The 72089-nt window shown below is 44.1% G+C and overlaps 1 protein-coding gene and 1 pseudogene across 1 annotated transcript; both read right to left on the reverse strand.

Moving 5' to 3' along the window:
* Positions 1-42240: 42240 nt before the first annotated feature.
* Positions 42241-43746, reverse strand: LOC141085745 (ATP-dependent DNA helicase PIF1-like). Its single transcript, XM_073571279.1, has 3 exons — positions 43567-43746; positions 42900-43427; positions 42241-42810 (listed from the first exon to the last, which is right to left on the reverse strand). Exons 1-3 carry the CDS (start codon positions 43744-43746, stop codon positions 42241-42243), a joined length of 1278 nt encoding a protein of 425 aa, XP_073427380.1.
* A 438-nt stretch (positions 43747-44184) lies between these two features.
* LOC141085746 (uncharacterized) lies at positions 44185-45412 on the reverse strand (annotated as a pseudogene).
* Positions 45413-72089: the final 26677 nt, after the last annotated feature.

The raw sequence follows: 72089 nt of genomic DNA on the forward strand, positions 1-72089 counted from the left end.
TCAGGGTGGAGGAGGTGAAACCTCCTAATCAACCGCTTTGCACGAATGTCACTAGCGGGGACCCAGGACCTCTCCTCTGGGCCGTAGCCCTTCCAATGCACCAAATATTGTACCAAGTTTCTCACTAGACGGGAATCAAATATGCCCTGTACCTCGTACTCCAAGGCGCCCTTGACCAAAACTGGAGGAGGAGGGGACCGGACGGGACGAATTGGGGAGCGGTATACCTTGAGGAGGGACTTATGAAAAACGTTAGGAATTTTAAAAGACTGCGGGAGCTTTAACCGAAACGCTACCGGGTTAATTACCTCTAATATTTCATATGGGCCGATGAACCTGGGACCCAGTTTGGCCGACGGTACCTTAAGTGTGATGTTTCTTGTAGAGAGCCAAACCTTGTCACCAACTCCCAGGTGCGGCCCCTGGGATCGTCGTCTATTAGCTGCCGAAGTCTGTCTAATTTGAGCCCCTTTTAAATTAGAGTTTACTTCGGACCAAATAGTCTTTAGACGATGTATATTTTGCTCAACCCCTGGGATTTCCGACATCTTGGCCGAAAATGATCCAAAGTGCGGATGTAGTCCAAGGTTACAGAAGAAGGGGGTGGTTTTGATGGAGTCTTGGTATCTATTATTGAGAGCGAACTCTGCCAATGGCAAATGTTCCACCCAATCTGACTGATGTGCTGAGACATAGCAGCGGAGATATTGCTCCAGCGTTTGGTTGGCACGCTCAGTTTGACCATTCGTCTCGGGATGGTATGCCGAGGAAAAGGACAACTCAACACCAATACGTCTACAGAACGCCCTCCAGAACTTCGAGACGAACTGGGTACCCCTGTCGGATACGATATTTGCCGGAACGCCGTGCAAACGTACAACGTGAAGAACAAACAACTTACTTAAGGTTTCAGAGTTGGGTAAGCCGGACAGGGGAACAAAGTGAGACTGTTTACTGAACCTGTCCACCACCACCCAAATACAAGTTTTCCCCTCGGAGGGTGGCAGGTCTGTAATGAAGTCCATGGAGATGTGGGTCCATGGACTTTCAGGGGTGGGCAAGGGCTGAAGCCAGCCGGCAGGACGGTTATGGGGGGACTTGGCGCGGGCACAGACTTCACACGCTGAGACGTACTCCTTACAGTCCTTGGCCACCGTTGGCCACCAAAAGTTCCTGGTTACCAGCCTAGTGGTATTATTGAGACCAGGGTGGCCTGCCAGGACGGAGTCGTGAGATTCTTTTAACACTCGTAAGCGAAAGGTAGCTGGAACGAATAATTTTTTGGGGGGCGTAGTGTCAGGAGCTTGTTCTGATGACCTACGGATCTCCTCCAGAAGGTCCAGAGATACTGCCGACACGACAATGCCATTAGCCAATATGGGGGCTGGTTCATAGTCCTCGGTGTGTGTGTGACAAAAGCTGCGGGAGAGGGCATCTGCCCTCACATTTTTGGTTCCGGGGCGAAAGGTGATTAAAAAATCGAACCTGGAGAAAAACAAGGCCCACCTGGCCTGCCTAGGGTTTAGTCTTTTAGCCGACTCTAGGTAGGTTAGGTTCTTGTGATCGGTAATAACAGTAACTTTGTGTTTGGCGCCTTCGAGGAAGTGGCGCCATTCCTCGAAGGCCCACTTGATGGCCAATAATTCTCGGTTGCCAATGTCATAGTTTCTCTCCGTGGCAGAGAATTTGCGGGAGAAAAAGGCACATGGGCGAAGCTGAGTGAGGGCTGCAGTGCCTTGTGAGAGCACTGCTCCCACTCCGACTTCGGAGGCATCTACTTCCACAATAAATGGGTGGTCCAAGTTTGGTTGAATCAACACCGGGTTGGCCACGAAGCACTCTTTTAGTGTAGAAAAAGCCCTGGTTGCCTCAGGATTCCAATTAGTCACGTCCGCCCCTTTCCGGGTAAGGTCCGTGAGTGGCTTGGCAATCTCTGAGAATCCCCGGATGAACTTGCGATAATAATTCGCAAATCCCAAAAATCGCTGTGGTGCTTTCAGCGATTTGGGTTGTACCCAATCCTTAATGGGTTGAATCTTGGCGGGATCCATGCGGAACCCCTTGCCTGAGACCATGTATCCTAAGAACTGCACCTCTTCGGCAAAAAAAACACATTTCTCAAATTTCGCGAACAAAGAGTTTTCGCGCAGTCTCTGCAGTACTGAACGGACGTGTTGAGCATGCGTCACAGGGTCAGCAGAATAAATCAAAATGTCGTCCAGATATACGACGACATACACCCCACAAATATCTCTGAAAATATCATTGACGAAGTGCTGAAATACTGCAGGAGCGTTACTGAGTCCGAAGGGCATTACCAGGTACTCAAAATGGCCAAGGGGTGTATTAAAGGCCGTTTTCCATTCGTCCCCATCTCTTATGCGGACCAGGTTATATGCCCCCCGGAGGTCAAGCTTAGTAAACCAGCGAGCTCCCAGTAACTGATTAAACAGATCAGGAATGAGTGGCAGCGGGTATTGATTTTTTACGGTTATGGCGTTCAGCTCACGGTAGTCAATGCATGGTCTAAGTCCACCATCTTTTTTCTCTACAAAGAAAAACCCAGCTCCTACAGGTGAGGTGGAAGGTCTAATGAAGCCTTTTCGAAGGCTATCTGCTACGTATTCCTTCATGGCTACACGCTCAGGACCAGAGAGGTTGAATATTCTCCCCTTAGGGAGACGGGCACCAGGGACCAATTCAATAGGACAATCGTATTCTCTGTGAGGAGGTAGTTTCTCCGACTCCACTATAGAGAAAACATCTTCATAATCCCTAAACGCATATGGAATAGAAGGTGTTTTAATTTTAATCTGGTTTACTGAAAAAGACATACAGTTACTCTGACACCGTGGACTCCAGCGCACAACGTCACCTATGCGCCAGTCAATAACCGGATTATGTTGGTGCAACCATGGCATGCCTAACACAACTGGATCGGATAAATTGTATATAACAAAAAATGACATTTGCTCGTTATGTAATGTCCCCACTGACATAGAAATTTCGGCAGTAACGAATTCCACGCCTCCTTGGAATATAGATGTACCATTAATCGCAGTAGTCTGAATAGGCGCTTTAAGCCTTGACAGAGGTACACCAAGGCTCTTAGCAAATGAAAAATCCATAAGGTTGCCAGCAGCACCACAATCCACATAAGCCTTCACACACAGACGTTTCTTAGCAAAAGAAAGGGAAACTGGTAACAACAGTTTGGCCGCATTTGCGAGCAATACCTGACCCCCAGAGCTGTCCAGGGGGCGATGATCCAGGGATGTGGATTTCCAACAGCCAGCATTTTCCTTGAAGCTTCCAAGCTGCAGCATGCTTGAGCCTGAGAGCGACCTTCCAGGCTGTGCAATGTAACAGGTGTTTGGGCCAAGAATCAGCTCAGTCAGGAGGAAGGAAAAAAAAAGTGAGGAAAAACTGCTTTTATATGTGTTAAGTATAGACACAAAAAGCCGTTTTATTTTTGTGGCCGGATATAATGTGACGTCTGCCTGCGGTCTGGACTGCAGCCAGACAGCACCCCGAGAAACACTGAGACCCTTTACCCCTATACAGGGATCTGGATTTATAGCAGAGCCCAGGAGGCGCTGTCTGAATAGGAGCAATGACCAGAGCAGGACGGTCGCCAGAAAGGTGTTCCAATACAGGACACAGAGGCAATGATATCCGAGACTAAACCAGTCAGGCAGAAATGGTATAAAAACAGTAGACAGTAGCAGAGTCAGATTCCAGGCCGAAGCCAGAGTCGTAAAACAAGGGGGGCAGCAGAGGTACAGAATCGTTAGGCAAAAGCAGAGTCAGAATCCAGGCCAAAGTAAGAGTCATAAACCAGGAGGGCAGCAGAGGTACAAAGTCGTTAGGCAGAAGCAGAGTCAGAATCCAGGCCAAAGTAAGAGTCATAAACCAGGAGAGCAGCAGAGGTACAGAATCGTTAGGCAGAAGCAGAGTCAGAAGTCCAGGCAAAAGTCAGAGTCAGTAAAACAGCAATTCACACAGTAACACGCAGGGGAACCAAGAATATATCCGGCGGCCTGCAAGAGCAGTCCCAAGGTATTTGAGGGATCAGGTCATCCCTTACAGGCCCGTGGCCTGATGATGTCATCCGGACCGCCCCCAGGACCAGGCTGGATGGTAATGCACCAGCCCCTTCATGACTGATCGAGGAGCGAAGCCTGCGTCCAGCGGACGCCTGCGCAGGAGCCTCATGACTATCGCCGCCATCACTCGGGGTTGAAGCACAATGCCTCCCAGAGACCAAGGCCGAGACTGCAGGCCACGGGTCAGCCGGTGATAGGACAGTCCGGGGCCTCCTAGTGGTCGAGGCTGGGACAGCAGGCCCTGAGTCTGACGGTGATGTGATAGTCCGGCGCCTCCTACTGGCCGAGGCTGGGACAGCAGGCCCTGAGTCTGATGGTGATGTGATAGTCCGGCGCCTCCTACTGGCCGAGGCCAGGACAGCAGGCCCTGAGTCTGGCGGTGCCGTGACACCTAGTTTCTTGCTGGTGATTTCTCCTGACTGTGGCTTCTGGTTTCCAGTTTGGTTCCTGCCTTCTTAAAGCTAAGTTTTCTCTGCTATTGTTCATATGAGTTTTCGTATGGTTTACTTAGTTTTTGTGTTCAGCCAGCCCTGGCTGGGACTGGGCTTAATCCCCATTTTGTCTGTGATCAGTTGATCTCTTTTGCTCTGTCTTCAGAATATACCTGAGTGCTGATATAGGGAATTGAAGTCTAGCGACTTCAGGGCCTTTTTCTATCAGACGTGTTGGTCATTTTTTGGCAGGGTTTTTGCGTGATTGCAGACAGCAGCTTTTCTTTCCTGTCCTTTCTAGTTAGTGAGGGCCCCATCGTTTGCTCAGCCTATCTTTCTATCTGTGTTTGTGTTTTCATCTTGTTTCACCGACAATACATGTTGGGGGCTGTCTATTGCTTTGGGGTCTGCTCTGGGGCAGTTTAGATTTTCCCTTTCTTTCTTAAGGCTTATTTAGTTCTCCGGCCGTGATGAGGCGTCTAGGACCACCGTAGGCACGCTCCACGGCTACTGCTAGTTGTTGTTGATAGGATCAGGGGTCTGCAATCCGCTAGTTACCAACCTCTCCGGTTTTCTGGACTTAGCTTGCTTTTTGTTTTTTCCTCCTTGGTGACTCATTCATAACATTTATCCCCATGTGAGTGTTAGGGCTCTGTATTAACAAATTGTAGCCCCAGGAATCTCTGTCAAAGGTCTCTCACTCAGCCAAACTGTTCTCCTTCCTTACACTGATGTTGGGCAAAACTGTGAAACAGTTGTCTGCAAATGGAGTTCCTAGTTTGATCTCTTATATCTCTTATACTAAGGAGCATGATGTAGGCAATGTTGTGTCACTTAGATTACTGGGTGCAATGGTTCTGACACAATGAGAGCTTTTAGAATTATAATGAAGCAGAGCTGTGAAAGTTAGCCCCGCCCATAGTAGTTTTTTCGTGTACAAAGTCCATAGAGAGTGAGGTACTTATCACATGGGGAGGCAATATTTATCTCTTCACAGTTGGTAAACAACTGTATGCACTTTGACAAGTTACACGTGCCTGAATTCTGTGTTTAAGCCTCTATATCCTTCTTTCTTCAGTTATATAGCAAAAGCCTGCTTACAGATTCCCTTTAAGTCATGTGGCAAGGCTCTTTCACTTTTAGGATTGCTAACTCCAATAGGTGGCAGCCAAGTTCATGTTCTCTTTCTTTCTCAAGAGACCCTTTACATTTAATGAAAATCACTAAAACCACAAACTTAATGAAGCTGAACATATACTAGAAATTCATGCTTCCCACCCTGCTTTGTCTTGTAAGACCCTAAGCAGATTCAAGAAAGTGTGAATTTTATGAATTCCAAGTTGATGCTCTGCTTCATAATGGGAACAGAAAGTATCTTTAACTGTTGCTATTATGCTTGCAGTTGTATGCGTCTCTCCCTGCAGAGACGCCAGTGTATTCACTGCTGTGGTCCCTGTCCTGCTCCTTCCAGGTTTGCTGTTACCTGGGGTGCATGAACTACCCCCAGGTCACTGGGAACTATGCTTAGGGTGTGTACACACAGACTTCCCCTTTCCTAAGGGGGCCATGTGTGTTCCTCTAACGTGTCCCCATCCAATAGCTGGAGGACACTTAATATTTAAAGCACCTCCTCCAAGATGGAGGTGCCTGTACAATGTTGTGAGTTGTTTCCTAACAATCTTTTGAGCTCTCAGGTCCCTGTTGTGAATTCTCTTGCTCGGAGTTCTGAGCCGAAGCCCCTCTGCTCCCTCTGGTGGTTACTGAGAGTAGTGGAGCTGGCCAGGTTGATTAAAGTTCCCCACCTGACGACGATAATTGGGAACCTGGGATTACTGGCTGGGAGCATATAATTGAGCTGGCTGCACTTGGTGGTTGCTGGTGAATTCCTCTTTGTGCATTTGGAGTTCTTTGTCCCCTGCCTGATCTGCATGGTTCAGCTAAGTGATTCTTTTGCTAATCCTTTGCATTTAATCTGGTTGTGCCTTTTTTTGCTTTCTGCTTTGTTGCTAGGGTTCAGCCTACTCCCTGCTGGGGGCAGCGCTGGGCCCTGCTTCATATGTTACAGCTTGTTCAGTCCCCCGTTATGTTAGTATCTTTTGCTTTGCTTCCAGTTTATACCAGAGTGCTGATTTAGCGGGTGTGAGGTTGTGTGGCCTCAGGTTTTTTCTGTATCAGAAGTGTTGGATTTTTTAGGGTTTTGTGTGTGATTGCAGACAGTATCTTTTCTGTCCTGTCCTGTCTAGACAGCTTGGGCCCCACCATTTGCTCAGTCTGTTTTCTGCTTGTGTTTGTGTTTCATCTTGTCTCACCGACAATATATGTTTGGGGGCTGTCTATTCCTTTGGGGATCTGCTCCGGGGCAGTTTAGATTTCACCTTTCTGGCTTTAGGCTTAGTTAGTTCTCCGGCTGTGACGAAGCGTCTAGGGCATTGTATGAACGCAACTGCTAGTTGTGTTGATAGGATCAGGGGTCTGTAATCTGTTTAGTTACCAACCTCTCTGGTTTTCTGGTGGCTTAGCCTGTTCCTGCCATCCTCCTCGGTGACCCATTCATAACAGGTCCAAGTGCTCATATCAGGTACGATGCACCTGCCGGCGCTTATCTCTACATCAGTAGCTTCCGCTACACCTGCCAGTTATCATCTCAACGTCAACTGGTCCAGTTGTACCTGCCCCTGTTCATCTCAGCATCAGCCAGTCCAGTTGCACCTGCCAATGCTCACCTCAATATCATCCGGTCCCGCTGCACCTGCCAGTGCTCATCTCAAACGGCAGCCAGTCCCGCTGCACCGGCCAGTGCTCATCGCAAATGGCAGCTGGTCCCACTGCACCTGTTAGTGCTCATCTCAATGGCAGTCAGTCCTACTGCACCTGCCAGAGCTCATCTCAATGTCAGCTGGTCCCGCTACATCTGCCACTGCTCATCTCTCTGTCAGCTGGTCTCATCTGCATTGTGGTCCCTGTCATCTTACTACACCTGTCTGCTGCATCTGTTGGAAATTCCCTCAGGCCGCCCCAGCTACCTGTTCCTAGTGGGTCAGTTGCCATCTACCCAAGGTCAGTCCTGGAGTAGCACCTGGACCACCTCCCTTGTCTTTCCTTGGATCTCGGTGTCGCATGCTGCTCCATATCCGTGGTCACATTGGGCTCCTAATCACACTTCTACAGGTCTTCCTTGGGCTTTAGCACAGTGATTCCACCACCCAATCCATTACAGCCATATTGAATCAACTTGCAGTTACTAAATATTAGAGATGAGTGAACACTAAAATGCTCGGATGCTTGTTAATCGAGCCAAGCATTTACTAATGCTCAAATGCTGGTTTTGAGTAACGAGTAAAACAGGAGTCAATGAGAAATCTGAGCATTTTGCCGGTAGAGTCTACAGGGTGGTCAAGGGGGCAGTGAAAATTTTAAATGGATGAGAAAAGATCTGAATGGAAGGAGAACAGCATGAGGGAGACCCCTGGTAACATCTCTGACTCCCAGATTGCTGCTGAGAACAATGGTGTCTGTCACACTTTTACTCCACTTTAAGGACTGACAATAAAATATTCAAAACTGAAGATAAATTGGTGCTTACAGGAAAAAAAAATGTCAGGAAAATTTTTTCCTGTAAAATGACTTGTATATAAGGCATAATTTTAAAAGGACTTTTAAAAAATAAGAATGTAACCCCAAGCTTGTTTTAACCTTCATGACCGGGCCAAATTTTACAATTCTGACCAATGTCACTTTATGTGTTATTAACTCTGGAATGCTCCAACAGATCCCACTGATTATGAAAACTTTTTTTCATGGCATATTGTACTTTAGGTTAGTTGTAAAATTTCTCCGATATAACTTGCATTTATTTGTGGAAAAAAATAGAAATTTGTAAAAAATTTACACATGGAAAAAAGAGTACGGGTCTAGTAAATTATTTCATGATGTGGTGACAGGCTTCTCATCCTCCTGGATTGCCATAGGACCTTAGGGTTTAGGAATTCTGGGGGGCGACAGTGCAGGACAAGAGGGTGTAATGGGTTTCGGAGCTCTCCCATCACAGAGTTCAGGTGCTCCTGCAGCCACTTGCGGCCATGTCTCTCCGCCACTTCACACAAGGAGGCCATCACATCTGGATCCATGGCGTTCGTCCTGGAGCACATTCTGGATGTTTCCTGGTCCTGTATCTTGAATGGCAGGTACACGCCTTGAATCCTCTTCCTCTTGTAAAAGTATTCAAATATTCCACCTCCCATATTGTGATTAGCCAATCCTGACTGAGACTATCCCTCTCCCTCACTGCATGTGACCTGCCCTCTGGTTCACTCCTTCTAAATGACCTTCTGGTGTATGTGCCAAACCAATCATTAACCCTTACCTAGCCTCCTACTTACAAACCCCTGTCATGTCTGGACCTACACTAACTGAGTCTGCTCCAGCCTTCCTAGAAGGGTTTAGGAACATGTAGAAAATTCTGTAAACTAACATCAGTGAGGGCAATTGTATCTCTTCTTTACTTTTACCATTCATTTTACGTTAAGTGTAAATTTACTATATGGTTTGCCACTTTCTGTTGACTTGTGCTCTAAAAAAATCTGTGAAAGAATGGGTGTACCAAAGGGGTGTGTGGGTGCAAAGATAGCATTGGTATTGGCTTAGTACCGGTTTCCATGAGACTCTGTGTGAAACTTGTATACATGTATCCACTGCTATTTTATAAAGCCATGCGTAAAATTTTTCCAACAACATGAATGTGCGCAATTACTGTTTTAATACTATCTGCATTGGAAACAGTAATCTTTAGCAAAATATTTAGCAAAATTTTCAAAAAAAATTTTTGCAATTTTTTTTTTACTTACAGTAATAAATGAAAAAAATGACGGTTCTTAGTGCACAAATTGGCCAATTCATTTATGCCCATCAACCATGGCAAGGTGACCTCCCTCTGATGGGTCCAGTCTGATCTTGCACCCCTCCCATTGGCCTTGCAGGTGCCGCAATCAGCACTACCAGCCCATAAATTGTAGGCTTAGCCCAGTAGTGACATGTTTGTCCAAAATTGTAGGCTGGTGGCCCAGAAGTGGCTTGTAGTGTAGAGCAGGGACCCATCAGAGGCAGGTCAACTTGCCGTGGTTGATGGGCATGCATGAATTGACCATTTTGTGCACTAAGAACCTTCATTTTTCATCTATTACTGTAAGTAAAAAAATGTTTCTAAAAAATTTTTTGGAAAATGTTGCTAAATTGAATGTTTTTAATGTTTTTCTGTGTTTTCACATGGCCTAGATTCATGCACATGTGATGCTTTTTTTGTCTATATATAATCTAGTATATATTAGGTATTTAATATATATATACATATATTTCATAGGCACATCATCTTGACCACACCAGGTTACATTGCCTGTGTTTCCCATAGCAACTAATCATTAAGCATCTTTCATTTCACCAGATGAAAGCTGAGCTGTGATTGGTTGCTATGAGCAAAAGTTTTCCTTGTAGACAGTTGTGGTAACTGAGGCCTATTATTCTTATCATTTCTATGATGTTATCGTCCAGCTGTAAAGCTGAAAATAACACAATTTATTACCATGCTGACACAGACCACCCTCTGACACAGACTGCAGGGGGAGCCCAGAATCAGGAACTTCTCTTTGTCTGGCATGAAGCATCCTCATTAACTTAAAAATTCAAACACAGATTAAAAAAATAAACACAAGATGGATTTCTCCAACCCATGTATCATTTTTATTGGTGCAACAGCGCCAACCTGACAATGTTGGCTCTGACGGGATGATGTGGGATATTAGGGGTAATAGTCCAGTGGCTCTGGCTGATGGGATGATGTGGGATATTAGGGATAGTAGTCCAGTGGCTCTGACGGGATGATGTGGGATATTAGTGGTAGTAGTCCAGTGACTCTAGCTGACGGGATGATGTGGGATATTAGGGGTAGTAGTCCGGTGGCTCTGGCTGATGGCATGATGTGGGATATTAGGGGTAGTAGTCTGGTGGCTCTGGCTGACGGGATGATGTGGGATATTAGGGGTAGTTGTCCAGTGGCTCTGGCTGACAGGATGATGTGGGATATTATAGATAGTAGTCCGGTGGCTCTAATGGGATTGTTAGCACCGCTCCCCGTTTCGCCGCTCCCGCTCCCGCTGCCATACTCACCGCTCCTGCTTCTGCCCCGACTCGCTCCTCTGACGCGTCCTGCACGCGCGCCTCCACTCCCCTCGCTTTCCAGTGGCCGGCGTCCCGACGCTCTCCTCCACTTCCCTCGGCCGCGCGCACTGTGCCTCTGCGCATGCGCCGGAGGGATAAGCCGCACGCCTCTGCCGGCAGCCACCTGTCTGGCGTGACCTGACCCGGACCGGCCTCCCGACCTATCAGAGGCCACCACCAGGTATTTCAGGCTGCCCTCCCTTAGTGGAGGCGCCTGACTATTGAGTTACCTCTCGGTTGTCTAGGCCGCGCTCTCTGCTGCTAGTCCCTTGCAAGCTGCGCACTAGTTAACCCCTTGTGTCTTGTACCTCCTGCTAACCCCTTTGTCTTCCGCCTGTGTTCCCAGTGTTCCTCTGACTCTCCGGTCCGTGCCTCCTGCTAACCCCTGTGTCTTCCGCCTGTGTCCCCAGTGTTCCTCTGACTCTCCGGTCCGTGCCTCCTGCTAACCCCTGTGTCTCCTTCCCTTTTCAGTTCGCCTCTTCCTGGACCCCCGCCATCCTCCTCCGTCCTTCTCCTTCTTCCTCAGCCTCTGGACCCTGGTCATCCTGGTTCCTCTCCGGATCTTCCTCTGTTCCTCATCATCTGTTCACCCTCCTGAGCCGACCCCTGGTCCTGGCTGCCGTGGCGCTAGAACTTCCCGAGTCTGTTCCCTAACGGTCCCTGTATAGGGGTCGGTCCAGTTGGTGCGCTCGCTCGGGGAGGGTTCGGCGTCATGGCCCAGTGGGTCCACTCTCGTCACCTGCGTCCGCAGCGTAACAGGGATGATGTGGAATATAAGAGGTAGTAGTCTGGTAGCTATGATGGGATGATGTGGGATATTAGGGGTAGTAGTCTGGTAGCTCTAATGGGATGATGAGGGACAGGGCCGGACTGGGACTAAAATTCAGCCCTGGCATTTGAAGTTACACAGGCCCACTAGTCACATGGTGACTATATAATATCTTTGTACACTTGTAGGTTACAAGAAGTGAGAGGAGACTAACACGACTATATAACATCTAGTCACAGCTGTGCCCAGTATTTCAGCTCAGTCCTATTTATTGCTTTTAGTTGCAGTACTCCTCCCACAGCTCTGTCCCCTTTTGTACGCACGGTGACAGAATTCCTGGCAGAACTGCTATCGATTGGGCAACCAGACCCCCTGGTCATAGGGACAAAGACTGCGGCGCGCGCAACACGCCACTGCAAATTTTAGGCCACACCAGGCCACACCCATTTTGCAACTAGTCACACCCATGTCCACGCCCAACCGCACCAATTTAACACTGCTGATCACACTGACTGGTACTGAGGGCACAGCGGCTGGCATTATGGGCACATTTGCTGGTGCTGTGGGCACACTGACTGGTACTAAGGAAGAGAGAAAACAGAGAGAGAAAAAAGAAAACAGAGAGAGAGAGAAAGAAAGAAAGAACAGAGAGAGAAAGAAGAAAGAACGGAGAGAGAAAGAAAGAGGGGAAAGAAAGACAGAACAGAGAGAGACAGAGAAAGAACAGAGAGAGAGAAAGAAAGAAGTAAAGAAAGAAAGAACAGAGAGAAAGAAAGAGAGGAAAGAAAAAGAAAGAAAGAGGGGAAAGAAAAAACAGAGAGAGAGAAAGAAAAAAGAAAGATTAGAGAGAGAAAGAATAGAGAAAGAGAAAGAAAATGAGGGAAAGACAGAACAGAGAATGAGAAAGAAAGAACAGAGAAAGAAAGAAACAGAGAGAAAGAAATAAAGAAAGATTCTATAAAGATACTATAGCAGCCCGGCTCCCATTGTAGTGCCTACCTGAGCCTCCCGATGCAGGACATATCATGATCCGCTCACATGGCCGACATCCCCGATTCCAAGGCGATCCTGCTGTCTGCGCTGTCGGAGGACATGATGATGGATCTGAAGCATTCTTAGTTCCGTCACAATCTCCTCATGAAATTAACTCATTTCTGGTCAGCTTCCAGCACATCACTTCCGGTGGAACGTCATGTGCGAGTTTTAAAATGCTCCTCCAGGCTCCGCCGTGTACTCCTGTGTCCGTGGGAAAAGTCCGCTTTGTATGCCTCGTACACACTTGGCTCCGCTCCGTACATCCCGTACACATATGGCTCCACTCTGTACACACGGCTCCACATACCCCATACACACGCGGCTCCGCTCCACCAAGTACACACACGACTCCACTCTGTACACCCAGTACACGCGTGGCTCCGCACGCCCCGTTCACACATGACTCCGCTACGTACACCACGTACACGCGCGGCTCCGCTCCGTACATGCACGGTTCCGCTCCGTACATGCGCGGTTCCGCTCCATACACCTTGTACACGCGCGGCTCCGCTCCGTACACCTCGTACTCACGTGGCTCCACTCCGTACACGCGCAGCTTCGCTCCGTACACGTGCGGCTCCGCTCCGTACACCTTGTACACGCGTGGCTCTGCTTCGTACACCTCGTTCATGCGCGGCTCCGCTCTGTACACCTCGAACACACACGGCTCTGCTACATCCACCCTGTAAACCCCTCCTGACCCCACACAGAAACTTACATCCAGCAGTGCACCATGATAACCAGCACAGCAGAGTCCTGCATACACACGGAGTAGACAATAAAGTAAACCCCAGCACTCAAATGAGAAGAAGGGATGTATATGCAAAAGTGAATTTATTAATTGACACACTGCAAAGGGAACCTAACCAGAGCAACGGCACCAACGTTTCGGCATAGAGCCTTTCTCAAGGTTGTTGCCTGAAAAGGTGTGAAAGTAACAATAGTGAGTGCGGTATGTACAAGTGATACATAGAATATTTACATACATATTTACATACAAAATAGCACAGATGAGTATAATGCAAATGGAACATACATCACTGGTCAGAGCAAGGAAACATGGGTCTCAAAGGACTACCGGATTATTCAAATAGAGGTGAAGTTCCATATGATTTGCAGAGTGTGCTATTACATGAAAAGAGAGTAAATTAGTACAAATATGAATATAATAACATGAAATGTACCTAGGGAGACAAGTTAGATCAACTGGCAAAAATAGTGGAACAGCCAAGGATAGTATCCATATCTATTCCCATCCCCTCTTTGATATATAATTTGTTATAACTAACCACAGTTAGGGTACCGTCACAGTTGGCGACGCACCAGCGATCCCGACAACGAGGCGACCTGTAGGGATTGCTTGTGCGTTGCTACGAGGTCACTGGTGAGATGTCAAATAGTCAGATCTCAACAGCGATGCAGGAATGATACGACGGTCGTTTGGACCCTGTCTCTCAGACCTGTAGTATTGAGGTCGTTCGTCGTTGTCCCTGTCAAACACAGTGATGCATGCTGGCCAGCGGGACACCAGCGATCAAAAAATGGCCCAGGACATTCGAGCACGATCAGCGACATTGCAGCCGGGGCCAAATCGCCGCTATGTGTCACACGTAGCGAGATCGCAGGCGAGATCGCTATTGCGTCACAAAATTGGTGATGCAACAGCGATCTCGCTAGCGATCTCGCTATGTGAGACGAGGGCTTTAGTTTCTAGGCCTGGGCAACACTGGGCTCTTCAGCTAGTTTTTATTAAAAATTGAAGCAACACTTAAATATGTAATGTAACAAAGAAAAACTTACACTTGCTAGTTATCTATCACTTGAAAAAGTGTCCCTTGATTCTGACTTCAGTTCTACACCATTTTACTTTGATTCCCTCAGTTGTTCACATGCAAAACAATAAATGTTTCATTGGCATTAACAATTTACATGGGTTAGCTTGTGGATGAAAAGCAATCGCTTATTCATTTTTTTCCCTTCTCTTACTCAGTTATTTATTTGTTCCATCACACGTTCACTTCTCCGCAGTGAAAATGTCAAATATTTTTCAAAGTCAATTACACTCTTTTTAAATTCCTCGCTGCAGCCGTTTAAAGAAGGAAAATAAAATCGCAGAGAAAATAACTTCTGATAATGGAATTCAGAATGTAATTATGTGGACTCTGAATCTGACAAGTTCTGCCAGTAATGTCAGTATGCAACGTGAATAAAATGGGTTATTCTTATTCCTTAATTCAGTTTCACTAAATCCAAATATGAGAGCAATTGTTTAGGATCAGAGGATGCCAATCTGGGAGTATCGATCAGAGCATCCCATCACTTCCTAAACAGGGCTAATACGCTTCACTCATCTGACAAGTGCTCCTCACTTGCTGTTATCAACGTGAAGTTCTCGTCTGAGGCCATTGTATTCACCATGTGACTGCATTATTAGCAATTTCAATCCATGGTCATTACTAGTGTTGAGCGATACCATCCGATACCCTAAAATATTGGATCGGATGGTATCGGCCCGATACGAAAAAAGTATCGGGTATCGCCGATTCCGATACCGGAAGTCTATGGGACTTCCGGTATCGGAATAAGAAAAACCCTTTTCTGTCCTTGTACAGCCTCTCGGGGGTGTGTACGGACCTTCCGGGGGTCTGTTCCGGCCTGCCGGTGGTCTATGCCGACTGTCCGGGGGTCTGTGCGGACTGCCGGGGGTCTGTACCGGCCTGCCGGGGGGCTGTGCCGGCCTGCCAGTGGTCTGTACCGACTGTCCGGGGGTCTGTGCAGGCTGCGGGGGTCTGTGCAGGATCGTCCGATGGGACTACAAGTCCCATCGGGTGATGCCTGCTACCATGACGGTGATTGACACATTAGCCAATGATGGGACAGTAGTAGTCCCATCATCCGGCTAATGTGTTGAATGTAAAAAAAACATACCTACATACATATCACGTATATACTACATGCATGCAACATACATACTACATATATACTACATGAATGCAACATACATACTACATATACACTCACTGGCCACTTTATTAGGTACACCATGCTAGTAAGGGGTTGGACCCCCTTTTGCCTTCAGAACTGCCTCAATTCTTCGTGGCAGAGATTCAACAAGGTGCTGGAAGCATTCCTCAGAGATTTTGGACCATATTGACATGATGGCATCACACAGTTGGCGCAGATTTGTCGGCTGCACATCCCTGATGCGAATCTCCCGTTCCACCACATCCCAAAGATGCTCTATTGGATTGAGATCTGGTGACTGAGGAGGCCATTTGAGTACAGTAAACTCATTGTCATGTTCAAGAAACCAATCTGAGATGATTCGAGCTTTATGACATGGCGCATTATCCTGCTGAAAGTAGCCATCAGATGTTGGGTACATTGTGGTCATAAAGGGATGGACATGGTCAGCAACAATACTCAGGTAGGCTGTGGCGTTGCAACGATGCTCAATTGGTACCAAGGGGCCCAAAGAGTGCCCAGAAAAAATTCCCCACACCATGACACCACCACCACCAGCCTGAACCGTTGATACAAGGCAGGATGGATCCATGCTTTCATGTTGTTTACGCCAAATTCTGACCCTACCATCAGAATGTCGCAGCAGAAATCGAGACTTATCAGACCAGGCAACGTTTTTCCAATCTTCTACTGTCCAATTTCGATGAGCTTGTGCAAATTGTAGCCTCAGTTTCCTGTTCTTAGCTGAGAGGAGTGGTACCCAGTGTGGTCTTCTGCTGCTGTAGCCCATCTGCCTCAAAGTTCGACGCACTGTGCGTTCAGAGATGCTCTTCTGCCTACCTTAATTGTAATGGGTGGCAATTTGAGTCACTGTTGCCTTTCTATCAGCTCGAACCAGTCTGCCCATTCTCCTCTGACCTCTGGCATCAACATGGCATTTCCGGCCACAGAACTGCCGCTCACTGGATTTTTTTTCTTTTTCGGACCATTCTCTGTAAACCCTAGAGATGGTTGTGCGTGAAAATCCCAGTAGATCAGCAGTTTCTGAAATTCTCAGACCAGCCCTTCTGGCACCAACAATCATGCCACGTTCAAAGGCACTCAAATCACCTTTCTTCCCCATACTGATGCTCGGTTTGAACTGCAGGAGATTGTCTTGACCATGTCTACATGCCTAAATGCACTGAGTTGCCGCCATGTGATTGGCTGATTAGAAATTAAGTCTTAACACACAGTTGGACAGGTGTACCTAATAAAGTGGCCAGTGAGTGTATACTACATGCATGCAACATACATACTACATATATACTACATGCATACTACATATATACCACATGCATGCAACATGCATACATACTACATATATACCACATGCATACTACATATATACCACATGCATGCAACATACATACATACAACATACTGTATATACTACATGCATGCAACATGCATACTACATATATACCACATGCATGCAACATGCACACATACTACATATATACCACATGCATGCAACATACATACATACTACATATATACTACATGCATGCAACATACATACTACATATATACCACATGCATGCAACATACATACATACTACATATATACTACATGCATGCAACATACATACTACATATATACCACATGCATGCAACATACATATATACAACATATATACTACATGCATGCAACATGCATACTACATATATACCACATGCATGCAACATGCATACATACTACATATATACCACATGCATACTACATATATACCACATGCATGCAACATACATACATACTACATACTTGTACTACATATATACTACATGCATGCAACATACATACTACATATATACTACATGCATGCAACATACATACAACATATATACTACATGCATGCAACATACATACATACTACATATATACTACATGCATATTACATATATACCACATGCATGCAACATACATATATACAACATATATACTACATGCATGCAATATGCATACTACATATTTACCACATATATACTACATGCATGCAACATACATATATACTACATATATACTACATGCAACATGCATACTACATATATACTACATGCATGCAACATACATACATACTACATATATACCACATGCACGCAACATACATATATGCAACATATATACTACATGCATACAACATGCATACTACATATACCACATATATACTACATGCATGCAACATACATATATACTACATATATACCACATGCAACATACATACTACATGCATACTACATGCATGCAACATACATACTACATATATACCATATATACTACATGCATACTACATATATACCACATGCATGCAACATACATATATACAACATATACTACATGCATGCAACATACATATATACAACATATATACTACATGCATGCAACATGCATACTACATATATACCACATATAGAATCATAGAATCATAGAATCGTAGAGTTGGAAGGGACCTCCTGGGCCATCTGGTCCAACCACCTGCTCAAAGCAGGATTCGCTAAATCATCCCAGTTAGATGTCTGTCCAGCCTCTGTTTGAAGACTTCCATTGAAGGAGAACTCACCACTTCTCGTGGCAGCCTGTTCCACTCATTGATCACTCTAACTGTCAAAAAGTTTTTTCTAATATCTAATCTGTGTCTCCTCCCATTCAGCTTCATCCCATTGCTTCTAGTCTTTCCTTGTGCAAATGAGAATAAAGTTGATCCTTCTACAATGTGACAGCCCTTTAGATATTTGTAGACAGCTATTAAGTCTCCTCTCAGTCTTCTCTTTTGCAAACTAAACATTCCCAAATCCTGCAACCTTTCCTCATAAGACAGGGTTTGCAGACCGGTCACCATTCTGGTCGCTCTTTTCTGAACTTGCTCCAGTTTGTTGATGTCTTTTTTAAAATGTGGTGCCCAAAATTGGACACAATATTCCAGATGAGGTCTGACCAAAGAGGAGTAGAGGGAAATAATGACTTCACGTGATCTAGACTGTATGCTTCTGTTAATACATCCTAGAATTGCATTTGCCTTTTTTGCTGCTGCATCACACTGTTGACTCATATTCAGTCTGTGATCTATTAGTATACCCAAGTCTTTTTCACATGTGCTGTTGCTTAGGCCTACTCCTCCCATTCTATATATGCGTTTTTCATTTTTATTGCCCAGATGTAGTACTTTGCATTTCTCCCTGTTAAAAACCATTCTGTTAGTTGCTGCCCACTTCTCCAGTTTATTTAAATCTTTTTGAATCCTCTCTCTCTCTTCTCTAGTATTAGCTATCCCTCCTAGCTTTGTGTCATCAGCAAATTTAATCAGTTTACCCTCAATTCCTTCATCTAAATCGTTGATAAAGATGTTGAACAATACAGGGCCCAGGACAGAGCCCTGTGGTACCCCACTTGAGATATTCTTCCAACTGGATGTGCAGCCATTTACGACCACTCTTTGGGTCCGATCACTAAGCCAGTTATGAATCCACCTAACAGTTGCCTTGTCCATTCCATACTTAGTCATTTTTTCAATAAGGATTGTATGAGAGACTTTGTCAAATGCTTTGCTGAAGTCAAGATATACTATATCTACAGCATTTCCTTGATCCACCCAATCAGTAATACCATCATAGAAGGAAATTAAATTAGTCTGACATGACTTATTAGTTACAAACCCATGCTGACTCTGTTTAATCACTTCATTCTTATCCAGGTATTGACATACATGTTGTTTAATAATTTGTTCAAAGATCTTTCCTGGTATAGAAGTCAGACTCACCGGCCTATAGTTGCCTGGGTCCACCTTCTTCCCCTTTTTGAAGATAGGAACAACATTTGCTCTTCTCCAGTCTTCTGGCACTTCTCCTGTTCTCCAAGAATTTTCAAAGATTATGGAGAGGGGTTCAAAAATTTCTTCTGCTATCTCCTTCAGTACTCTGGGGTGTAATTCATCTGGACCTGGAGACTTGAATACATTTAGGTTAGCTAAGTGTTTCCTCACTATCTTTCTGTTTATAGATATCCTGGATTCTTCTATTCCCTTAATAGGACAGTGAATAACAGTTGATGTTACATTTCCTTTCTGAGAGAAAACAGATGCAAAATAGGAATTTAAAAGTTCAGCCTTCTCAACATCCTGTCTTACCATTTCATCATTTTCATCCTGCAAAAATCCTATAGCATCTTTGACTTTTCTTTTACTTTTGACATATCCCCAAAATCCTTTATTATTGCTTTTGACATCTCTTGCAAGCCTCAATTCATTTTCAGCTTTAGATAATCTGATTTGTGCCTTGCAGGTTCTGCAGACAGCATTATATTCTTCTTTAGATATGCCTCCTTCTTTCCATTTTATAAACATTTTTTGCTTCCTTTTTAGCATGTGCTTAAGTTCTGTGTTCATCCATCCTGGTTTCCTTAAATGCTTCCTATTCTTCCCTCTTTTCGGAATTGTTAACAACTGTGCTTTGAGAATTTCATTTTTCAAGATTTCCCATCCTTCCTGGACATTTTTGTCTTTAAGGATATCCAGCCATTGGATCCCTCCAATTCTCTTTCTGAATCCCTTAAAATCTGCCTTTCTGAAATCTAACCTTGACGTCTGAGTCTTCACAGGTCTTCCACCTCTAGTTATCCAAAATTCTAAAATAGCATGGTCGCTACCTCCTAGGGTCCCAGCCACTTTTACCTCCTCAACCATTTCCTCCCTGTTTATAAGGATTAGATCCAAGGTAGCAGTTCCCCTTGTTTTCTCCTTTACCTTTTGGAAGATAAAGTTGTCAGCAAGAGAGGATAAGAATTTCCTTGACCTGTTAGTTTTGCCTGAGAGAGATTCCCAACAAATGTCTGGATAGTTGAAATCTCCCATGACAACTATGTCATATTTTTTGGAGAACTTGGCCATTTGATGCATAAAGAGTTCATCCATATCTTCAGCTTGCACAGGCGGCCTGTAGTAAATGCCTACAATGGTGTCCTTTCCATTGTTCTGTCCTTGTATTCTTACCCAAACAGTTTCCACAGAACTCCCAGTCTCTGAAGCTTCAATCTCTGTGCAGATATACGCATTTCTAACATACAATGCGACACCCCCTCCTCGTTTATCAAGTCTGTTTCTTGCAAATAAGTTGTATCCTTCTAGTCTTGTATTCCAATCATGTGTATTGTCCCACCAAGTTTCAGTGATTCCAATGACATCATATTTCTTTTCCTGTGTTAGTAGTTCCAATTCTCCTTGTTTGTTGCCCATGCTTTGTGCATTAGTATAGAAACATTTTAGTTTGTGATTGGTTTCTCTTTCTCCAATATTTTTTTTAATTAGATTCTTTCGTCTTTGTTCTTCCTTTCCACTTCTAATAGCAGAGTTCTCAGTAGCATTTGTCAGGTGTATGGCTTTTTCTGGTCTTTTGCTTCCCTTCCCATGTTGTTCTAGTTTAAAGCTCTCCTTACAAGTGTAGCAAGGCGACTTCCAAATACCTGCTTTCCAGTCTTCGTAAGGTGCACCCCATCTCTAGCAAGTAGTCCATCGTATAAGTAGTTCACTCCGTGATCCAGAAATCCAAATCGTTGCTGACGGCACCATCGACGTAGCCAGTTGTTCACCTGCAGAATCTTATTCCACCTCCTTGTTCCATGGCCATCCACTGGGAGGATGGAAGAGAAGACCACCTGCGCTCCCAGTTCTTTCACTTTCTTGCCTAAGTCTTCAAAGTCTCTGCAGAGTCTTCAAAGTCTCTGCATATACTACATGCAACATACATACTACATATATACTACATGCATGCAACATGCATACTACATATATACAACATATATACTACATGCATGCAACATACATATATACAACATATATACTACATGCATGCAACATGCATACTACATATATACAACATATATACTACATGCATGCAACATACATATATACAACATATATACTACATGCATGCAACATGCATACTACATATATACAACATATATACTACATGCATGCAACATACATATATACAACATATATACTACATGCATGCAACATGCATACTACATATATACCACATATATACTACATGCATGCATCATACATATATACTACATATATGCTACATGCAACATGCATACTACATATATACTACATATATACTGTATGCATGCAACATACATATATACTACATGCAACATACATACTACATATATACTACATGCATTCAACATACATACTGCATACATACTACATATATACTACATGCATGCTACATATATACCACATGCATGCAACATGCATACTACATATATACTACATATATACTACATGCATGCAACATACATATATACTACATATATACTACATGCATGCAACATACATATATACCACATGCATACTACATATATACCACATATATACTACATGCATGCAACATACATACTAACATAGTAACATAGTAATTAAGGTTGAAGGGAGACTTTAAGTCCATCTAGTTCAACCCATATCCTATCCTAACTTGCCCTACATATATACCACATATATACTACATGCATGCAACATACATACATACATACAACATATATACTACATGCATGCAACATAAATATATATAACATATATACTACATGCATGCAACATACATATATGCTACATGCATACTACATATATACCACATATATACTACATGCATGCAACATACATACATACAACATATATACTACATGCATGCAACATGCATACTACATATATACCACATATATACTACATGCAACATATATACTATATATATACTGCATGCAACATACATATATACTACATACAATACATTCATACAATACATACATATAGACATACAGTACATATAACATAGAGTACATACTCACCATCACTTGTCACTTTGATCCCCGAAGCCATTGTCATCTGTGGAATAAATGTTAAAATAACAAACCACCAATATACTTACCCCTGAGCCGCAGAAGTCCACGAGTGTCCCACGTGATCTTGCATGGAGAACAGCAGCATCATACAAAAAATATCGGTACTCGGTATCGGAATTCCGATACAGCGAATATCGTCCGATACCCAATATTTGCAGTATCGGAATGCTCAACACTAGTCATTACAAATAAGAGTTCTCAAATTATAATCCTCAAAGATGAAAGTAATATATTTTCTGCAGTTTATGGCAGTCTGTATTCTGCAATACCATTATGAAGCAGACTGCCAGGAAAGGTTCACGTTTTTCAATAGTTGTAGATATGAATTGTAAGATTTCAGTCTGACATCACCAGAAAACTTTGAAATAATATTCTGGGGTCCTGGGCAAAAGTTTAAAGTGGGGCCCCAAATGCTAACATATTGCACCATCGCACAAACATTTTAGTTGCATATACATGCTCTGAGTTCAGGCCGTTAAGCGAACGTGATCGACAATATTGAAGTCGTTCAACACTTGTTTCCGGCCCGTCTACACTGGATGAGGAACAAAGATGGGAATAGAGCAATCACTAATAACATGATAGTGTATGGTGACAGATTGAGCTATCAGCAGCATATCTGCATTTTTCACCAGGTGATGTGCTGCATAAAACAATGATTTCTGTTCCGTCATAAGCAATCCAGTCACTTAATGAATAGGCAGCATTTTGCTTGCTTAGTATGCGCCCCACAGTCCTCCACATAGTTTAATGCACACCCCATAGTCCTCCACATTGTATAATACACACCCCATAGTGCTCCACACAGTATAATACACACACCCCATAGCGCTCCATACAGTATAATGCACGCACCATAGTCCTCCATACAGTATAATGCACACCCCATAGTCCTTCATAGAGTATAATGCACACCCTATAGTGCTCCATGCAGTATAATGCACACCGCATAGTCCTCCATATAGTATAATACACCCCATAGAGCTCCATACGGTATAATACACACCCAATAGTCCTCCATACAGTAAAATGCACTCACCATAGTCCTGCATACAGTATAATACACACCCCATAGTCCTCCATATAGTATAATACACCCCATAGTGCTCCATACAGTATAATACACACCCCATAGTCCTCCATGTACTATAATACACCCCATAGTGCTCCATACAGCATAATATACACCCCGTAGTCCTCCATACAGTAAAATGCACTCACCATAGTCCTCTGTTATGAATGGGTCACCGTAGGAGGCAAAAACAGAAATACTAGCTAAGTCCAGAAAACCAGAGAAGTTGGCAGCTATCGGATTGCAGACCCCTGAACCTATCAACAACAACTAGCAGTAGCCGTGGGGGGTTCCTACGGTGCCCTAGACCCCTCGATCACAGCCAGAGAACTAAATAGCCTAAAGACAGAAAGGGAAATCTAAACTGCCCCAGAGCAGACCCCAAAGCAATAGGCAGCCCCCAACATATAATGACGGTGAAGCAAGATGAAAAAACACTCACACAGATAGAAAGATAGGCTGAGCAAATGATGGGGCCCAAGCTAACTAAATAGGACAGGATAGAAAAGCTGCTGTCTGCAATCTGCCAAAACCCTATCAAAACAAGAGCCAACAGGCTGATAGGGAAAAAAGCCCTGAAGACGCTAGGCTTCAAAAAGACTATATCAGTACTCAGGTATTTTCTGAAGACAGAGCAAAAAGGAATTCAGCTCACCCCATCAGGGAATGGCAGAAATCCAGAAAAACAAGGCAAAACAAAACCAAAACACAAATGCAAAAAGCAGAGCAGAAAACTTAGCTTTTGAGGGGCAGGAAACAGACTGGCCTCCTAGAATCCCTCAGAGAGATCACCAGCAAGGCAGAAGGGCGTCGGCTGCCTTATATCCAGTCAGCAATTCCGGTCACCCAGTCATCATCATCCAGCTCAGGTGCTTGGTAATCAGCCTCACTATATATATAGCGCCAATAATTCCATGGTGCTGTACATGAAGGGGTTGCATACAAAGTAATAGATATCGTTTACAGTGAACAATTCTACAATGACAGACTGGTACAGAGGGGAGAGGACCTTGTCCTTGCGGACTTACATTCTACGGGATAATGGCGAAGAGAAAGAAGGTTGGCGGTGCGGCACCTTGGGTGGTGGAGAAGTGTCAGCTCGTGTGGTTGTGTAGAAGTCACATCTATGACCACCATGCTCTCCAATTGACACCTCTTGAAATTTAGCCGAAATGTCAAAATCTCTAGCTTGTGTTATAGAAAATGGGGCTTTCCACAAAAATTTAAAATAACCAATACATTTTGTTCAACTTCACAAATGTGTTCCACTTGCTGTTGATTCTTCACCAAAAATTTACATTTGGTATCTTTATGTTTGAAGCATGATATGTGGGAAAAGGTTGAAAAGTACCAGGGGGCCGAATACTATCACAAGGCACTGTATAATGAAATAAAGAAAATATATTTATTTTCATTTTTTCGTTAGGGCTAGGGTTGGAATTAGGTTTAGGGTTAGAATTAGGATTAGGGTTAGGGTTGGAATTAGGGTTACGGTTAGGGTTAGGATTAGGGTTAGGGATTAGGGTTGGGATTAGGGTTGGGGTTGAGATTGGGGTTAGGGGTATGTTGGGGTTAGGGTTGGAGCTAGAATTGAGGGGTTTCCACTATTTAGGCACATCAGGGGGCCTTCAAACGCGACATGGCGCCTCCTTTGAGATTAAAAAAGTCAATTGGTGCTCCCTCTCTTCCAAGCCCTAGTGTGCGCCCAAACAGTGGTTTACCCCCACATATGGGGTATCAGCGTATTCAGGAGAAATTGCACAACAAATTTTGTGGTTCACTTTCTCTTTTTACTCTTGTGAAAATAAAAAATGGTTCTGAAGTAAAATGTTTGTAAAAAAAAAGTTAAATGTTAATTTTTTCCTTCCACATTTCTTCAGTTCCTGTGAAGTACGTAAATGGTTAATAAACTTCTTGAATGTGGTTTTGATCACCTTGAGGGGTGCAGTTTTTAGAATGGTGTCACTTTTGGGTATTTTCTGTCACATTGACCTCTCAAAGTGACTTCAAATGTGATGTGGTCCCTAAAAAAATTGGTTTTGTAAATTTTGTTGTAAAAATGACAAATTGCTCATCAAGTTTTAACCATTATAAATTCCTAACAAAAAAAATGTTGGTCCCAAAATTGTGCTGATGTAAAGCAGACATATGGGAAATGTTATTTATTAAGTATTTTTGTGACATATCCCTCTGATTTAAGGACATAAAAATTAAAAGTTTGAAAATTGCAAAATTTTAAACATTTATCACTAACATGAATTAAAATATGTCACGAAAAAACATTCTCAGAACCAGCGGGATTCGTTAAAGAGTTCCAGAGTTATAACCTCATATAGTGACAGTGGTCAGAATTGTAAAAATTGGCCTGGTCATTAAGCTGCAAATTGTCTCTGTCACTAAGGGGGTAATATGTGGCCTGTATTTTTAACCCAAAATAGAGTAGAGACCTAGGGTAACAGACATCACATACAGTGGAATGTAGTTCTGAATTGCCACAATTTGTAGGCAAGAAATACATCAGACGTCTGACAGAGATACTAGACTGTTCAATATGTGGCCTGTATTTTTTATTTTTAAAAAAAGTCTTTAAAAAATAACCAGACTCGAGAAGACCTAACGTTGAACTGGCAGCTTCCATCATGTTGGTCTTACGGGGAATGGTTGCCCGTCTTCTGTCTGAAACAACCACATATCTTCTTCCTGCCTGAAAGTTGCTACGCCTCCCTCCCCCTGTGTGATGCTGTCCTCGCTTTGCATGTCCTCCTGCCAGGTTCGGTCAGTTACTATTACATCCACCACCTCATCAACAACTTCCGCACCCAGGTCCTACTCCTGACTTTCTGGCAAATGTGTGTTATCATCGTCCACCTCTTGGGACCGGGGCTGCTCAAATATTTGGGCATCGCTACATGGAATCTCATCTTGCCCTGCTTCAAGTGGATCGGGCGAGAGGCACGAATCTATAAATGGAAAAGTGAACAGATCTTCAGAGTGTCCGAGTGTGGGATCAGTTGTCTCAGGGCACTCAACATGGTGGGAGGAAGGAGGATCAGGGTGAGGAATATGCGGTCCAGATTCACGGCTACTCAGACTTGACCGTGTGGAAGACAGGATGCTGGTGGTGGTGAATAAGTAACTGGAAGTATTATCCACTATCCAACCAACAACCTTTTCACACTGCTCGGGCTTCAATCGTGCTGTCTTGCTACGGTCCCCTAGGACTTCAGACACTACGGTCCAGCGAGAAGATGTGGTTGTTTATTTGCCCCAATTTCAGCTCGCCCATGGCCGCTGCCTCGGCTTACATCAGGGCCACTTCCCCATCCCTTGCTACACGACTTGCCCATTGTAAATGTACTAGAATATTATACATGTTCACTACAAATGGCTGAATAGGGAGTGAACTTGTATGTGATACGTGTGCGGGAAAACCACACTTTCTGGACTGTAAGTAAAAATGTTTTTTTGGTTATCCAATTGGTGCCAATAAGTACCAAAATGCCCAAATTTGTAGCACACGGATGTATGAGGCGTGTCACAGATATACCACATTGTAAAATATCTGGTTATTTAAAAAAGCAACATAATGCTGTATATTACTAGAGTGACAGACACCAGAAAAAAATGGAATACCAGCCTAAAATGCCCAAACTTTGAGCACGCATATATATGAGCTGGCACGGAGATACCACACTGACAAATCTGTGGCCTGTATTTTTGGCTAAATAATGCTGTATACAGTATAACTACAGTGACACACAGGAAATAAATGGCATTTAGGCCTAAAATGACCAAATTTTTAGCAGACGGTTGGATGAGGTGTGTCAAAGATATACCACACTGTAAAATATGAGGCCTGTATGTATTTTTTGGGGGGTTCAGCAAAATGGTGTCAAGAAATTGTGTAAGACACTCAAAAAAAATTCTACTCTACCGTACCACATAAAAATGAAAGATTTCTCTGTGCACGCAAAAGTGATTTTTGGGATCGCTTTAAAATTGCTGGACTTTCACGCTGTGCTAGGAAAATTTTCTGGCTGTATTGTGCCGTGTCAAAAAGCAAATGGAGAAGAAAAAAAGGGCTCTGGATTGCTTTGCAATAAAATAAGCTCTATTAACCCTGGCCAAAAAAATTTTCCTAGCCAATTAGACCTAGGGCTAGGTATATATCCTATAGGTAGCAGCAGTAAACAGGAAGGGACCCTCTTGATGTATGCAATGATATGTATATACACACATGCAGTGCCTGCAGGCCTTGCACGGATATGTATAGAGCCAGGCTCGGTCTGGCCTGGCGGGGTACCGGGTAAATGCCCGGTGGGCCCCGAGGGTCGCTGGGGCCCTTTAAAAATGCTGCCCCTTTAAATGAGTTGGCCCTTTAAGAGCGTGTCCCTTGATTTGCAGGGACGCACGTGCACATACCATAGCGCCGCGCGTACCCCGCTGAGGCTCTGACGCGCGGTCGGGCAGTGACCCCCTGGCTGGCTGGCTCCGGCTCCACTGACTGTGATGACTCACCCTGCCTGCTGCATGACCTCGCTGTTCTTGATGGGCGGTGACACCCGCCCCGTGCTCTGATTTCCGGCTCTGTAGCTGGCTGCTGCCTGGCTAATAGCGTAGCAGTGCCAGCACACAGACATGAGGACGCAGGCGAGCTCTGCTCTCCCTGCTGCTCCCGCTCCCTCTGCTCGCCTCTCTGTGTGTACACTGCCGTCCTCCAGTCCTGTGAGTAGAGAGTAGTAGAGAGACTGAGTCAGGGTCTGTGCATCCAGTGTCCTCCTCGGAGTCAGGCAGCTCTGCTCTGGCAGCTCCCGACTCCCGCTGTCCTGCAGTGCTGGCCCAGCCATGTGGTGGTGTGTGCTCTCCGCCGGGCTCCCTCTGTCTGACTCCTGCCCTGCGGCCTGCCCTGTGTAGAGATGGCTAGCCTGGTGTGGTGATCTGCTCTGCTGTCTCTGCACCCACCCTGATGAGGCCCCAATGAGAGTCCAGTCTGGGGGCCCCCACGGTGGTCACCTACGCGGTGTGTAATAGTATATATAATATCACCACCCTCCCTGGAAGCTGTGCCGGCTACCTGATGGGGCCACAATGAGAGGAAAAATAGGTTTCTGGGGGCCCCATGGTTGTCGTCTACTCAGTTTAATAGTATATCATTCTCATCACCATGCTCCCTGGAAGCTGTGCCGGAGCATAGGATGCCATAGTATGCTGCATGAAGGAGCAGGGGGGCCATAATGTGCTGCATGGAAGAGCAGCGGGGCCATAATGTGCTGCATGGAGGAGCAGGGGAGGCCATAATGTGCTGCATGGAGGAGCAGGGGGGCCATAATGTGCTGCAATGAGAGCAGGGGGCCATAATGTGCTGCATGGAGGAGCAGGGGGCCCATAATACTGTATGAAGGAGCAGGTGCCCATAATACTGAATGGAGGAGCATTATATGGGGCCCATAATACCTTATGGCAGACTATGAGGTGCCCATAATTGTTATGAATGAGTCACCGAGGAGGAAAAACAAAAAGCAAGCTAAGCCCAGAAAACCGGAGAGGTTGGTAACTAGCGGATTGCGGACCCCTGATCCTATCCACAACAACTAGCAGTAGCCGTGGAGCGTGCCTACGGTGGTCCTAGATGCCTCGTCACGGCCGGAGAACTAAATAAGCCTAAAGAAAGAAAGGGAAAATTTAAACTGCCCCAGAGCAGACCCCAAAGCAATAGACAGCCCCCAACATGTATTGTCGGTGAAACAAGATGAAAACACAGACGCAGATAGAAAGATAAGCTGAGCAAACGATGGGGCCCTCACTAACTAGAAAGGACAGGAAAGAAAAGCTGCTGTCTGCAATCACGCAAAAAACCCTGCCAAAAAAAATGTCCAACATGTCTGATAGAAAAAGGCCCTGAAGTCGCTAGACTTCAATTCACTATATCAGCACTCAGGTATATTCTGAAGACAAAGCAAAAGAGATCAACTGATCAGAGACAAAATGGGGATTCAGCCCAGTCCCAGCCAGGGATGGCTGAACTCAAAAACTAAGCAAACCAGACAAAACTCATATGAACAATAGCAGAGAAAACTTGGCTTTAGGAAGGCAGGAACCAAACTGGAAACCAGAAGCCACAGTAAGGAAAAATCACCAGCAAGAAACTAGGGAGTCGGCTGCCTTAAATCCAATCAGAAACTCCTGATGTCCAATCGCAGTCCTCTTCCTCAGGTGGCTGATCTCTGCCATTTAGATCAGCTTCATTACCTCCCTTCACCAACAGAGGGAGTCCAGATAGAGAACTCACTACTCCTCTGTCAGCACAGCCAGCTCCATAACCCTCACCAGAAGCCAGAGGCAAACCCGAAAATGAGCTCACAGCACATAATACTGTATGGTGGACTATGTGGTTGCACATAATACTGTATGGCGGACAATGTGGTTGCCCATAATACTATATGGTGGACTATGAGGTGCCCATAATACTGTATGGTGGACTATGAGGTGCCCATAATACTGTATGGCAGACTATGTGGGCGCTCATAATACTGTATGGAAGACTATGTGGTTTCCCATAATACTGTATGGCGGACAATGTAGTGCCCATAATACTGTATGGCGGACAATGTGGGTGCTCATAATACTGTATGGGGGACTATGTGGTTGCCCATAATACTGTATGGTGGACTATGTGGTGCCCATAATACTGTATGGCAGACTATTATCAAGAAAAAAGAGGGGGAGAAGCCAGCGCTGCTTGTGGTCAGAACGTAATACAAGAAGTGTGAAAACACACATAGGTTTCAATCTGTATTCAAAAATGAGACATTTAGCAAAAAATTGATCAATTGTTTGAGCTACCCCGCCACGTCAAGGCAGTCTCGTATGGGGAGTCCTACTCTACGTTTTTTATATTCGCTGTGCCATTACGGCCTCCTAAATGTATAAAAGCAAGACCTCATTACATGCACACTGTACCTCAAGCATTTCAGAATCGCTCCTATGGCACCAGAGAGGACAAGCGCAGATAAAGATTAGCCAGGTCCATGCAGACATTTCAGGTCCAACCTCCACACTGCCTGTCCAGCACCACATGATAAAGGACGATCCAGGCCCAGATACAGGTGCGTAATCAAATAAAGCCTAGGGCAGGGCAGGGCTGCCGTTTAATGTGAACAGCAGCCTAGATCAATCACTGAGAAAACAGAAAGAATGGCGTACATGACCCAGCGCGCACGGCTACAGTGGTGGTCAGCCACAAAACCAATATCAAGAAAAAAGAGGGGGAGAAGCCAGCGCTGCTTGTGGTCAGAACGTAATACAAGAAGTGTGAAAACACACATAGGTTTCAATCTGTATTCAAAAATGAGACATTTAGCAAAAAATTGATCAATTGTTTGAGCTACCCCGCCACGTCAAGGCAGTCTCGTATGGGGAGTCCTACTCTACGTTTTTTATATTCGCTGTGCCATTACGGCCTCCTAAATGTATAAAAGCAAGACCTCATTACATGCACACTGTACCTCAAGCATTTCAGAATCGCTCCTATGGCACCAGAGAGGACAAGCGCAGATAAAGATTAGCCAGGTCCATGCAGACATTTCAGGTCCAACCTCCACACTGCCTGTCCAGCACCACATGATAAAGGACGATCCAGGCCCAGATACAGGTGCGTAATCAAATAAAGCCTAGGGCAGGGCAGGGCTGCCGTTTAATGTGAACAGCAGCCTAGATCAATCACTGAGAAAACAGAAAGAATGGCGTACATGACCCAGCGCGCACGGCTACAGTGGTGGTCAGCCACAAAACCAATATCAAGAAAAAAGAGGGGGAGAAGCCAGCGCTGCTTGTGGTCAGAACGTAATACAAGAAGTGTGAAAACACACATAGGTTTCAATCTGTATTCAAAAATGAGACATTTAGCAAAAAATTGATCAATTGTTTGAGCTACCCCGCCACGTCAAGGCAGTCTCGTATGGGGAGTCCTACTCTACGTTTTTTATATTCGCTGTGCCATTACGGCCTCCTAAATGTATAAAAGCAAGACCTCATTACATGCACACTGTACCTCAAGCATTTCAGAATCGCTCCTATGGCACCAGAGAGGACAAGCGCAGATAAAGATTAGCCAGGTCCATGCAGACATTTCAGGTCCAACCTCCACACTGCCTGTCCAGCACCACATGATAAAGGACGATCCAGGCCCAGATACAGGTGCGTAATCAAATAAAGCCTAGGGCAGGGCAGGGCTGCCGTTTAATGTGAACAGCAGCCTAGATCAATCACTGAGAAAACAGAAAGAATGGCGTACATGACCCAGCGCGCACGGCTACAGTGGTGGTCAGCCACAAAACCAATATCAAGAAAAAAGAGGGGGAGAAGCCAGCGCTGCTTGTGGTCAGAACGTAATACAAGAAGTGTGAAAACACACATAGGTTTCAATCTGTATTCAAAAATGAGACATTTAGCAAAAAATTGATCAATTGTTTGAGCTACCCCGCCACGTCAAGGCAGTCTCGTATGGGGAGTCCTACTCTACGTTTTTTATATTCGCTGTGCCATTACGGCCTCCTAAATGTATAAAAGCAAGACCTCATTACATGCACACTGTACCTCAAGCATTTCAGAATCGCTCCTATGGCACCAGAGAGGACAAGCGCAGATAAAGATTAGCCAGGTCCATGCAGACATTTCAGGTCCAACCTCCACACTGCCTGTCCAGCACCACATGATAAAGGACGATCCAGGCCCAGATACAGGTGCGTAATCAAATAAAGCCTAGGGCAGGGCAGGGCTGCCGTTTAATGTGAACAGCAGCCTAGATCAATCACTGAGAAAACAGAAAGAATGGCGTACATGACCCAGCGCGCACGGCTACAGTGGTGGTCAGCCACAAAACCAATATCAAGAAAAAAGAGGGGGAGAAGCCAGCGCTGCTTGTGGTCAGAACGTAATACAAGAAGTGTGAAAACACACATAGGTTTCAATCTGTATTCAAAAATGAGACATTTAGCAAAAAATTGATCAATTGTTTGAGCTACCCCGCCACGTCAAGGCAGTCTCGTATGGGGAGTCCTACTCTACGTTTTTTATATTCGCTGTGCCATTACGGCCTCCTAAATGTATAAAAGCAAGACCTCATTACATGCACACTGTACCTCAAGCATTTCAGAATCGCTCCTATGGCACCAGAGAGGACAAGCGCAGATAAAGATTAGCCAGGTCCATGCAGACATTTCAGGTCCAACCTCCACACTGCCTGTCCAGCACCACATGATAAAGGACGATCCAGGCCCAGATACAGGTGCGTAATCAAATAAAGCCTAGGGCAGGGCAGGGCTGCCGTTTAATGTGAACAGCAGCCTAGATCAATCACTGAGAAAAAGGAAAGAATGGCGTACATGACCCAGCGCGCACGGCTACAGTGGTGGTCAGCCACAAAACCAATATCAAGAAAAAAGAGGGGGAGAAGCCAGCGCTGCTTGTGGTCAGAACGTAATACAAGAAGTGTGAAAACACACATAGGTTTCAATCTGTATTCAAAAATGAGACATTTAGCAAAAAATTGATCAATTGTTTGAGCTACCCCGCCACGTCAAGGCAGTCTCGTATGGGGAGTCCTACTCTACGTTTTTTATATTCGCTGTGCCATTACGGCCTCCTAAATGTATAAAAGCAAGACCTCATTACATGCACACTGTACCTCAAGCATTTCAGAATCGCTCCTATGGCACCAGAGAGGACAAGCGCAGATAAAGATTAGCCAGGTCCATGCAGACATTTCAGGTCCAACCTCCACACTGCCTGTCCAGCACCACATGATAAAGGACGATCCAGGCCCAGATACAGGTGCGTAATCAAATAAAGCCTAGGGCAGGGCAGGGCTGCCGTTTAATGTGAACAGCAGCCTAGATCAATCACTGAGAAAACAGAAAGAATGGCGTACATGACCCAGCGCGCACGGCTACAGTGGTGGTCAGCCACAAAACCAATATCAAGAAAAAAGAGGGGGAGAAGCCAGCGCTGCTTGTGGTCAGAACGTAATAAAAGAAGTGTGAAAACACACATAGGTTTCAATCTGTATTCAAAAATGAGACATTTAGCAAAAAATTGATCAATTGTTTGAGCTACCCCGCCACGTCAAGGCAGTCTCGTATGGGGAGTCCTACTCTACGTTTTTTATATTCGCTGTGCCATTACGGCCTCCTAAATGTATAAAAGCAAGACCTCATTACATGCACACTGTACCTCAAGCATTTCAGAATCGCTGGTGGTGCTGGTCAGGCAGTGTGGAGGTTGGACCTGAAATGTCTGCATGGACCTGGCTAACCTTTATCTGCGCTTGTCCTCTGGTGCCATAGGAACGATTTTGAAATGCTTGAGGTACAGTGTGCATGTAATGAGGTCTTGCTTTTATACATTTAGGAGGCCGCAATGGCACAGCGAACATAAAAAACGTAGAGTAGGACTCCCCATACGAGACTGCCTTGACGTGGCGGGGTAGCTCAAACAATTGATCAATTTTTTGCTAAATGTCTCATTTTTGAATACAGATAGAAACCAATGTGTGTTTTCACACTTTATGTATTACGTTCTGACCACAAGCAGCGCTGGCTTCTCCCCCTCTTTTTTTTTGATATTGGTTTTGTGGCTGACCACCACTGTAGCCGTGCGCGCTGGGTCATGTACGCTATTCTTTCTGTTTTCTTAGTGATTGATCTAGGCTGCTGTTCACATTAACAGCGGCCCTGCCCTGCCCTAGGCTTTATTTGATTACGCACCTGTATCTGGGCCTGGATCGTCCTTTATCTGTGGTGCTGGTCAGGCAGTGTGGAGGTTGGACCTGAAATGTCTGCATGGACCTGGCTAACCTTTATCTGCGCTTGTCCTCTGGTGCCATAGGAACGATTTTGAAATGCTTGAGGTACAGTGTGCATGTAATGAGGTCTTGCTTTTATACATTTAGGAGGCCGCAATGGCACAGCGAACATAAAAAACGTAGAGTAGGACTCCCCATACGAGACTGCCTTGACGTGGCGGGGTAGCTCAAACAATTGATCAATTTTTTGCTAAATGTCTCATTTTTGAATACAGATAGAAACCAATGTGTGTTTTCACACTTTATGTATTACGTTCTGACCACAAGCAGCGCTGGCTTCTCCCCCTCTTTTTTTTTGATATTGGTTTTGTGGCTGACCACCACTGTAGCCGTGCGCGCTGGGTCATGTACGCTATTCTTTCTGTTTTCTTAGTGATTGATCTAGGCTGCTGTTCACATTAACAGCGGCCCTGCCCTGCCCTAGGCTTTATTTGATTACGCACCTGTATCTGGGCCTGGATCGTCCTTTATCTGTGGTGCTGGTCAGGCAGTGTGGAGGTTGGACCTGAAATGTCTGCATGGACCTGGCTAACCTTTATCTGCGCTTGTCCTCTGGTGCCATAGGAACGATTTTGAAATGCTTGAGGTACAGTGTGCATGTAATGAGGTCTTGCTTTTATACATTTAGGAGGCCGCAATGGCACAGCGAACATAAAAAACGTAGAGTAGGACTCCCCATACGAGACTGCCTTGACGTGGCGGGGTAGCTCAAACAATTGATCAATTTTTTGCTAAATGTCTCATTTTTGAATACAGATAGAAACCAATGTGTGTTTTCACACTTTATGTATTACGTTCTGACCACAAGCAGCGCTGGCTTCTCCCCCTCTTTTTTTTTGATATTGGTTTTGTGGCTGACCACCACTGTAGCCGTGCGCGCTGGGTCATGTACGCTATTCTTTCTGTTTTCTTAGTGATTGATCTAGGCTGCTGTTCACATTAACAGCGGCCCTGCCCTGCCCTAGGCTTTATTTGATTACGCACCTGTATCTGGGCCTGGATCGTCCTTTATCTGTGGTGCTGGTCAGGCAGTGTGGAGGTTGGACCTGAAATGTCTGCATGGACCTGGCTAACCTTTATCTGCGCTTGTCCTCTGGTGCCATAGGAACGATTTTGAAATGCTTGAGGTACAGTGTGCATGTAATGAGGTCTTGCTTTTATACATTTAGGAGGCCGCAATGGCACAGCGAACATAAAAAACGTAGAGTAGGACTCCCCATACGAGACTGCCTTGACGTGGCGGGGTAGCTCAAACAATTGATCAATTTTTTGCTAAATGTCTCATTTTTGAATACAGATAGAAACCAATGTGTGTTTTCACACTTTATGTATTACGTTCTGACCACAAGCAGCGCTGGCTTCTCCCCCTCTTTTTTTTTTGATATTGGTTTTGTGGCTGACCACCACTGTAGCCGTGCGCGCTGGGTCATGTACGCTATTCTTTCTGTTTTCTTAGTGATTGATCTAGGCTGCTGTTCACATTAACAGCGGCCCTGCCCTGCCCTAGGCTTTATTTGATTACGCACCTGTATCTGGGCCTGGATCGTCCTTTATCTGTGGTGCTGGTCAGGCAGTGTGGAGGTTGGACCTGAAATGTCTGCATGGACCTGGCTAACCTTTATCTGCGCTTGTCCTCTGGTGCCATAGGAACGATTTTGAAATGCTTGAGGTACAGTGTGCATGTAATGAGGTCTTGCTTTTATACATTTAGGAGGCCGCAATGGCACAGCGAACATAAAAAACGTAGAGTAGGACTCCCCATACGAGACTGCCTTGACGTGGCGGGGTAGCTCAAACAATTGATCAATTTTTTGCTAAATGTCTCATTTTTGAATACAGATAGAAACCAATGTGTGTTTTCACACTTTATGTATTACGTTCTGACCACAAGCAGCGCTGGCTTCTCCCCCTCTTTTTTTTTGATATTGGTTTTGTGGCTGACCACCACTGTAGCCGTGCGCGCTGGGTCATGTACGCTATTCTTTCTGTTTTCTTAGTGATTGATCTAGGCTGCTGTTCACATTAACAGCGGCCCTGCCCTGCCCTAGGCTTTATTTGATTACGCACCTGTATCTGGGCCTGGATCGTCCTTTATCTGTGGTGCTGGTCAGGCAGTGTGGAGGTTGGACCTGAAATGTCTGCATGGACCTGGCTAACCTTTATCTGCGCTTGTCCTCTGGTGCCATAGGAACGATTTTGAAATGCTTGAGGTACAGTGTGCATGTAATGAGGTCTTGCTTTTATACATTTAGGAGGCCGCAATGGCACAGCGAACATAAAAAACGTAGAGTAGGACTCCCCATACGAGACTGCCTTGACGTGGCGGGGTAGCTCAAACAATTGATCAATTTTTTGCTAAATGTCTCATTTTTGAATACAGATAGAAACCAATGTGTGTTTTCACACTTTATGTATTACGTTCTGACCACAAGCAGCGCTGGCTTCTCCCCCTCTTTTTTTTGATATTGGTTTTGTGGCTGACCACCACTGTAGCCGTGCGCGCTGGGTCATGTACGCTATTCTTTCTGTTTTCTTAGTGATTGATCTAGGCTGCTGTTCACATTAACAGCGGCCCTGCCCTGCCCTAGGCTTTATTTGATTACGCACCTGTATCTGGGCCTGGATCGTCCTTTATCTGTGGTGCTGGTCAGGCAGTGTGGAGGTTGGACCTGAAATGTCTGCATGGACCTGGCTAACCTTTATCTGCGCTTGTCCTCTGGTGCCATAGGAACGATTTTGAAATGCTTGAGGTACAGTGTGCATGTAATGAGGTCTTGCTTTTATACATTTAGGAGGCCGCAATGGCACAGCGAACATAAAAAACGTAGAGTAGGACTCCCCATACGAGACTGCCTTGACGTGGCGGGGTAGCTCAAACAATTGATCAATTTTTTGCTAAATGTCTCATTTTTGAATACAGATAGAAACCAATGTGTGTTTTCACACTTTATGTATTACGTTCTGACCACAAGCAGCGCTGGCTTCTCCCCCTCTTTTTTTTTTGTATGGCAGACTATGTGGGTGCTCATAATACTGTATGGCGGACTATGTGGGTGCTCAAAATACTATATGGCGGACTATGTGGTTTCCCATAATACTGTGTGGTGGACTATGTGGGTGCTCATAATACTGTATGGAGGACTATGTGGTTGCCCATAATACTGTATGGTGGACAATGTGGTTGCCCATAATACTGTATGGCAGGCTATGTGGTTGCCCATAATACTGTATGGCGGACTATGTGGAGCCCATAATACTGTATGGCGGACGGACTATGCGGTTGCCCATAATATTGTATGGTGGAATAGTGGTTGCCCATAATATTGTATGGCGGACTATGTGGACCCAATCGGCAGAATGTGGAGCTTTTATCCCCATTAGACTGGAGTGGCATGTCTGACTTGATCACTGATCCATTCATTCCCTCAGTGGCTGAACTTGTTTTTTTATAGAAGCCCAAAAGAAAATGAATGGAGCTTCGGTCAGATATCCCACTTGCCACTCCATTTTAAAATGGGGATAAGTGTCCTATCAGGGATAAAACTTCCTGCAGCATCAATAGTAAAAGATAGAATGTAAAAAATAATTTAAAAAATTTAAAAAAAGGTTATTCTTACCTTCAGACAGCCTCTGATCTCCTCTCCACGCTCCCGGCATCGGTGGTCCAAATGTAGGTGGCCAGAAAATAATAACATTTATTTTGATTTATATATAAAATAATATTTACTAACACAAGCATGACATTGACAATTAAATTTTATTCTGAACAATAATACATAAGCCCTTAAATTTTATCAACGCAGGTGCTCAAACTGTTTTCCATCACAATTTGCATATCTTTGAAGTCTGCCTCTTACGCTTCAACAAACATTTTTGCACAAGTCTCTTTGGGCATTAATTTCTTGAAATGCATCTGTTATGTAATTTTTCAAATCACTGACACTTTTTGGTTTTCGACTATAAACTTTGTCCTTGAGTACTCCCCAAAAGAAAAAATCCATTGGAGTCAAGTCTGGTGAACGTGCCGGCCAATCAATTGGGCCTCTTCGGCTAATTCATTTATTAGGAAATGTTTCCTCAAGATACTCGCGGACTACTCTTGAATAATGTGGAGGGGCCCCATCTTGTTGGAAATAAAGGTCATTTGAATTAGGCTGTTGCTGTAATTGGGGAACAACTTGATTCATTAGAATTTCGAGATACTGAGTCAGTTTCACTTTACACCATGTTTGATAAATCTCCCCCTTCATAACCTTATTACACATACTGTCCACCTACTTTTTGACAACTATGAGAGACAACTACCTTTCACAACTGGTTCAGGACCCAACAAGAGGGGGGGCACTGCTAGACCTAATGTTAACCAACAGGCCAGACCACATATCAAATATAAGTGTTGAGGGTCACTTGGGTAATAGTGATCACAAAATAATAAGTTGTCATGTATCCTTTAATAAAATGTGTAGTAGAGGGGTTACAAGGACACTAAATTTCAGGAAGGCAAATTTCCAACGGATGAGAGATGATCTTGGTGCAATTAACTGGGACCATATCCTGAGACATAAAAATACACAAAGAAAATGGGAGACGTTTATTAGCATCCTGAATAGGACCTGTGCACAATATATACCGTATGGGAATAAACATGCTAGAAATAGGAGACCACTATGGTTAAATAGAGCTGTAAGGGGAGCAATAAGTGACAAAAATAAAGCATTTAGAGAATTAAAGCAAGTAGGTAGTAGTGAGTCATTAAATAAATACAGAAAATTAAATAAATTCTGTAAAAAGCAAATCAAAGTAACAAAGATTGAGACAGAGAGACTCAATGCCAGAGAAAGTAAAAATAATTCCAAAATATTCTTTAACTACATAAATAGTAAGAAGCTAAAAAATAATAGTGTTGGTCCCCTTAAAAAAAGTCTGGGTGAAATGGTGGATGAGGATGAGGAAAAAACCAATATGCTAAATGAATTTTTTTCAACAGTATTTACACAAGAAAATCCCATGACGGATAACATGATCAGGGATAAAAATTCTCCATTATATGTCACCTGCTTAACCCAGCAGGAAGTATGGTGGCGTCTAAAAATCACTAAAATTGACAAATCCCCGGGCCCAGATGGGATACACCCCCGAGTACTGCAGGAATTAAGCACAGTCATAGATAGACCATTATTTTTAATTTTTAAAGATTCCATAATAACAGGGTCTGTACCACAGGACTGGCATATAGCAAATGTGGTGCCAATATTTAAAAAGGGGACAAAAAATGAACTTGGAAATTATAGGCAAGTAAGTTTAACCTCAACTGTGGGTAAAATCTTGGAGAGTTTTCTAAGAGATACTATACTGGAGTATCTGGAGAAGAATAACCTCATGACCCAATATCAACATGGGTTTACAAGGGACCGTTCCTGTCAGACTAATCTGATAAGCTTTTATGAAGAGGTAAGCTCCGGACTGGACCAAGGGAATGCAGTGGACGTGGTGTACATGGACTTTTCAAAAGCTTTTGATACGGTGCCACACAAAAGGTTGATACATAAAATGAGAACAATGGGGATAGGGGAAAATATGTGTAAGTGGTTTAAGAGCTGGCTCAGGGATAGAAAACAAAGGGTGGTTATTAATGGAGCACACTCAGACTGGGTCACGGTTAGCAGTGGGGTACCACAGGGGTCAGTTTGGGGCCTGCTTCTTTTTAACATATTTATTAATGAACTTGTAGTGGGCATAGAGAGTAGAATTTCAATATTTGCAGATGACACTAAACTCTGCAGGGTAATCAATACAGAGGAGGACAATTTTATATTACAGGAGGATTTATGTAAACTAGAAGCTTGGGCTGATAAATGGCAAATGAGCTTTAATGGGGATAAATATAAGGTCATGCACTTGGGTAGAATGAACAAGATGTATAATTATGTGCTTAATTGTAAAACACTGGGCAAAACTGTCACTGAAAAAGACCTGGGTGTATGGGTGGACGACAAACTCACATTTAGTGGCCAGTGTCAAGCAGCTGCTGCAAAGGCAAATAAAATAATGGGATGCATTAAAAGAGGCATAGATGCTCATGAGGAGAACATAATTTTACCTCTATATAAGTCACTAGTGCGACCACACCTAGAATACTGCGTACAGTTCTGGTCTCCGGTGTATAAGAAAGACATAGCTGAACTGGAGCAGGTGCAGAGAAGAGCGACCAAGGTTATTAGGGAACTGGGGGGTCTGCAATACCAAGACAGGTTATCACACTTGGGGTTATTTAGTTTGGAATATCGAAGGCTTAGGGGTGATCTTATTACAATGTATATATGAGGGGACAATACAAAGACCTTTCTAATGATCTTTTTACTCTTAGATCTGCGACGGGGACAAGGGGGCATCCTCTACGTCTGGAGGAAAGAAGGTTTAAGCATACTCACAGATGCGGATTTTTTACTGTAAGAGCAGTGAGACTATGGAACTCTCTGCCATATGATGATGTAATGAGTCATTCCCTACTAAAATTTAAGAAGGGACTGGATGCCTTTCTTGAAAAGTATAATATTACAGGGTATATACACTAGTTTCCTTAATATTGCGTTGATCCAGGGAGCTAGTCTGATTGCCGTATGTGGAGTCGGGAAGGAATTTTTTTCCCCAATGTGAAGCTTACTGTTTGCCACATGGGTTTTTTTTGCCTTCCTCTGGATCAACATGTTAGGGCAAGTTAGGATAGGATATGGGTTGAACTAGACTTAAAGTCTGCCTTCAACCTTAATAACTATGTATTTGGAATCAGATATCTCCGTGGCCGAATGTTCATGTGTTTTCAAAGAGGAATCATATAATTGTTACCTCTGTCCTGATGTATAATGATGAGATCTTCAGAATTTCCCTGGTCTTAGTGCAGATAATTATATATTCTCCACTCATCGCAACCAACTGACATTTGAAGTCTCACAGTTCAGTAAGAAAATCATGCATCATATTTGTACCTGACAGGAGGTGAGTTTCTGATCGACTGACAGATAAGCTCCATGTAAAAGCCTAAATAGCTTCTTGTATAAAGTGGATGATCTTATGAAACCCATAATGATGGAGGGCTGTGATGTAAATTGGCAGATGTTAGAACTAATCATAGTTTCACAATAAAAATCTAAGAAATATACCCTAGACACTAGATTTTGACAACTTCACATTATATCACATTTTTAATGAAAATGAAAAAATATAGTAGTTAGTTACACTTTGATTTATTGACCATCAGTCAATTACACATAGTTGACGATCACATTCATAAGATCATACAGTCTTCTGTGTAGAATACCTTAATTTCACAGCACCAAATTCAGCATTTTATGATTCTGCCTCCATAAGGAAGCGGAGGAATACGGAAATACTTTGTACACATCATCATGAACTACTAAAGGTGGTTCATTACAGCTCAGAGCAAAACAGAGTTGTAATATGTCACTGTTCCTGAGGCTTAACACAATGGAGCAGATTTACTAATTCTTTCTAATACTAGATGGTGGCCCGATTCTAACGCATCGGGTATTCTAGAATATGTATGTAGTTTATGTATGAAGATGTAAGAATAAGACAATGAAGACACAGGCTTTTCAATGTAAAATATATATATTATTATTAAATGATATTGGTCATAGAACTTAATCCAACTGAGAAAAATTATTAAATGGATTATTAAAATAGATAAAGCATTACATGAATATGTAACTGTATTTAAACAAATTGTCAGATGAAAGAAGTACATGGACACTATAATAGATTTGTTCACAATATATCAACCTAAAATATTTTTGTACACTACATTTTTTGTGAATACTTTTTGACTATGTATAAGTAACTATACTTGTAAAGGAGTATCAAGAACCTGCACCTTGACGTTGGATCTCATTTTAACTCTTGAAAATGCAACGTAGAGTTGTCCATGGCCAAAAACGGGCTCTGGTAGATATATGCCAACACGGTGTAGAGTTTGACCTTGTGACTTGTTTATCGTCTTGGCAAATGCTGGTTTGATTGGAAACTGTCGACGCCGAAGCCTAAACGGAAGATCGGTGTCCGAAGGACATAAATCAATGCGTGGAATGAACACTTTGCTTCCTTTTGCTGATCCAGTGACAACTTTTGCTTGAACTACGTGGGAATAGAGTCCAGTAACAATAAGGCGAGTTCCATTACATAGACCATTTTTTGCATTTAGATTCCGCAGCAACATTACGATTGTTCCAACTTTAAGTTGTAGTCTGTGGGATGGCATTCCTGATGGCATAACGCTATTTAAAAATTCAACTGGATAATGCTCTCGTTCATCTTCATTGTCTACATCCACCGAATCATCACTTTTGTACAACTTATACTCTCCAGGCATTCTGTCCATTACACGGTCATTTAGCAGAGCCACGTCATCATTCTTGGTACTGAGATTGCATAGGAAGAGGCTCTCTCAACACTGCTTTGATCATCCACATCAATTTCAACATGTCCAAAAACATCACTTACGATGCAGTCAGTGCACAACATGTCTTCTGGTATTTCAATAATGTCTTCGCCAAGCTTGTATTGATTACTAAGTTCACCGTTACTAAGTTTAATAAGCCAGTTGCTGTTGTCTGGGTCAGAAGATCCCATGTTGTTCATTAGATAGAGTTTAGTAAACTGTTTCCAAAGATCGGCCATTTTTAAGCTGAACTCTATAACATCTGTTCTTGTTCCATTTGGGATGACTGGAAGGCATTGTCTAAAATCTCCGCCAATGACAAAATCTTTACCTCCAAACGGAATTTCATTTTTTTCCCCAACATTTGTAGTCATTACTTCATGCAGAAGTCTGTCAATTAAGGTCAAAGCGTATTTTGGAGCCATGGTGCATTCGTCAAGTATCAAAAGATTTGCATTGTTTAACTGTTTTCCTGCAAATGTGTCTTGTTTTATTCGGGAAACAGATTTAATTGACTGGAACTGGTATCCCAAAGAGTGAATGCTTAGTGCGACCTCCTTGTAAAAGGTTTGCTGCAATACCTGTTGTAGCTGATGGCAATACCACTTTTACCAAACTTCTAACTTTATGCATTAAAAGTTCATAGAGGTGTGTGTTACCGCTTCCTCCTGGACCATCAATAAAGAAACATTTTGGCCTTGGATCTGCTTTGTTTTCTATAGCACTCACAATAGTGTCATATGCAATGGGTTGTTGTCCATTTAATGAGTTTCTTTTCTCTGTTGCCAACAATAATTCTGAAGCTTCGTCATACTCTGGAACTTGTGTAACTTGAATTGCAGGCTGTGGCAAATTAAATTCTGAAAACGTTTTGCCATGCAGGAGTAAGACATTTTGGACATCTTGCATGGCATAAGATTCACAATTTTGTCAATTTCCACTTCTGTTGTGAAGACGTAAGCAGTAATCTTGGATTATAAGTTCTTTGAAATTTGTCCAAAGTTGAGCCGGATTTGTAGGCGGGCCAAATACGCAGATGTAAGCAAACAATTCGCAAAGTTGGTTAGGCATATGTTGGGTAACTGCATCTTCTAAAGTTAGTGTCCACACAGTATCATCCAATAAAAGTCCTAAAGCTAAAGCTGCAGCTTTAAATGTATCATGCAACACTCCGTTAACTGTTTTTAAATCGTCATAACTTGTCCTTCCTTTGACATGCAGTTATAACAGCAGAAGACAATATCTTTCTTGATCTTTGACACTAACAGAATACATGAGTCCAATTATTCTGCTAAGTCCTCGTCTTGGAATTTAAGCTTTATTCCAAATGTAATGCTCTGGAATCTCTCAATACAAATACTGCCTTGCGTTTTCATGACGTTGGTTTAGGAAAAACCATTCTATTAATGTTGATGTTGTGCTTAAAGTTTTGGAGATATCTTCAACTTGAGCATCTTCAATGAAATAAAGCTGCTGCTGATTTGGTAAATGAATAGCTAAACGTATAATGGCATGGGACTGTGAATGCATTGGAAACACAAATGTTCTCCAAACAGCTTCTGGAGCACTTACATATCTTGAGTCAACAAAAGTTGATGATTCATTGTGATTGACTGTTGTCTGTTGTATTTCAATGTTATCTTTGTCATGTCCCTTGTAGATGTACTTAAAAAGATATTTTACGCTTTTTATTGAAGCACATATTTCTACGTTGATAAGACAGTTGTAGCGTTTTAATAAGTACAGGTTGTATGGGACTATCCATGAGTTATTTATAAGTTTTTTGTTGTGAACAATGCTCTCAATGTGTTGTCGACGGTAGGATGGGTAGGCATCTAAGTCTTTAACTGTGCTGTTTAAACTCCTTTGGAAACCCTTTTGTACACTTTCTGTTTTCCATGCATGGACTTTTAGGATTTGATACACCACACTGGCCATGAACCATATGAGAGACTACAATATTATACAGTTCTGGATACTGTTGTTGGTTAGGAATTTCAGCCCACACTATGTTGTTGATTTCTTCTTCCGTGCGAAACTTGGAATGCGCATCTAAAATAATTAGTATATGCGCATGTGGGAGACCTCTTTTCTGAAACTCTATTACGTGTACCATTGCTACGACATTTACAAAAAGCCCATTTTTGATGTCTTTGAAAAGGCTACTGAGTTTTAGTCGAAATTCACGTTCCATTAAGTCCGGCCTGTGTTGAACTTGTTGCCAGGGTTCTAGATTTTCGGTAATTTCCGGCCAACGCTGTTGCATGTTGCGGGGGCTTCCTTCAAAGGACGACGGGAGTATTACTCTTTTTCCAATTGGAATTCCCTTTTGAATGGATTGTTTATGCAAATGTTCTTGAGCAACGAAGTAGTCTTCAGCTTTAAGTTGTTTTTTGTTTCTTCGTATGTAATTTAGACTATTTGCTTCAATTTTAACATATGCGTCGACTAAGTACTGTTGTGTTAGTACTGTTGTGTAAAATAGGATTGAAGTAATTTCAGACAGACAAAAGAAAACTGTAGTACAGCAGTTGTGTAATTCTTCTTGAAGTTCCTTGCTGGTGCAGGTTTTCATGCCACCCTTGAACACCTCTTGGAAAAAATAACGGATACAGAAGAGCATCAAGGTTGCTGTGCAAAATGCTAATTCGTTGTGTCTTAGGAACCAAAGGGTTGTTTTGTTGTGGCTTAAGATGGACTAATATATCTCTTTAAAAAGGAGGCTCTCGGTCATCGTTTTGAAAAACAACTGCGACCTCACTTACACGTGGTTTGTTGTAAAGTCAGGGATCCTTTCTACGTTCTTGTTTAATGGTCATGACAATAGAAGGCATTTTAGTTCCATTTTGTATAGCCCTCTGTTCCTCCTATGCTTCGACGTCTTTTAGCATGCGATATGCGGCAGCAAATGGGCTTATTTTTTGTAAATGTACGGCAATTTGGTTCATTAGTTCAGCATTACACTTTTCATTTTCTTTCACGTTTAGCCTTTGTTCTGTAGCCTCTTTAGTATCAAGGATGTATAATTGTGCAAATTTTGGTGGTTGTCCAATTTCTGGGTGAAGTGTTCCAGTGCGGTGGTAGATCTGGCAGTGAATTTTAAATCAAAACGGTCCAAATGCAGGGGGCGGTGCAATGTTAGCACCAAAAGAAGCAAAAGCATGAGAACTGTTGATGCTTCTGATATTTTCCATAAAATTTGTACTGTGCTGACATGTTACTTTCATCAATTGCTCAAAGAGATGTGAGTACTGAGGTCTCGGTGGCATAACTTTTCCTTCTTGGCAGCATTGCGTAAACTGATTGTCAGATGGTTTTTCATTAATGAAATTCAGAGAGTTGCATTTAGAGCAAACAGCATTCATATTCCCACAGTAGTGTTGAATAATTGTAGTTTCGCTGTCTGTTACATAAAGTGCAAGTTGCTGAATATTTTGCTGAGCTTGCCTTAGTTGGTAGAGTATTCGTTTTTTATTAATTTGTCGATCGTATTGTTGTCTGTTTGCTTTGGATTGTGAAGATTCAATCACTCGACGTTGTGTGTGAGATTGTGCATCCTGGGCTTGTCTGGCGGCAGTTTGTTGTGGTGTCTCTTGTTTCCGACGTTGTTTATGATATTTAGCATCCTGGGCTTGTCTAGCAGCAGTTTGTTGTGGTGTCTCCTGTTTCTGATGTTGTCCGTGAGATTCCGTATCCTGGGCTTGTCTGGTGGCAGTTTGGAGTGGTGTCTCCTGTTCCTGACGTCCGTGATATTCGGCATCCTGGTTTTGTCCAGCGACAGTTTGTTGAAGTGTCGCTTGATCAGGACGTTGTCATTGCCTTGCTGCTGCTGCTGCTGCTTTTTTGTCATCGCCATTGGTGCATTTTTGCTTACGACCCATTGGAAGACAGTAAGCGTAAAACGTGATAGTGTTTATTAAAGAAGTATTTCTTCAGCGCACTGTGACTGACAGAACGTTCACTGTGAAATGAGCGATGTAGCCATGCTGAGGCAACAAATAAGTGACCAATCAGCTGTGCGACCAATCAGCGATGCGGCTATCTGCTGGACTGTGCCTGTGTAATGAGCGACTCAGCAGTGATGCCTTCAGCGGCTGGAATGTGCCTGTACAATAAGTGATGCGGCCGTGTTGAGGCGACCAATAAGCAACCAATCAGCGTTGCGACCAATCAGCGATGTGGCTGTCTGCTGGCGGCTGGACTGTGCCTGTGTAATGAGCGACGCAGCAGTGATGCCTTGAGCAGCTGGAATGTGCCTGTACAAGAAGCGATGTGGCCGTGTTGACACAACGACAAAGTGACAAATCAGCGTTGCGTCCAATCAGCGATGCGTCTGTTTGTTGGTGGTTGGATTGTGCCTGTCTAATGAGTGATGCAGCAGTGATGCCTTGAGCTTGTGGCGGCAGTTCTGTGCCTGGGCACTAAGCGATGCGGCCGTGTGCGCTTGTTTAATGAGTGACGCAGCAGTGATGCCTTGAGCAGCTGGAGGCTGTTCTGTGCCTTGGCAGTAAGCGATGTGGCAGTGTGCGCCTGTCTAATGAGTGATGCAGCAGTGATGCCTTGAACAGCTGGCGGCTGGTGCGTGCCTGGGCAGTAAGCGATGCGGCCGTGTGCGCCTGTTTAATGAGTGACGCAGCAGTGATGCCTTGAGCAGCTGTCGGCTGGACTGTGCTTGGGCACTAAGCGATGCGGCCGAGTGCGCTTGTTTAATGTGTGACGCAGCAGTGGTGCCTTGAGCAGCTGTCTGCTGGACTGTGCCTGGGCAGTAAGCAATGCGGCTGTGTGTGCCTGTTTAATGAGTGATGCAGCAGTGATGCCTTGAGCGGCTGTCGGTTGGACTGTGCCTGGGTAGTAAGAGATGCGGCCGTGTGCGCCTGTTTAATGAATGACACAGCAGTGATCATAGAATCATAAAATCATAGAATTGTAGAGTTGAAAGGGACCTCCTGGGCCATCTGGTCCAACCCCCTGCTCAAAGCAGGATTCTCTAAATCATCCCAGTCAGATGTCTGTTCAGCCTCTGTTTGAAGACTTCCATTGAAGGAGAACTCACCACTTCTGGTGGCAGCTTGTTCCACTCATTGATCACTCTGTCAAAAAGTTTTTTCTAATATCTAATCTGTGTCTCCTCCCATTCAGTTTCAACCCATTGCTTCTAGTTTTTCCTTGTGCAAATGAGAATAAAGTTGATCCTTCTACAATGTGACAGCCCTTTAGATATTTGTAGACAGCTATTAAGTCTCCTCTCAGTCTTCTCTTTTGCAAACTAAACATTCCCAAATCCTGCAACCTTTGCTCATAAGACAGGGTTTGCAGACCGGTCACCATTCTGGTCGCTCTTTTCTGAACTTGCTCCAGTTTGTTGATGTCTTTTTTAAAATGTGGTGCCCAAAACTGGACACAATATTCCAGATGAGGTCTGACCAAAGAGGAGTAGAGGGAAATAATGACTTCACGTGATCTAGACTGTATGCTTCTGTTAATACATCCTAGAATTGCATTTGCCTTTTTTGCTGCTGCATCACACTGTTGACTCATATTCAGTCTGTGATCTATTAGTATACCCAAGTCTTTTTCACATGTGCTGTTACTTAGCCCTATTCCTCCCATTCTGTATATGCTTTTTTCATTTTTATTGCCCAGATGTAGTACTTAGCATTTTTCCCTGTTAAAAACCATTCTGTTAGTTGCTGCCCACTTCTCCAGTTTATTTATATCTTTTTGAATCCTCTCTCTCTCTTCTCTAGTATTAGCTATCCCTCCTAGCTTTGTGTCATCAGCAAATTTAATCAGTTTACCCTCAATTCCTTCATCTAAATCGTTGATAAAGATGTTGAACAATACACGGCCCTGGACAGAGCCCTGTGGTACCCCACTTGAGACATTCTTCCAACTGGATGTGCAGCCATTTACGACCACTCTTTGGGTCCGATCACTAAGCCAGTTATGAATCCACCTAACAGTTGCCTTGTCCATTCCATACTTAGTCATTTTTTCAATAAGGATTGTATGAGATACTTTGTCAAATGCTTTGCTGAAGTCAAGATATACTATATCTACAGCATTTCCTTGATCCACCCAATCAGTGATTCCGTCATAGAAGGAAATTAAGTTAGTCTGACATGACTTATTAGTTACAAACCCATGCTGACTCTGTTTAATCACTTCATTCTTATCCAGGTACTGACATACATGTTGTTTAATAATTTGTTCAAAGATCTTTCCTGATATAGAAGTCAGACTCACCGGCCTATAGTTGCCTGGGTCCACCTTCTTCCCCTTTTTGAAGATAGGAACAACATTTGCTCTTCTCAAGTCTTCTGGGACTTTTCCTGTTCTCCAAGAATTTTCAAAGATTATGGAGAGGGGTTCAAAAATTTCTTCTGCTATCTCCTTCAGTACTCTGGGGTGTTATTCATCTGGACCTGGAGACTTGAATTCATTTAGGTTAGCTAAGTGTTTCCTCACTATATTTCTGTTTATAGATATCCTGGATTCTTCTATTCCCTTAATAGGACAGTGAAGAACAGTTGATGTTACATTTCCTTTCTGAGAGAAAACAGATGCAAAATAGGAATTTAAAAGTTCGGCCTTCTCAACATCCTGTCTTACCATTTCATCATTTTCATCCTGTAAAAATCCTATAGCATCTTTGACTTTTCTTTCACTTTTGACATATCCCCAAAATCCTTTCTTATTGCTTTTGACATCTCTTGCAAGCCTCAATTCATTGTCAGCTTTAGCTAATCTGATTTGTGTCCTGCAGGTTCTGCAGACAGCATTATATTCTTCTTTAGATATACCTCCCTCTTTCCATTTTATAAACTTTTTTCTTCCTTTTTAGCATGTGCTTAAGTTCTGTGTTCTTCCATTCTGCCTTCCTTAAATGCTTCCTATTCTTCCCTCTTTTCGGAATTGTTAACAATTTTGCTTTGAGAATTTCATTTTTCAAGATTTCCCATCCTTCCTGGACATTTTTGTCTTTAAGGATATCCAGCCATTGGATCCCTCCAATTCTCTTTCTGAATCCCTTAAAATCTGCCTTTCTGAAATCTAACCTTGATGTCTGAGTCTTCACAGGTCTTCCTCCTCTAGTTATCCAAAATTCTAAAATAGCATGGTCGCTACCTCCTAGGGTCCCAGCCACTTTTACCTCCTCAACCATTTCCTCCCTGTTTATAAGGATTAGATCCAAGGTAGCAGTTCCCCTTGTTTTCTCCCCTACCTTTTGGAAGATAAAGTTGTCAGCAAGAGAGGATAAGAATTTCCTTGACCTGTTAGTTTTGCCTGAGAGAGATTCCCAACAAATGTCTGGATAGTTGAAATTTCCCATGACAACTATGTCATATTTTTTAGAGAACTTGGCCATTTGATGCATAAAGAGTTCATCCATATCTTCAGCTTGCACAGGCGGCCTGTAGTAAATGCCTACAATGGTATCCTTTCCAATGTTCTGTCCTTGTATTCTTACCCAAACAGTTTCCACTGATGGCTTGAGCGGCTGTTGGCTAGACTGTGTATGGGCACTAAGCGAAGCGGCCGTGTCCGCCTGTTCAATGAGTGATGCAGCAGTGATGCCTTGAGCAGCTGTCGGCTGGATTGTGCCTGGGCACTAAGCAATGCGGCCATATGAGCCTGTTTAATGAGTGATGCAGCAGTGATGCCTTGAGCGGCTATCGGTTGGACTGTGCCTGGGCACTAAGCAATGCGGCCGTGTGAGCCTGTTTAATGAGTGACGCAGCAGTGATGCCTTGAGCGGCTGTGCCTGGGCACAAAACAATGCGGTCGTGTGCGCCTCATTAATGAGTGATGTAGCAGTGATGTCTTGATGTTAGGGATGGTGGAACACACTAAAAAATAAATAATTGAAAGTGCGTTCGCCGCCCCGGGGTCCACCATGCAGAGGTGTTACACTGATGCTATGTAATGGCAGACGCTCGATATGGCGGTATTACGCATGCGGGTTGAACGTCACCCGGTGTGCACTGGGCGGACTCTGTTAACTCACAGAGACGCCGAAGCGTTAAACACAAATGCTGAGCCTGTTGAACTCACAGGTCTCAGCGGAATGCACACACTAGTTCCCTATCCACACATGTAATATCAGAGGGAGGGTAGTCTTAATGAGTCATTTGCAAGTCCATGCATCCATCATCATTCACACAGGTAGCAACTAGAGTCTATACTAGTGCATGGTCGAGCGGCCTTGCGAGCCTTTTATAGCCGGGACCTTCCGGAAGCTTCCAGATCCCTGAGATGGACCAATCAGATATGGAGAAGGACCTGTGCATGTGTCTCCCGATCTCCAACGGGAGATCGTCTCGTGAGCATGCTCAGTGGAGTGATGGAAGGACTTAGCCTCTAGAGCGGTTTGCTGCTGAGCAGCCTGCATTGCTATTGCTGGCCCAAAGGTGGCAGCAATAGCCAGACCCACAGAGCAGGTCTGGGCAGAGCGTTGGGAACAACGGGGCTGCTGAGCAAGCTCCTCTGCGGTCGATGGAGGATGGGAGACCACAGAATGTGAGGCTCTCGATTCCTGCTGTGCCGCTGCAGGAACCCGATGCCTAGGACTTGAGTGACGCAGCAGTGATGGCTTGAGCGGCTGTCGGCTGGACTGTGCCTGGGTACTAAGCGATGCGGTCGCATGCGCCTGTTTAATGGGTGATGCAGCAGTGATGCCTTGAGCAGCTGGTCTGTGCCTGGGCAGTAAGCGATGCGGCCGTGTGCACCTGTTTAATGAGTGACGCAGCAGTGATGCCTTGAGCGGCTGTTGGCTGGACTGTGCCTGGGTACTAAGCGATGCGGCTGTGTGCGCCTGTTTAATGAGTGACGCAGCAGGGTACTAAGCGATTCGGCCGTGTGCGCCTGTTTAATGAGTGACGCAGCAGTGATAGCTTGAGCGCCTGTCGGCTGGACGGTGCCTGGGTACTAAGCGATGCGGCCGTGTGCACCAGTTTAATGAGTGACGCAGCACTAATGGCACTCAGCACCTCGGCCGTGTAGCCACGACCAATCAGCATCGCGGCCCTCTGTCCGCGGCCAATCAGCAACGCGGCCCTGTAACCGCAACCAATCACTGCCGCGGCCCTCTGGCTGCAACCAATCACCCACACTGGTGCGTCCCCCAATGCCCTTTGCACGTGGCCGGCATCGTGGTTCCAGTAATGGTTAGAGGTAAGGACTGGAGATGACGTCACTCTCGCGAGAGAGTGACATCATCAGCGGTTTTTGTCGCAAAGCAATACTGGGAGCGCGATGCCGGGCGCGTGGTGTGAGAAGAGAAATAGTCTGGGGGCTGTCCAAAGGTGAGTATCTACCTTTTTTTTATGGTACCCATGGCCATCTATTTTTTATTATTTTTTATATGCTATGTTGTTCACGGCAGGTAAGCTGCGACCAATCATCGACAGCCGCAGTCAGGGGCTTAACTAGAACTGATTAGGCCCCATTGCAAACTTTTAAATGGGGCCCCCTCAAAGACACACCCCCTCAAAGAAACACCCCTCCAGGAACTACATTTCTCAGAGGTCCATGCGTGTTGTGAGTTCATTTTCCCCTTCGTCACTGAGGTCTGGTGAACTCCCTATTCTGGTAAAGGAAGGTAATGAGCCTGATTATCAGGCACCTGAGTCTAATGAGGATGACTGGCTGAGTGGAGTCACTGACTGGATATAAGGCTGCCGACGCCCTTCTGCCCTGCGGGTGATTTCTCTGTGGACTTCTAGGACACCAGTCTAATTCCTGCTTCCCTAAAGCTAAGTTTTCTGCTTTGCCTGTTTGCATTTATGTTTTGTTTTTGTTTTCCTTGCTTTTCTGGATTCTGCCATTCCCTGCTGGGATGAGCTGAATCTCCGTTTGCCGGTTGCTCTGTCTTCAGAATATTCCTGAGTACTGACATAGCTTTTTTGAAGCCTAGCGTATTCAGGGCCTTTTTCACTGTCAGTCTGTTGGCTCTTATTTTCATAGGGTTTTTCACGGATTGCAGACAGCAGCCTTCCTGTCCTTTCCTATCTAGGTAGTTTGGGCCCCGTCTTTGCTCAGTCTATCTTTCTGTCTGTGTTAGTGTTTTCATCTTGCTTCACCGTCATTATATGTTGGGGGCTGCCTATTGCTTTGGGGTCTGCTCTGGGGCAGTTTAGATTTCCCCTTTCTTTCTTTAGGCCTATTTAATTCTCCGGCTGTGATCGAGGGGTCTAGGGCATCGTAGGAACCCCCCACGGCTACTGTTAGTTGTTGTGATAGGATTCAGGGGTCTGCAATCCGATAGCTGCCAACCTCTCTGGTTTTCTGGTCTTAGCTAGCATTTCTGTTTTTGCCTCCTACGGTGACTCAATCATAACAGAATCACCCGCCATACCGCAGATCCTAGGGTACTCAATAGCAGGAAAGAATTGTGTTTAAAAAAAAAAAAAAAGTTTGTGTATATTCTTTCCTCTATATCTCTGAGGCCGTAGGGGGAATTTTTTTTTCTCTCAATGGAGATAAAGCAATTGTCTGATCGTGTGGAGCAGCTCGCTGCGGAAGTGCTGGGAATTTCCACCTACCTTGCTCGTTCGCATGCTGTTGAACCAAAGATCCCTACACCTGATGTATTTTTTGGGGATCGATCTAAATTTTTGAGTTTCAAAAATAATTGTAAATTATTTTTTGCCTTGAAGCCTAACTCGTCAGGGAGCTCCACGCAGCAGGTTAAAATTGTCATCTCTTTGCTGCATGGCGATCCCCAGGATTGGGCGTTTTCTTTGAAACCAGATGAGCCTATTCTGACTAATGTGAATGCATTCTTTCAAGCTTTGGGGTTGTTGTATGACGAACCTAATGCTATTGATCAGGCTGAAAAGACCCTGTTGGCATTAAACCAGGGTCGAGATTCTTCAGAGTTGTACTGTCAAAAGTTCCGAAAGTGGGCGGTCCTTACTACCTGGAATGATAATGCCTTGGCTGCTCTCTTTCGGAAGGGTTTGTCAGAAGCCGTAAAAGATACTATGGTGGGATCTCCTGTTCCCTCTGGTCTGGACGATTCTATGTCATTAGCCATTCAGGTTGATCGGCGTTTACGTGAACGCAGGATTGCACGAGAGGTGTTGCCACCGGTTGAACAGACGTCTGAACCTATGCAATGTGATAGAGTTTTGTCTAAAGCGCAACGTCAGGAGTTCAGAAGGCGTAATAAGCTGTGTTTTTTCTGTGGAGATGCCTCGCATATTATTTCTGTTTGTCATAAACGAGAGAAACGCTTTGCACACACGTTTTCTGTTGGTGGTGTTCAACCTAAGTTTCTTCTGGCAATTACTCTGATCTGCTCCCTGTCCACATTTTCCGCCAGGGCTTTTGTGGATTCGGGAGCAGCGCTAAACCTGATGGACTTGGATTTTGCTAAACGTTGTGGATTTCCGATGACACCTCTGCAGACGCCTATCCCTTTGAGGGGGATTGATGCTACTCCTTTGGGTAAAAATAAACCTCAGTTTTGGACCCAGGTGGTCATGCGGGTCGCCCCAGACCATCAAGAAAATTGCAGATTTTTGGTGTTGCATGGTCTGCATGATGCCGTTGTTCTGGGTTTTCCCTGGTTGCAAATTCATAATCCAGTTTTGGATTGAAAGTCTGTGTCTGTGGTGAGTTGGGGTTGTCGGTGTGCCTTTAGTGAGGCTCCAGTTTTTTCCACCTCTCCTCAGTCGCATGATGTTCCAGACTATTTGGCGGACTTTTATGATGTATTTAGTGAGAATGAGTCTGCGTCCTTGCCTCCTCATAGGAGTTATGACTGTGCTATTGAACTAAGCCCGGGGTGTAAATTTCCCAAGGGTCGGCTCTTCAATTTATCTGTACCCGAGCACGAGGCTATGTGGTCCTATATTAAGGAGACGTTGGAGAAGGGTCATATTAGACCATCCTCTTCACCCTTAGGTGCCGGTTTTTTTTTTTGTGGCAAAAAAGGATGGTTCTTTAAGGCCTTGTATTGATTATCGTGCCCTCAATAAAATTACTATTAAATATCAGTATCCGTTACCCATGATTTCGGATCTATTCTCTAGAGTTAGAGGTGCTTGCTGGTTTACCAAGCTTGACCTCAGGGGGGGCGTATAATTTTATCCGCATTAAGCAGGGGGATGAATGGAAGATGGCGTTTAATACTCCGGAGGGATATTTTGAGAACCTGGTGATGCCTTTTGGGCTCACTAATGCCCCTTCTGTCTTCCAGTGCTTCATGAACGATATTTTCCGAGACTTTGTCGATAAATTTTTGATTATCTATCTGGATGATATTTTGATCTTCTCCAAGGATTGGGATTCTCATGTGGAACATATTCGGACTGTGTTCCGGATCTTGAGGGAGAATTCCCTGTATGTCAAAGGATCGAAATGCCTTTTTGGAGTACAGAGGATTTCATTTTTGGGATTTATTTTGTCTCCGTCAACTATTGAAATGGACCCGGCCAAGGTACAGGCCATTTATGATTGGGTTCAGCCCACTTCTTGGAAGGCCTTCCAGAAGTTTGTGGGTTTTGCTAATTTTTATCGGAAATTTATAGCAAAATTTTCTAGTATTGCCAAGCCATTGACTTATCTGACTAAGAAGGGTGCTGATGTGTTGAATTGGTCTCCGGAGGCTGTTGCTTCCTTTCAGGAGCTGAAGCGAAGATTTACCTCCGCCCCGGTTTTGTGACAACCTGATGTCTCACTCCCGTTCCAGGTAGAGGTGGATGCTTCTGAGATTGGTGCAGGAGCTGTTTTGTCCCAAAAGGATCCTGTAACATCTAAAATGAATCCCTGTGCTTTCTTTTCCCGAAAGTTCTCTCCATCTGAACGCAACTATGATGTGGGGAATCAGGAACTGTTGGCCATGAGGTGGGCATTTGAGGAGTGGAGACATTGGTTGGAGGGAGCTAAACATCAAGTTGTGGTCCTCACTGACCACAAGAATTTGATTTACCTAGAGTCGGCTAAACGCTTGAACCCTAGACAGGCTAGGTGGGCCTTGTTTTTACACGTTTTGATTTTGTGGTCTCTTTTCTTCCTGGAACTAAGAATGACAAGGCAGACGCCCTCTCTAGGAGTTTCTTTGCTGATTCTCCTGTGGTGACCAAGCCTGCTACCATCTTAGGCGAAGGGGTAGTTCTTTCTGCCATCTCGCCCGATTTGAGACTTGCACTGCAAGAGTTCCAGGAGGACAAACCTGAGCGTTGTCCCAGTGGAAAGTTGTATGTTCCTGACCAGTGGAAGAAGAGAGTGATGTCTGAAGTTCATTGCTCTGCATTGGCTGGTCATCCAGGTATTTTTGGTACTAGAGATCTGGTGAGTCGCTCTTTTTGGTGGCCCACCTTGTCTCATGATGTCAGGAATTTTGTGCAGTCCTGTGGGACTTGCTCCCGGTCTAAATCTTGTTCTCGCTCTAGTGGGTTGTTGATGCCTTTGCCGGTCCCCAGGAGGCCATGGACCCATATTTCAATGGATTTCATCTCTGATATGCCGGTCACTCAAAGAATGACTGTTATTTGGGTGATTTGTGATAGCTTCTCTAAGATGGTTCATCTTGTACCACTCCCTAAGTTGCCATCTTCCTCTGAGTTGGTGCCCCTGTTTTTGCAACAGGTGATTCGCTTGCACGGGATTCCTGAGAACATTGTATCTGACAGAGGAGTTCAGTTTGTGTCTAGATTTTGGAGGACTTTCTGTTCCAAGCTGGGAATTCAGTTGTCCTTCTCCTCTGCTTTTCACCCTCAGACCAATGGGCAGACGGAGAGAACAAACCAGACCTTGGAGTCGTATTTGAGATGTTTTATTTCCGCTGATCAGGATGATTGGGTTTCATTTTTGCCCTTGGCCAAATTTGCTTTAAATAATAGAGCTAGTTCTGCCACTTTGATGTCACCTTTTTTTTGCAACATTGGGTTTCATCCTCGATTTTCTTCAGGGCAGGTGGAGCCTTCTGCCTGCCCAGGTGTTGACACTGTGGTGGAGAGAATGCACCAGATCTGGGACCAAGTGGTGGATAAGTTATCTCTCTCCCAGGAAAAGGCCCAGCGGTTTTCCAATCGACATAGGAACATTGGTCCCCAGTTTAAGATTGGTGATATGGTGTGGTTATCATCAAAAAATATTGCTATGAAGGTGGCTTCTTCTAAGTTTAAGCCTAGATTTATTGGACCTTACAAGATTTTGGAGATTATTAATCCGGTCTCTTTTCGTTTGGCTCTTCCTGTCACATTTAAAATCCATAATGTGTTCCATAAGTCCTTGTTGAAGAGGTTTGTTGAACCAGTTGTTCCTGGGGTGGCACCTCCAGACCCTGTATTGATTGAAGGTAACATGGAATATGAGGTAGAGAAAATACTGGATTCCCATCTGGCTAGACGGAGACTCCAGTATTTGGTTAAGTGGAAGGGTTATGGTCAGGAGGATAATTCCTGGGTCTCTGCCTCTGATATTCATGCCAAAAGATTGGTGCGTGCCTTTCTGCCTTTCATCGGGCTCACCCTGATCGCCCTGGTGGCGTGGTTGAGGGTTCGGTGACCCCTCCTCAAGGGGGAGGTACTGTTGTGAGTTCATTTTCCCCTTCATCACTGAGGTCTGGTGAACTCCCTATTCTGGTAAAGGAAGGTAATGAGCCTGATTATCAGGCACCTGAGTCTAATGAGGATGACTGGCTGAGTGGAGTCACTGACTGGATATAAGGCTGCCGACGCCCTTCTGCCCTGCGGGTGATTTCTCTGTGGACTTCTAGGACACCAGTCTGATTCCTGCTTCCCTAAAGCTAAGTTTTCTGCTTTGCCTGTTTGCATTTATGTTTTGTTTTTGTTTTCCTTGCTTTTCTGGATTCTGCCATTCCCTGCTGGGATGAGCTGAATCTCCGTTTGCCGGTTGCTCTGTCTTCAGAATATTCCTGAGTACTGACATAGCTTTTTTGAAGCCTAGCGTATTCAGGGCCTTTTTCACTGTCAGTCTGTTGGCTCTTATTTTCATAGGGTTTTTCACGGATTGCAGACAGCAGCCTTCCTGTCCTTTCCTATCTAGGTAGTTTGGGCCCCGTCTTTGCTCAGTCTATCTTTCTGTCTGTGTTAGTGTTTTCATCTTGCTTCACCGTCATTATATGTTGGGGGCTGCCTATTGCTTTGGGGTCTGCTCTGGGGCAGTTTAGATTTCCCCTTTCTTTCTTTAGGCCTATTTAATTCTCCGGCTGTGATCGAGGGGTCTAGGGCATCGTAGGACCCCCCCACGGCTACTGTTAGTTGTTGTGATAGGATCAGGGGTCTGCAATCCGATAGCTGCCAACCTCTCTGGTTTTCTGGACTTAGCTAGCATTTCTGTTTTTGCCTCCTACGGTGACTCAGTCATAACACATGCGGCAGGCAGCTCTGCAGAGAGCTAATAGACAGCGAGGGCCCAGGGAAGGGGCGGGCCTGAACTAGTCTGAAGCAATACACTCTGTGACTGGCTGCAGGCAGGGAGGCGGGCCCAATATGTGCTTCGCTCCGCACAGCAGGCACAGAAATGCAGCGTAGGCTGTGAAATCATAGTGTACAGTTTTTTCCGCCGGGGCCCCGGATCCCCTACACCAGTGGTCCCCAACCTTTTTAGCACCAGGGACCGGCTTCAAGCAAGACCATTCTTCCATGGCCCAGCAGGGCAGGGATGGAGGTGTGACAGGGGCGGGGCTTTGGTCATAAGGGGGCGGGGCTATGGACACGGTTGTAGTTTAGCAGTGAATACTTATTTAATTATAACATTTATAATGTGACTCAACTCACCATAGGTTTTGAATGAGTGGGAGCACCTGGCTTGTTTGTTTCTCTGTTTCAGTGGGAGCACTGGGCTACTTCTACTGATGACCGTCACTACTAATGATGATTGGAACCTACAAGGAAATGGAGCATTGAGCACTTAAGAAAAATTGTACTGAAGTACTGTACATGTTGATTTTTTTCAAATCATCAGAAAATGTTTGTGTGGTTCCCCCCATCCTGTCCAGCTGTGTGTGACTTCCCCTGTTGTATGCATGGCTCCCCTGTCCCATCCTTGTATACATGGCTCTACTCCCACTCTCCCATCCTGTATACATGGCTCTGCTCCCACTCTCCCATCCTGTATACATGTCTCTGCTCCCATCCTCCCATCCTAGTATACATGGCTCTGCTCCCACTCTCCCATCCTGTATACATGGCTCTTCTCCCACTCTCCCATCCTGTATACATGTCTCTGCTCCCATCCTCCCATCCTTGTATACATGGCTCTGCTCCCACTCTCCCATCCTGTATACATGACTCTGCTCCCACTCTCCCATCCTGTATACATGTCTCTGCTCCCATCCTCCCATCCTTGTATACATGGCTCCGCTCCCACCCTCCCATCCTGTATACATGGCTCTGCTCCCACTATCCCATCCTGTATACATGGCTCTTCTCCCACTCTCCCATCCTGTATACATGTCTCTGCTCCCATCCTCCCATCCTTGTATACATGGCTCCGCTCCCACCCTCCCATCCTGTATATATGGCTCTGCTCCCACTCTCCCATCCTGTATACATGGCTCTGCTCCCACTCTCCCATCCTGTATACATGGCTCTGCTCCCACTCTCCCATCCTGTATGCATGGCTCTGCTCCCATCCTGAATACATGGCTCTGCTCCTACTCTCCCATCCTGTATACATGTCTCTGCTCCCATCCTCCCATCCTTGTATACATGGCTCCGCTCCCATCCTCCCATCCTGTATACATGGCTCTGCTCCCACTCTCCCATCCTGTATACATGTCTCTGCTCCCATCCTCCCATCCTTGTATACATGGCTCCGCTCCCACCCTCCCATCCTGTTTGCATGGCTCTGCTCCCACTCTCCCAACCTGTATACATGTCTCTGCTCTCATCCTCCCATCCTTGTATACATGGCTCCGCTCCCATCCTCCCATCCTGTATACATGGCTTTGCTCCCACTCTCCCATCCTGTATACATGGCTCTGCTCCCACTCTCCCATCCTGTATACATGGCTCTGCTCCCACTCTCCCATCCTGTATGCATGGCTCTGCTCCCACTCTCAGATCCTGAATACATGGCTCTGCTCCTACTCTCCCATCCTGTATACATGTCTCTGCTCCCATCCTCCCATCCTTGTATACATGGCTCCGCTCCCATCCTCCCATCCTGTGTACATGGCTCTGCTCCCACTCTCCCATCCTGTATACATGGCTCTGCTCCCACTCTCCCATCCTGTATACATGGCTCTGCTCCCACTCTCCCATCCTGTATGCATGGCTCTGCTCCCACTCTCCCATCCTGTATACATGTCTCTGCTCCCATCCTCCCTTCCTTGTATACATGGCTCCGCTCCCATCCTGTATACATGGCTCTGCTCCCACTCTCCCATCCTGTATACATGGCTCTGCTCCCACTCTCCCATCCTGTATACATGACTCTGCTCCCACTCTTCCATCCTGTATACATGGCTCTGCTCCCACTCTCCCATCCTGTATGCATGGCTCTGCTCCCACTCTCCCATCCTGTATACATGGCTCTGCTCCTACTCTCCCATCCTGTATACATGGCTCTGCTCCCAACCTCCCATCCTGTATACATGGCTCTGCTCCCACCCTCCCATCCTGTATACATGGCTGTGCTTCCACCCTCCCATCCCCTATACATGGCTCTGCTCCCACCCTCCCATCCTGTATACATGGCTCCCCTGTCCCATCCTGTATGCATGGCTCCCCTGTCCCATCCTGTATGCATGGCTCCGCTCCCACCCTCCCTCCCTTGTAGATATGGCTCTGCTTCCACTCTCCCTCCCTTGTATATATGGCTCCACTTCCACTCTCCCTCCCTTGTATATATGGCTCTGCTCCCACTCTCCCTCCCTTGTATATATGGCTCTGCTCCCACTGTCCCTCCCTTGTATATATGGCTTCGCTCCCACTCTCCCTCCCTTGTATATATGGCTCCGCTCCCACTCTCCCTCCCTTGCATATATGGCTCCGCTCCCACCCTCCCTCCCTTGTATATACAGTTGTGGCCAAAAGTATTGACACCCCTGCAATTCTGTCAGATAATACTCAGTTTTTTCCTGAAAATGATTGCAAACACAAATTCTTTGGTATTATTATCTTCATTTAATTTGTCATAAATGAAAAAACACAAAAGAGAATGAAGCTAAAAGCAAAACATTGATCATTTCACACAAAACTCCAAAAATGGGCCATACAAAAGTATTGGCACCCTCAGCCTAATACTTGGTTACACAACCTTTAGCCAAAATAACTGCGACCAACCGCTTCCGGTAACCATAAATTAGTTTCTTACGATGTTCTGCTGGAATTTTAGACCATCCTTCTTTGGCAAACTGCTCCAAGTCCCTGATATTTGAAGGGTGCCTTCTCCAAACTGCCATTTTTAGATCTCTCCACAGGTGTTCTATGGGATTCAGGTCTGGACTCATTGCTGGCCACCTTAGAAGTCTCCAGTGCTTTCTCTCAAAACATTTTCTAGTGCTTTTTGAAGTGTGTTTTGGGTCATTGTCCTGCTGGAAGACCCATGACCTCTGAGGGAGACACAGCTTTCTCACACTGGGCCCTACATTATGCTGCAAAATTTGTTGGTAGTCTTCAGACTTCATAATGCCATGCACACGGTCAAGCAGTCCAGTGCCAGAGGCAGCAAAGCAACCCCAAAACATCAGGGAGCCTCCACCATGTTTGACTGTAGGCAACGTGTTCTTTTCTTTGAATGCCTCTTTTTTTCTCCTGTAAACTCTATGTTGATGCCTTTGGCTAAAAAGCTCTACTTTTGTCTCATCTGACCAGAGAACATTCTTCCAAAACGTTTTAGGCTTTTTCAGGTAAGTTTTGGCAAACTCCAGCCTGGCTTTTTTATGTCTCGGGGTAAGAAGTGGGGTCTTCCTGGGTCTCCTACCATCCCTTTTCATTCAGACGCTGACGGATAGTACGGGTTGACACTGCTGTACCCTCGGACTGCAGGGCAGCTTGAACTTGTTTGGATGTTAGTCGTGGTTCTTTATCCAACATCCGCACAATCTTGCGTTGAAATCTCTTGTCAATTTTTCTTTTCCGTCCTCATCTAGGGAGGTTAGCCACAGTGCCATGTGCTTTAAACTTCTTGACGACACTGCGCACGGTAGACACAGGAACATTCTGGTCTTTGGAGATGGACTTGTAGCCTTGAGATTGCTCATGCTTCCTCACAATTTGGTTTCTCAAGTCCTCAGACAGTTCTTTGGTCTTCTTTCTTTTCTCCATGTTCAGTGTGGTACACACAAGGACACAGGACAGAGGTTAAGTCAACTTTAATCCATGTCAACTGGCTGCAAGTGTGATTTAGTTATTGACAACACCTGTTAGGTGCCACAGGTAAGTTACAGGTGCTGTTAATTACACAAATTAGAGAAGCATCACATGATTTTTCAAACAGTGCCAATACTTTTGTCCACCCTCTTTTTTATGTATGGTGTGGAATTATATCCAATTTGGCTTTAGGACAATTCTTTTTGTGTTTTTTCATTTAAGACAAATTAAATGAAGATAATAATACCAAAGAATTTGTGTTTGCAATCATTTTCAGGAAGAAACTGAGTATTATCTGACAGAATTGCAGGGGTGTCAATACTTTTGGCCACAACTGTATTTCTAGTGCTTGAATAATGGGGAGTTTATCCCTGAAATGTCGCACAGGTACGAGGTTGTCTTGTTCCTCCTTGCAGTGTCTCATGAGTTTCTCATAAGGATCTGCAGCAATGTCCATTTAAGGTAGCGTAAATGACACCGTGGCAGTGTCATTTACGCAGGTGCAGGTCATGGCCGCAAGTGACATACAAGTGACATACACGTCTCTGCTATTCCCACGCAGGTGCAGTAACAGCCGCGTTGTTACTACGCATACAAGGGAATAGCCTTGATATGTATGTCACTTGGGCAGGCGCAGTTCGTGACCGCAAGGCTGCAAACTGCTCCTGCGCATGTAACATTCACGTCACCACTATTCCCGCACTTGGGCAGTATCAGCCACAACTGCGTGTTCTACCTGCGCATGCGCGTAATGACGGTGACTTCTTAATTTCACCGCACTCCCGATGCGATTGCATCGGGCCTATTTCTAGTGCTTGAATAATGGGGAGTATATCAATGAAATGTCGCACAGGTACGAGAGTGTCTTGTTCCTCTTTGCAGTGTCTCAGGAGTTTCTCATAAGGATCTTCAGCAATGTCCATTTAAGGTAGCAGTATACATCGAGAGTGAACTAGTTTTTGAGTATAGTCTTTCTGAACTGTATCTTTTGCACTTTATTAGATAAAAATATTTTAACTGAAGAATGCATTAGTCGGGTGTTTCATTTTATGATTGAACTTTAGGGGGTGTGAGAGCACCCTGTCACATCGAACGTTGACCTGCCGCGTTAGTAGCCAATATTTTGAATTTAACAGAAATTATTTCATGCATGTCATTTCAGGGTAATTTAAAGCTTTGTAGTATTTTTGATTTAGTGAAAAATCAATTTTCTAGAAAAAATTTGTAAAAAGCAAACTCAGATTTCTAAAGATTCACTTATCTCTTCAGAACATTTACTACCATATTTGTGCTCACATTGATTTTTATAAGTCTTCACAGTTTGTAGTTTGAGTATTCTGCCCAGTTGTTTTTGTGGCATTTCAGCCTTATGTTTCAGAATTTCTAAGCCACAAAAGAAGATATTAATATGGATGTACTGTACATATTTATAAAAAGTCAGAACTGATTCATAAACTGAATATATAGGATTGACTGAGACATTTGAAATAGAGCTGTGAATGGTTCAAAATGCTGTGTACATAAAATATGACCATGAATACTTATACATTCAGAGTCAAATATACAACAATGCATAAATAATGCCCTAAGGTGGTGGCACAAACAAAGCTGAAGGTGGTGCTTATTGATTTGCAAGTGGTAATTCTACCCCAAGGTGTTTTCTAAGACTGAAAACCATAAAAATATTCCACATAGTGACACAAGTAATATCACTTGCTCTTGTTGCAGGCTATTCACATCTGTTTTTTATAAATCCCATCTGCATTATCTATGTAAGAAACAGACAGTTATACTGCTCGCTGCATCAGCTACAATAGTGCAACATCCCCTTATATCCCCCTTTTTCCAAATTGTCAACAGGAGGTCATAATATTTGAGAAACTGAGAATCTACATCTGAAAGTCTGTGCACCTAGTCCTTGAATAGAAGGCAATGACCTCACTACCCTTACAGTTGTGGCCAAAAGTATTTTAATCCTGCAATTTTGTCAGATAATACTCAGTTTCTTCCTGAAAATGATTGCAAACACAAATTCTTTGGTATTATTATCTTCATTTAATTTGTCTTAAATGAAAAAATACAAAAGAGGATGAAGCAAAAAGCAAAACATTGATCATTTCACACAAAACTCCAAAAATGGACCAGACTAAAGTATTGGCACCCTCAGCCTAATACTTGGTTGCACAACCTTTAGCGGCCAACCGCTTCCGGTAACCATCAATGAGTTTCTTACAATGCTCTGCTGGAATTTTAGACCATTCTTCTTTGGCAAACTGTTCCAGGTCCCTGATATTTGAAGGGTGCCTTCTCCAAACTGCCATTTTTAGATCTCTCCACAGGTGTTCTATGGAATTCAGGTCTGGACTCATTGCTGGCCACCTTAGAAGTCTCCAGTGCTTTCTCTCAAACCATTTTCTAGTGCTTTTTGAAGTGTATTTTGGGTCATTGTCCTGCTGGAAGACCCATGACCTCTGAGGGAGACACAGCTTTCTCACACTGGGCCCTACATTATGCTGCAAAATTTGTTGGTAGTCTTCAGACTTCATAATGCCATGCACACGGTCAAGCAGTCCAGTGCCAGAGGTAGCAAAGCAACCCCAAAACATCAGGGAACCTCCGCCATGTTTGACTGTAGGGACCGTGTTTTTTTCTTTGAATGTCTCTTTTTTTTCTCCTGTAAACTCTATGTTGATGCCTTTGCCCAAAAAGCTCTACTTTTGTCTAATCTGACCAGAGAACATTCTTCCAAAACGTTTTAGGCTTTTTCAGGTAAGTTTTGGCAAACTCCAGCCTGGCTTTTTTATGTCTCGGGGTAAGAAGTGGGGTCTTCCTGTGTCTCCTACCATACAGTCCCTTTTCATTCAGACGCCGACAGATAGTACGGGTTGACACTGTTGTACCCTCAAACTGCAGGGCAGCTTGAACTTGTTTGGATGTTAGTGGAGGTTCTTTATCCAACATCCGCACAATCTTGCGTTGAAATCCCTTGTCAATTTTTCTTTTCCATCCACATCTAGGGAGGTTAGCCACAGTGCCATGGGCATTAAACTTCTTGATGACACTGCGCACGGTAGACACAGGAACATTCAGGTCTTTGGAGATGGACTTGTAGCCTTGAGATTGCTCATGCTTCCTCACAATTTGGTTTCTCAAGTCCTCAGACAGTTCTTTGGTCTTCTTTCTTTTCTCCATGCTCAATGTGGTACACACAAGGACACAGGACAGAGGTTGAGTCAACTTTAATCCATGTCAACTGGCTGCAAGTGTGATTTAGTTATTGCCAACACCTGTTAGGTGCCACAGGTAAGTTACAGGTGCTGTTAATTACACAAATTAGAGAAGCATCACATAATTTTTTGAACAGTGCCAATACTTTTGTCCACCCTCTTTTTTATGTTTGGTGTGGAATTATATGCAATTTTGCTTTAGGACAATTCTTTTTCTGTTTTTTCATTTAAGACAAATTAAATGAAGATAATAATATCAAAGAATTTGTGTTTGCAATCATTTTCAGGAAGAAACTGAGTATTATCTGACAAAATTGCAGGGGTGTCAATACTTTTGGCCACAACTGTATGTATGAATAGTGCATCTCTTCTAAATGAAGCACCCTAATGCTCACTGCCATGTTATCAATACAGATCTGTAAAATAAAATAACATACACTAGACTCTACTCTTCTGTGCTTCCAATTCCAGCCCAGAAAAGTGCTTTTCTACAGTATTGTTATGACACATAGACGAACGATTGTGCCATTCTCTGTCTATTACATTCAGTATTACAGATTAATTTTCCCTTATAAGTAGTCATTTTTACTGCAGACTTTTCTCACTGATTATTACATGTACAGTAGATCTGAGTTTTTTTCACCAGTTACTGTACATACTCTGCCTAATTGATGGCGTTTGTGAGCTTTGAGAACCCTATGTAAATGGCAAGTTGAATAGGCAAAATGAAAATGGGGTCCCCATACAAGAGATACTTTCAGTTCTATATAGTTTCTAAGGCTTTCACACTTGCGTTTTTTGCGCTGCGTGCGCAGTGCAAACGTGCATAAAAACACATCATGCGCTTTTAATGCATTTTCTTGTTTTTGCGTATGGTTTTTTAAAAAAAAAAACATGCGTTTTTAAACGCTGACGTGCGCATGACCATGCGCACGTCAGCGTTTCCATAGACTTTTAATGTGTTTTGGGGTGAATTTCGTGCGCATTACATGCGCATGCGTTTTTTTGAGACAGGTCGGACGCACCAAAAATGCAACAGGTTGCATTTTGTGCGCCTGGGCGCACACTACAAAACAACGCATGCGCATACATACGCATACAAACGCATGACAATGCGCACCCATGTTAAATATAGCGAAAAAATGCACGCACATTTATGCGCAAAAACGCAGCGCAAAAAAATGCAAGTGTGAAACCAGCCTAAGGCAGTCATATCACTTACAGTTTTGTAGTGGTTTACAGATCACTATAACAACCCTGATCCTCATATTTTATCGAAAGGAACACAGGTCACCATAGTACCACTTGGAGTGCCGTTGCAATAACATGCTGTTTCTGATTTTGCCAGACATTTACTGAGTTTGGAAATACCCAAATTGAATTCATTTCAGGGTTTTAAAATCTCATGTCTTGTAGAGTGTAAACTTTTCTGGACTTTACAGTACTCATTCTCTTTCTGCCAGAAAGGACTTAAGAAAGTTAAGAGGATGATAGGATTATTCTGTTAAGTACTGTTCTTTTCTCTATTTTAATTCCACACTATATGCCCAGGAAAATTTATTTTACATGTGCCAGTTTTTGCTTTACTTGCTCCATGAAATGGAGGTATAATAGTGCTGACACGAAGAGCTGCCTCACTCTTTATGTAAGGCTTCCTTTCTTACAAAACCACAAAAGTGAAATATACAGGCTTCATTTGTATTCCATAACCATGGAGAAGTTTAAAAGATTAGTCCCCCCCCAAAAAAAAAAAAAAACTGATCCCAACAACTTATTGATCATTGTGGTCCAACCTCTGGGACAATCAGAGATCTCAAGATTGAGACTTTAAAACTCCATGAACGGGCTACTGCAGTCCTATATCAAATAGACTGGCGGTGCACATGCACAACCTCTAATTCATTAATTGTCTACAGGACTAGCCAAGTGCGGCATGTGGCAGTCCCATAACAAATGAAGCAGATGCCACACATGTGCACCCTCATTCCACTGATGGCAGGGTTGCAGAGCAAGGTTCTCTGGCCTCTAAAGCTCCAGTCTTGGAATTGCTAGAAGTTCCAGCTGTTAGGCCCGCAGTTTCAACAATTTATTTTCTATCCCATGAATATGTGATAACTTGTTAGTTTTTTTAGGGAATAACCCTTTAAGCCTACATGGGAACCATAAATCTAAAATGATAGGATATTTTATTGGTTACAGAGACATCCATAGTTTCATACTTTTTTAAGATTGAAGCCATAAATCAATTAACTTCAAACTATAAACTAAAATGTTGATACAGAGGAAGGCATGAATCCCATGAGGTAGATGCTAATTGCTCCATATTAGAGGAAAAATTCCGTCCTGATTCCACAAATGGCAATCTAGTAGCCATAACCTGAATATAATATTTTTCAAGAAAGGCTGCAGACATAATTGTACTTTTGTGGTGAATCAACCATTACAACATCATGTGGCAGAAGGTTCCATGGCCTCACTGTTCTGAAGATTCACCTCCTGTGTTTACAAATGAAACTTCTTACCTCTAGACAAGGATGTCCCCTTGTCACTGTTTCAGGCCTAGAAAGGGCAAAATTATTGCTTTGTCTTGAGCATTTATTCTTCTTTTAATGCATCCCATAATTTTATTCACCTTGGCAACAGCTATCTTGCACTGGTGACTAAACTTGAGTTTGCCATCCACCCATACGTCCAAGCGTTATCATAGTATCTTGGGCTTGTTGGTATATTATGCTCAATTCACCATGGCTGCATGATTTGCGGCTGTTAGACAGCCTCAACACATGTGAGGATTCCCTAACAAATAGACAACCCCTGCATGTGTTGAGGCTGTCTAAGGCTACTTTCACACTTGCGTTTTTTTGCTGCGCGTTTTTTGCTCACACAAACGCATGAAAAAAACGCATCATGCGTTTGTGTGCGTTTTTTTGTGGGTTTTAGTGCATTTTTTTTAAACAAAAAGCATGCTTTTTTTTGCGCATACGTGCGCATTACAATGCGCACGTATGCGCACCCATAGACTTTAATGGGTATTTTTCTGTAAAAAACCGCATTGCGTGCGTTTTTTGGGGGCAAGTCAGACGCACAAAAAATGCAACAGGATGCATTTTGTGCGCCCGAGCGCACACTACAAAAAAAAGCATGCTCATACAAACACGTGCAAACGCATGTGTATGCGCACCTAAGCGCACCCATGTAAAAGATAGGGGAAAAAACGCATGTGTTTTTTGCGCTAAAAAACAGCGCAAAAAAACGCAAGTGTGAAACCAGCCTAGCAGCCACAAATCATGCAGCCACAGAGACTGAAACATAATATACAGGCACACCCAAGATACACTGATGACACAGGAGCATGCTCGGAATAAGACATTATCTGAGCACGTTCACTCATCACTAGTGGCCAAATAAAAAATGCATACCCTTCCTGTGCATACCTGGATTAGCTCTTTCACCCACCAGAAGCACAGAACAGCCACAATTTACCTTCTTCATAGTCTTTTTTGAGCGACAGCTTTATCCAGGGATGTACAATTATTACTAAATGATACATTTAATTTCCTCTGTCCAAGTGCATGACTTTACATTTATCTTTATTAAACTTCAATTGACATTTCTTAGCACAAGCCCCTAGCTTACATAAAGTTATCTAGAACATCAAATGATCCGCCCCTGTGTTGATTAACTTTGAGGGTTTATTATCATCTGCAAATAATAAAAATCTAGTCCATCTGGCCTTTACAAGGTGTGAGGCAGTGAGACGAATCATATACAAAGGTCATTATGTATCCCCCAGGATGTGAATTGAAGCATACTAAACCCACTGGAGTGCATTGTAGTTACAGTCACAGCTGTGGCTACAAAGAAAAATAAAAGAGTGTGGCTTTGGTCAAATTATTTGACAAAGTCAGATTTAGGAAAACCTGACATAGGCTTTTATTTTTGGAGAGATCTCTAGAATTGTAGTGGGGAGGATCTCTCCCTCCACTCTAGGTCTTGGGAGTGGCCCATGTCCACAATTCACATTTAAACTTTCAGTTAAGGTTTGGGTGTCTCGGTGTTTTGTTTGGAAGCATCAGAGCAGGAGGCTCTATGCAGGACAGATCTGTGTGAGACTTCTGGCGCACTCACAAGTTATACGGTGGTGCAGTTGTCCACTGCAATAGACTGATACGGATGTTCATGCTGTGAACCACAGGATAAAGTTCTGGGTTTTGTTAGTGAGTTTGAAAATAAAGAAGTTTATGTTCAACTTTCTTGGGTCACTACCTAATTACTGCCCATACGAGAAAGTCGATGCCTAACAAAGATCATTATTAAGTAGAGTTGAGCGAAACGGGTCAAAAAATTTCAAAAGTCGCCGACTTTTGATAAAGTCGGGTTTCATGAAACGAAACCCGACCCTAGGGTGAGGTCGGCCACGAGCTCGGCGACTTTAGCGCCAAAGTCGCGTTTCAAAAGTTTGTTTTCCACCCTTTTTCAGCCAATCAGGATCCACAGACACTGTGGGCAACGTGATGACATAGCCAGGGGTCACCACCATCTTTGAGAAGGGCATGCAAGTGATTGGCTTGCTTTGGGGGGCGTCACAGGGGGTATAAAAGGGCGTGCACGCCGACCGCCATGTAACTCATGCTGATCTCAGAATAGGGAGAGCTGCTGCTTCTGCTGATTCTGTAGGGAGAGCGTTAGGCAGGGAAGAAGACACCAAAAACTGCTTCTGCTGCTAGCGATTTTGCCTGTACAAAACACCAGTTACTGTGCAGTGCAAGTGGAGGCTATATTTTGCTGGATCAGCTGTGTTGGTTGTTAGGCTGCCTTATAAGGCTTCCTGATAGCTGCATTGCTGTTTTCCCACTGCTCTGCAAACTGCTTTTTTAAAAGCAATCCACATTTTTTTTTTGTCCTGGTGAGGTACTGAGCGTGCATTTTTTCACACCATACAGCGGTGCACGCTCCTCTCTCAGTACCGTGTAATGGCTGTTATCACGGCTACAGTGAAGCTATCTGTGTGTGACTCTGTAAGAATAAGTCGAGGACATGTTCTGTTCTTAGGGACCTCCACCTTCTAGTTTTGTCTGTTTTTCAAACAGTTAAGTAGATTTGCCTTTTGATCACATTCAAAACTATAGAGAGACAGCGTGTGTCAGTACGTATACTTAAAAAACACGGAGCTTGACAATTTTACGGACACCGGACAGCGGTGTACGTGCACGCTCCTCTCTCAGTACCGTGTAACGGCTGTTATCACGGCCACAGTGAAGCTATCTGTGTGTGACTCTGTAAGAATAAGTCGAGGACATGTTCCATTCTTACAGACCTACACTCTAGGAAGATTCCTATTCTGCCCAATTCTATATACACCTTGTAGTTTGTCATACACTAGCCAATTTCTGCCTGTGACATAGCGGTGTGATATTCACTGGGCCTCACACAATCCAACAGTGTCCACAAGTGTGTTCAGAAATTCTACATCTTCCCTGTCCTATAGTGACATTTTTCACACCTGCGACATTGAGCCTGTGACATAGCGGTGTGATATTCACTGGGCCTCACACAATCCAACAGTGTCCACAAGTGTGTTCAGAAATTCTACATCTCCCCTGTCCCATATACACCTTGTACCTTGTTTTACATTACTATATAGTTTGTGGGATTTTGTGTACATTTTTACTAAAAATGAGGAAGGCTGGTGGAAGAGGCCGTGGAATTGGGTGGGGGTTGCCAGCTGGTAATGATGGTGGTGGATCTGATGGTAGTGGCAAAAGCAAAATAGGACCGAATGCAGGAGGTGTTGAGCCTGCGTCATCGTCTGGCTACACAAGGCCTCGAAGGCTTAGTTTTCTAGGAGTTGGCAAACCGCTTTTAAAGCCAGAGCTTCAGGAAAAAGTTTTGGCTTACATTGCTGACTCATCCTCCAGCTCTATCGCCTCCTCTTCTGAAGTTGTAAAAAATAAAAGCACTGAGTCGTCATTGGAGGCTCATGTTCATGAACCACACCTTTCCTTGTGTCCTTCACCCCAACCAAGATTGAAGGATGATGCAGGCCATACAACTGATTACTCCATTGAGCTGTTTTCACATACCATGCCTGGGTTATCAAGTGAAATGGTGAATTACCCAGGCCAAGATGAATCTGACATGGAGTGCACTGATGCACAGCCACTGATAGATGATTCTGCTGGTACATTCACTCAGAGCACTACATTGTCCTCGCAGTGTAATGAGCCAGATTCTGACCCTGATGAGACTCAGGTGCCCCTTCCCGCATACTATACCACCATACACGGTGACACAGAGGAAGGTGCACATGACATTGAAGAGGAGGTGATGGATGACCCAGTTGTTGACCCAGATTTGCATCCATTGGGGGAAGAGGGTGCTGCTTCCAATAGCTCAGATGAGGAGGAGGAGCATCCACAGCAGACATCGACATCGCAACAGCTGTTATCTGGCAGACCCGAAGCACTCCAAAGACAGGTTCCAAAAATCAAAAGAGTTGCTGGACAGCTTGTCCAGACGGTCAAAATAGCACAGCGTGCTAGGCCGCAAAATGTCTTCCAAAGTAGGAAGAGTGCTGTGTGGCACTTTTTTGAACAAAATCCTCATGATCAGGCCAGGGTTATCTGTAAGAAGTGCGCAAAGACCTTTAGCCAAGGGAAAAATCTGAAAAATTTGAATACCAGTTTCATGCTTAGACATTTAACCAGCATGCACTTGCAAGCGTGGACACAAC

This window comes from Dendrobates tinctorius, unplaced genomic scaffold (assembly GCF_039654945.1).
Source record: "Dendrobates tinctorius isolate UK_male_01 unplaced genomic scaffold, ASM3965494v1 ptg000029l, whole genome shotgun sequence".
Classification (NCBI taxonomy): Eukaryota; Metazoa; Chordata; class Amphibia; order Anura; family Dendrobatidae; genus Dendrobates; species Dendrobates tinctorius.

What these genes read in the sequence shown, in the direction of transcription:
- LOC141085745 (XM_073571279.1), bottom strand. Translation starts at nt 43,746, where the DNA reads ATGCAAGATGTCCAAAATGTCTTACTCCTGCATGGCAAAACGTTTTCA. An exon ending in CCATTGCATATGACACTATT is followed by an intron (nt 43,428 to 43,566) that starts GTGAGTGCTATA and finishes TATTGCCATCAG; the next exon opens with CTACAACAGGTATTGCAGCA. An exon ending in TGTTGTGCACTGACTGCATC is followed by an intron (nt 42,811 to 42,899) that starts GTAAGTGATGTT and finishes CTCAGTACCAAG; the next exon opens with AATGATGACGTGGCTCTGCT.